This window comes from Lampetra fluviatilis, chromosome 31 (assembly GCF_964198595.1).
Source record: "Lampetra fluviatilis chromosome 31, kcLamFluv1.1, whole genome shotgun sequence".
NCBI lineage: Eukaryota > Metazoa > Chordata > Hyperoartia > Petromyzontiformes > Petromyzontidae > Lampetra > Lampetra fluviatilis.
In genome coordinates, this window is record NC_136305.1 from 6,385,866 (window position 1) to 6,457,954 (window position 72,089).

Sequence of the window (72,089 nt, forward strand, 5' to 3'; positions counted from 1 at the left end):
ATTTTGTAAACGTGAAGTTCTTATCTGGTGGTGTATGGATAATGAGAAGAATACTTAAGAATATGTTGTTTATACTCTTTGGGTCTTTCAATAAAGTCACGTAGATAGAAAAATAATCAAATCAGATAAAATCACGACGTTTCGATCGCAACACAAGCAATCGTCTTCAGGTGAAAAAATACAGCAGGTGGACTGCTGAGGCAGGAAGACATATAGCGAGAGATCTACTGCAGCCAAAGGTTTTCTAGGTTTGTTTTCCACTCTGCCAAACGTGGTGGCACACGCCAGAGGTCGCAACCGGGTACCCGATACCCGTACCCTACCCGATACCCGGCTACCCGTACCCGGCCGGGTACGGGTACCCGTTTGCGACCCTGGTGCGGCCGGGTACGGGTACGGGTAGGCCGTGAGTCACTGGTGAGTCGCCGTTTGTCACTCATTTCGGGTAGGGTACAGGTAGGGAATCAAAACCCGTTTGCGACCTCTGGCACACGCTCACCGCACCTTCTATTAGCACGGTTGGCTACATACGGTGTGAAGGAAGTCCAACATACATACGTAAAAGCTCTGCTCGTATATGCGTTTACCCACAATTCTCCAAAACGCATATTGAGCTTGTATAGTGTATGCAATATCACCTAGCAAAGGGGCGAATGGTTACATCCTTAGCCGGAAATATTTTTTTTACTTGACCAGGTGTAATATGGCATTTTTTGCGTTTCGTTGGAGTCCTCTTGTCAATACAATCTGCTAACCTTGCAGCATTTGTTCAGCAAGCCTGGCACTGCTGATAATTGCAAAATCTAAACCAGTCTAGAGGTCCATACTCTTTGGTTTTTTTGGTAAAGTCACGTAGGTAAAAAATAAAATTAAAATAAATTAAATCACGACGTTTCGGAGGCAACACAAGCTTCCGTCTTCAGGTGGCACCGTCACAGCAAAATTGCTGTATCAATTTATTTAAATTTTATTTTTTACCTACGTGACTTTACCGACAAAATCAAAGAGTATGGACCCTTACAGTCACGAAAACTTCAAATCTAGAATCAGTCTAGATGTGTTTTGCTTAAACAGATACTGCTGGATATTGGTTCATAAAGCAAATAAACTCGTGGGAAATGCATGTTTATTTTCATATGAAGACACAACGGAGGTATCCTTATATTTGCGTTTCTCTATTCACAATGTTTCGGTAGTGGCTGTGGGTTGCAACTTCTTCGTAATTGATGACACACTTTGTATTTATCTGTGGCAAGATTAAGATTTAAATATGGAGTTGAAGCCGATTGTAAGAAAACAAATTCTGATGCGGATGTGAACAAGATTTGCAAACAGATCAGCACACAGACATGGGTTTTTGTTTATTTTTTTTTCATGATTTAACGAATCGTGTGAAATACAAAGATAATTGACAGAGTAGCTTGAAGAAATGAAGCACTGCAACGGTGGGATTAATCACAGTCCATATCTAATCACGGAGCCACAACGTTTAATGAAAATAAACATCACAAAATCCATTACTCATGGACACGTGCATTGAAAGTAACATAAAAGAGCCAATTTACTATCTGTATGTGCATTGCAATATGCACCAAGTCACAGACACGGCGACATTTTCAGCACATTTAGCTCCTAATTCAGTTATAGTGCAAAGAGCCAATTTGAATTAAATTGGCACATCAGTTTCCGTCACAGTCTATCCGATACAACTCTGCAAGAGTGCTTTATTATTTTAGAAAACACGGAATTACTTGTGGTTGATAATTGGTTTTTTACCCTTTTATCTGGCAACAAAGCTGACACGTTTTTTTACGAGGAGTCATGTTTGCATAGACCACAATACCTGCAGTCATAATGCAAACAAAAAACATAACTCTGATAATGTATGCACTGTCCTTGAAGTTGATTGGTCCACACCCGAGACAGCTTTCCTTAGAGACTAGGCTTTCCTTAGAGACTAGGCTCTAAGGAAAGCTGTCTCGGGTGTGGACCAATCAACGTCAAGGACAGTGCATACATTATCAGAGTTATGTTTTTTGTTTGCATTATGACTGCAGGTATTGTGGTCTATGCAAACATGACTCCTCGTAAAAAAGGTGTCAGTTTTGTTGCTAGATAAAAGGGTAAAAAACCAATTATCATATTTTTGACTGGCAAATGAGGTACCAATGGTGTAAATTACTTGCGGTTGCGTAGCCAGCGGTGGCTAGATCACGGCTAACAATGCCGAGCCTGGTGGTCATCCCAGCGGGCCGTGCTTGTGGTGGAGTGCTCGACGCACAATCTCAAGGTTCGTCATCCTCCGCCGTCTGTCTGCGGCAGGACGAAGGCCTCCCCAAGCCGTTGCTATCCTCCACAAGATCCTGCGACGCAACAATCCATCAAACTCCCGCGCGCGTGCGCCGATTCTTTTCGCTGCACCGCCACGGTGGACACACTCCCAGGCGCGTCCCCCTCCCCTCCTTTGCCGGCCACTCTGCCATGGGCGATGGTTCCGAGTTCCAGACTTTGTCCGCGTGGTTGATTCAGCCTATCACCCCCATGAGATCAATAAGCATAGTGCTACTCTGTTGAAGGTCGACAGTGCTCATCCTATGTGGATATACTGGCCCCCCACCATTGGAATGTGCGATTTTATTGTCTCAGTGTGGTCTGGGACTGTTTTTGTTTTGTTGCCTTGCCCAAGCTGGCATTCAGTATTGGAAAATCGGCAGGAATGTACGTACTCATGCAGTGAGCACTTATATACTTTATTTATCTTAATTTATATTTCGTGACTTGCTTTCCTTTTCTCTATTTTGCACTCTCATCGTTTTTTGTATTTTTTATTGTTGTAACTTCCGACTGGACATCTGTGTAAAAGAGCTTCACAGCTCATCGGATAAAATAAATAAAAATATGTAAGATTCAGATTCCGAATGTGGGATTTCCGCGACTGGTTTAAGGCTACCCAAGGGAAATTAACGCGCCTCCATTGTTCACTTGAGCAGGGGAGACACTTTCAATATTTCTTGACCTGAACGGAGTGGTGGGTTCACAATAAAGCCAATTTACCAGTCAGTGGTAATTTTACCATGTTAACCGGTATCTCCACAGGGCTTTCTTGAAGCCTATAGAATGCTCAATTTTATAATTAGAACATGGAAAGGATAGGCCCGCTGTGTGCCAATTTTATCATCCAAATGTTAAATTTGAAAGAAAAAAAAAATCGTTTTCTTTAAATAACTGCCTTGCAAGAACAGAAGCGTGGCGAGTCTAAAATGTAATCGTTGTACTTACACATTTTGGCTTAATAGCAAAATGAAAAGATTGTACCTTACACTCCTCCACCCTGCCACCCCAATATTTTCATCATTTGATCAAATAAAGTCACGACAGATCATTGCCAACAGCTGACGACAAACGCTAACTGGTGAACACGATATAATTTAAAACCGGCCTGATGAAATGCATTATGCACATGATAAAATGAGAAAATATTGCTGCTTGGTTGAAATATTTCATCGTTACTGGCAAAAATCCACTGGCAATGTCACTCAAATTAAACTTGGATTTGGTACGTGGACATAGCTTGCTAGGAAAGGGAAAAAAACAACAAATTTCTGAATTCCCGTTCCTGGACAGTAACCTTGAAAAGCAATCTTGTGTTTACAACTTAACATCAAACAGCCACTCTTCCTATCAAATCACATTTTTATCATGACAACTATTGGGGAAACAACCACACAAACACGTAAGCACGCACGCACAAAAAAATACAAAGATCCCTCTTTTAGCGTGAAAAGACTGCTGGTGCAAACATTGCTAAGCGAGCACCTGTCAAGTCTGGCAGGACACAGGAAGGTGGCGTTACCAGCACCACCCGATGCCTTAGCTTCCACACCATCGACGTTCAGGATACCGCCACGGCCAAGGATATATTATGAGCTCAAGTCAACCTCTGGAAGCCTCAGCTCAACCAAGTTCTGATGGTGAAAAATTGCCACCGAAGGGCATTGGCAGGAATGTGAACCCAGATCTCTTGAATTTTAAAGTGGTGGTTTAGTTAACATTAATGCCACCGGAGCACAGACATACACAAAGATTTTCCTTACAAGGTCAAGTTCTGTTATCAGGCACCTACTGAGACCGGCAACTAAGGCCAGCATGGCACACAAATGCGTGGTGTGGGCAACACCACAGCCAGCATATAAACATACACAAATGAAAATACACAACGCACAAATAAAACAAAAGATGAATATCCACCGAATAGCCTACAAGTGCTGTTCGCGAACACCTATTATGGCTGGCACAGCACACGAGGGGATGGTGTGGCCAGCACCACGCCGCGCCGCCTTTGTCTCCACAGTGCTGATGTTTACACAACACACCGGTTACTCATTTAGGGCTGGGTCGACCTATTGGAGGTCCAGCACTGGTTCAGATATCACTGATGTGAGCTGTGGCCGGGAATCACACCCAGCTCACTATATTCATTTAATGCGGCGTTAACCACTTTGCCACTGCTCCACCCGTCTTGGCTCTCACAACAATGAAATCATCGCTCAGAGCCTGCGACATCTTGGTAATAAAGCTTTCGTGACTACAGGGATTCATCTTCTTGGTTCTTTCAGTAAAGTCACGTAGAAGGGAAATAATAAAATAATAAAACATAATAAAATAATTCTCACGACGTTTCGGCCACAACGCAAGCAGCCGTCTTTAGGTGAAGAACAGGTCTGTCGGAAAGACAGTGTCTTGAAGAACAGGTCTGTCGGAAAGACAGTGTCTTTCCGACAGACCTGTTCTTCACCTGAGGATGGCTGCTTGCGTTGTGGCCGAAACGTCGTGAGAATTAGTTTATTATTTTTATTATTTTATTATTTCCCATCCACGTGACTTTACCGAAAGAACCAAGAAGATCTTGCTAATAGTTGGCCATCATGTGCGGGTGTCATAATCTCATCTCCTAGGCTTAAAAACGACCCGCAAGGAGGTGACCAGGTGGCTCAGGGGTCAGAGAGCATTGAGCCAGCACTGCTGATATCAGTGAATCAACTCGGGATTTCAGCTGCCTGCTGACCGCTGTGCCACCACTCGCCACATGCATATAAAGATGCCCCATATAGCCTTTAGCAGACTGTTGGGGCAAGAGCTGCGAGCGGGCACCAATGAAGGCTGACACGGGCATACGAGGGGGTGGGTGGCCAACACAACCCTTGGCTGCCTTTGTCCCCCAAATGTTGATGTTTCACGCATCACACCAGTTACTAATTTCAGGCTGAGTTGACCTAGGGGGGGCAGGACCTGTTCAAATATTCGCCACTGTTATTGCCCTAAAGCGGGAATCGAACTCGGGATACCGGGTTCATAGTGCAGTGCACTAACCACGATACTACCACTCCCTCACACAAAGACAAAGATTCCCCAGTATAGGCCTTAATAGGCTGTTGGGACAAGTGCTTTTAGCGAGCACCTATGAAGGCCAGCAAACAAACACACAAACACACGGACAAATACAAACGCCTGCACACACTCGCCCACAATCAGCGCGGTCACATGATGGCGCAGCTCTTGGCTTTGACGCTGCGCAGGAGTTGCGGGTGAGGGCCCATGTCCGAGCCAGAGGAGCTCTGGGGCAGCTGGGACAACCTCCGCCTCAGCGCTGCGGCCACGCTGGATGCCGGTGGCACTACCGGCGGGGCTCCTCCGCCCGCGGACGTGCCTCTCCGGTGGCCGCTGCCCCGCGTGGCCTTGCCCTTCTTGCCCTTGCCTTTTCCCGAGGCACCCTGCCCCCGGCCCACAGAGGCGAGCGTCGCCATTCGGAACAGGTCGCGGACTCCGTTCTCCGACGTCTTGGCCGAGCACTCCATGTAGCCGGCGGCTCCCATCTGCTTGGACGCGTTGAAGCCCTGCGGGTCACAGGGACGGGCGAACATGCGCAAACACAGACGACAGGTGAGGGACAATCCAGGGCCTTGCCCCACTTCATCTCACCTCTCTCATCTACTTCCATGTCCCCTCTCGTCGTCTTTGTTCACAATCTTCTCTCTGTCTCTCTCTCTCTCTCCCTCCTTCTCCCTGTGCGCAATCTCGTTTTTGGTCCTTTTCCCTCCTTGCACCCCTCCACTGGAATCAACTTTACCTTACATTGAGCAGCATTGCACCATAGACTCACTGCCAGTAAACTTAACACTGCCCGTAGACTGAACACTGCCCATAGACTCAACACTGCCCATAATCTCAAAACTGTCCCATAGACTCAACACTGTCCCTGTATATTAAGCAGTCCCATCTTTAACCTCCTTCCATTTCCCTCTTAAAGCCTCACCTCTTCTCCATCGCCCATTATCTTCCCCTTCCCTCCCTTCGCCCCTCCACTCCTTCCTGTCCCTCCCCTGTAGCCCTTCTGTGATCCCTTCAGTACCCCCACCTCTATCGCCGTCGCTCATTCCTCAACACTTGCAAGCACGAAACCCCGCCATCGAAAATCATTGCATTCCGTCACCGCTTTGGTAAACCACGGCAAGCGCGAGGGACTGGCTTGGCATGCCACGCCACGACACACCGAGCCGGGCCGGGCGCTACCTGGTCGTACGACACGGGGCCGGCGAGAGGCTCGTCCGGATCCCGCAGAGCGTCGGCCTCCGCGCGCAGATCGGCCTTGCAGCCGATGAGCAGCACCTCGGTGCTGGGGCAGAATTCGTGGATCTCACGATGCCACTGTACACGGCAAAAGGGTGGCAGCAATGAGCGTAGCAAAACCGATGCCAGCGTGAAGCGATTTGATTACCCCTTTCCTATGCATTGCGCTGCTCAATCAATCTCGGCCCGCTTTTCCGAACTGAATCGGGTCGCGGGGGCAGTGACTCCACCCCAGGCCGTCTTCCACGCTGCCCTGTCCTCCACCAGCGGCATCAACCGTGGCTCTCTCTCCGCGGCACAGGCGCACCACTCCACCCCGGTCGTTCCGGCACGATCGCGGGCGGCCTCGGGGTCTTTTGCCGGGAGGACGTCCTTCGAACGTCATCGTTTCGTTGTATTTGTATCTATTTATCAAGTGATTTCTTACACCTTCCGATACTTTGCACTCCTGATCGTGTAGTCTCAAAACGGTGTTAGACCAGAGGATGCCAAAAGGAGATTAGGCTCACAAGAAAGCTGTCTCTGGTGCGGACCAATCAGTTTCAAAGACAACGTTTTTTGTTTGCATTCTGACCACAAATATTGTGGTAAATGCGGACATGATTCCTTGTAAAAGGTTTAAGTTTCGTGTTTTAACATCTTAACACCTGTTATGTTGCCAGAAAAAAGGGGAAAACCTCTTCTCATATTTTGGTACTGGCAAAGGAGGTCGCGTGATGGTTCTCATATGACTCGCCACGAACGTTACCGTGGCCCGAAATCAAACCCGTCAGGTCGCCGAGTTCAAACAGTCGGCTAAAACAATCTCCCGTTATTTCCAAGTTCCAGCATTTTTTTTCTTAAAACCCCACAGACACCTTATCGCAAGCCCTACAGCACTGGAGAGGAAAAGTGGAGCGGTGCCTCTTCAACAGAGCTGCCTTGACCCTGCAGTTGAGTTCATGGAATCCGACAGGATGCTGGGGAGGGGAGGAAGGCGAGCGAGCCAAAGCACCGCGCCCTTTCCCTCCCCGTTCCCCCCTTCCCGTCCCCAACCCAGTGTCCAAACACAACCTGGGCACGAGGGCCACTTGCCCGACATCCCCTTTGGCACCCGTCGATGTGCCTCATTCAACCCAAGCGTGGGCCCACTTGGGATTCAAGTACGTGCAATTTTTTTTTATAATATGAAAATGCCTTTTTATCAACATCGTTATTATCATTAGCCATGTTCAATCCACTGGTGGGTGAATGCCCCCCACCCCCACCACACAACTGCCGCCACCTCTCACAACCGTGCGATGTAGTAAGGGATGGCTTCGCTCCCACAGAAGGCTTGGCTTCGTCCTCGGTGGACTTCCTCTCGGACACGTGTCATTCATTTTCTGATGCGTCGTACGCGTGAAATAACGAAATAATGATGATAACAACAACAACAACGACGACAACGACGTGACCTCAAGTGTCCCCAGTGGTGGGATGTTTCCACAGGCAGGATGTGTGTGTGTGTGGGAACGGTGGTGCAGCGGTTAGTGCGACGCTGCGCTAAGAACCCGGCGACCCGGGTTCGATTCCCGCTCACGGCCAACACCAGTGACGATTATCTGAGCCGGTCCTGGGCTTCCCCTAGGTGGACTCAGCCTCAAATGAGTACCTGGTGCAGTGTGTAAACGTCGTCACTGGGGAGACAAAGGCGGCCGGGCGTGGTGTTGGTCACCCACCCCCTCGTGTGCCGTGCCGGCCTTTATAGGTGCTACTCGCTAACAGCACTTGCCCCGACAGTCTGACTCTCGAGGGATCTCTGTCTTTGTTAGACGTATAACGATCCACTCTCGTCACGATGTAATGAATTGGTTGGGATTCAGGCTCGGATTTAAGAATCTATTGGGGTTATTTTTTAGCATTAAGGTGATTGTAGTGGTGTCTTCTGACAGGAGGTCACGGAAAGCCATTACATGCAACACATACATGGATCGAAAGTCATTGATTACAATGCAATTCGTTGCATGTATGCTGAACAAAAATAACTGATAGCGATCGATGGATCGATGCATTTTGTGCCCCGAGTACAAATGTATACGTATAGTGCGTGGTGCAAGTAATGCCTTTTTTTCTGTTGCTGCCCTAATTGGTGCTCACCGATGAAAGTACTGGACCATAGCTTGCGGGGATGTGTGTGTTTTTGTGTGCTGTACGATGTGTTGTTTGGCAAAACTGGAGTACCGTGGCTTTGGGCATTTCTATAGCGTGCTTGGTATGCGAGTGCGTACGGCGGCGTGCACGGAGGCTTTTTGCTCAAAGCTTTGCCAAGTGACGAGTGGAGTTGGAACTAAGCTGTCCAAAAATACCAGCGGGCGTCATTTCCAGCGAGACACAACAATGCCGTGAGCTCCGTACATTCATCTCGAGCAACACGGCAAACGCTGCACGTGAGTAACACTTTGACATGTGCACTCATTAAACACAATCGTTGCGTGAGTGAGTGAGTGTGAGTGTGTGTGGATATATATGGGGAGCGATAGTGTAGCGGTTAGTGCACTGCACTACGAACCCGGCGATCTGAGTTCGATTCCCGGTCGCGGCCATTACGAGTGACGATTATCCGAACTGGTCCTGGGCTTCTCCTAGGTTGACTCAGCTTCAAATGAGTACCTGGTGCGGTATGTAAACATCGCCACTTGGGAGACAAAGGCGGTCGGGTGTGGTGTTGGCCACCCACCCCCTTGTGCGCTGTGCCGGCCTTCATAGGTGCTCGCTAACAGCACTTGCCCCAACAGTATGTTAAGGCTACACGGGGAGTTTTTGTCTTTATGTATAATGTAATAATCAGCTCATGTGCAGGTACTGGGTGCCATTGTGGTATTGCAGAATTGTGAGAGTTGGAGATGGATTGGGGGAGGCCTTAATCCAGTGGTGGGTTGACTATGGAGGATGATGATGATGATGATTGTGGTGTACTCTTTGGTTCTTTCGGTAAAGTCACGTAGGTATAAAAATAAAATAAAACAAAAAATAATATATCACGACGTTTCGATCGCAACACAAGCAGTCGAAACGTCGTGATATATTATTTTTTGTTTTATTTTATTTTTATACCTACGTGACTTTACCGAAAGAACCAAAAAATATGGATTCCTGCAGTCACGAAAGCTTCAAATCAACAATGATTGTGGTGGTGGAAAAAATAATTGTCATGTAGGCCTCCCCACACTCTGTAGGCTTCATGGTGGATGTCTGGCCATACTTCTTCGCTACCCTTGTCAAGCGCGGGTTGTTGAAGGAGACACCCACAATCGGCTCAGACACATCTTGCCACTGATGATAACCATAGCCAGGAATCAAACTCAGCTAGTGCGCTAACCTCTACACGACAACTCCACCCGAGTTACTCATAATATATCCAGAGTAAAATTGTCATAAAAAAAATAATTTGGTACTAATAGAGTTAAGTTTTCAACTGGAAAAATCTGCAAGCCAAAATGTTTGACTTTTAGCTTTCAAAAATCATGGCGCAGAGGTTTCACTCACAGGGCAAGTTCAGCCTAGAGCTCTACATTGCTTTAAGTCGCGCCCTGAACACTTACACCCGTGTACAATCTCCATCGTCAGTGAACCAAGTAATTCACCACCCATGGGGGATGACACTAAGTCTGATAGAAAACAGCAGAGGTGGGACAAAGTCATTGTTATGCAAGTCCAAGTCGAGTCGCAAGTCATCAAATTCATGACTCGAGTCTGACTCGAGTCCAAGTCACATGACTCGAGTCCACATCTCATAGGTGGGACAAAGTCATTGTTATGCAAGTCCAAGTCGAGTCGCAAGTCATCAAATTCATGACTCGAGTCTGACTCGAGTCCAAGTCACATGACTCGAGTCCACACCTCTGGAAAACAGGCAAAGCTAAACAATATTGAAACCATCGGGGTATAATTTTTCCCCCCCTTTGCTTAAGAACTTGGGACTGATTTCTGTGTTGGCAGAAAAAAACTGAAAAATCCAGACAGATGTGATTAGGCTGTTTTTCCAACCAAACACTAAAAGACGTTTCCTTTCCTCCGACACGTAACTTAAGCCTTTGATGTGTAGCATCAACATTATTGCCGTTTACGCTTAACTATCCTGACCTTGCCATTGCGACAGGGTTTGCCAAGGCCTAAACAGTGTTTAGTGTATCACGGTAAAATTAAGACATCGCAGTTCATTGCAAATTCCACAATGATCAGTTTAGCGATTGTAACTTCAATTATGCAAACTGCACAAAAAAAGCTGAAAGGCACACCAAGTACGGAGAGGTGTGTGCTTGGAATTCGACTCAAGAGACAGAAAGAAGAACACGTGGATCAGAGAACTACGCAGGTTAAAGGCATCATATTGACACTTAAGAAAAAGTGAGTGGAGGGACGATGGTGGGTGGTGAACACTAACAATGGAGTGGCAGCGAGAGAACATCCACCGTGGAGATTGAGCAATGAATTCAGCTCACGCGTAGGTCATGGATGGATCGTTACTTTTGCAGGACTGTGAGAGATGGTGAGGGATTGGGAGAGGCCTTCATGCAGCAGTATATCGATCATGACTGATGATTGATGATAATAATATCTCATAATAGAAATTCTTACTGGTAGGAACCACCTGGTTCCACCAGCCCACAGGGGATTATTGTGTCCGTCCGTCCGTCGTGCATCCAAAAATGGGAGGTGTGGGGCTGGGTGGAGAGGGGAGGGTGGGGAGGGGCTGGGTGGGGAGTGGCTGGGTGGGGAGGGTGGGGCTGGGTGGTGGGTGGGAGGGGTGGGGCTGAGTGGGGAGGGGAGGGGCTGGTCACCCCGTGGTGCCCTTATAAAACTCAACGTTTAACCTACTCACGCCGGCTTGTGCCCGCCCTCACAGTCGGGCATATTTGCGGAATACACCACGCCGCCGTTGACCCTGGCCATTGACCGAGCAACCCAACGTTCCTACCAGCTCCCTCCGCAGGAATGTGTTTACTACCGTCAAATAGTTTTTTTCTGGCAATACTTTTGAACAGTATTTTCGAAATTATCAAAAAATACAACTTATAATCCTTTCTAAAAAAAATTGTATTACCGGTTTGTAATACTGTACGCAGTTAATGCCATTTTCACTTTTATCGTAACAAACACCCCACCAACAAATGTTCGGCTTCAACTTGAGTTGAGATGCTCAAAGTATTCACACGTAAACAAGCCGCGAGGAAAACGACTCCCAGAGTCCGTGGCATTTGTCATTTCCCCAGTTGAAGGCACTTCCTTTCTGCAATGTCAGATTTGTCCCAATAAGTACCCACTGGCTGCGTCCGCAGTCAGCTGTCGCGAGCCAGCGTCTGACTCGAACCAAACATTTCGTGAAAATTCTTCATTGCAAAAACGTACAAAGCAGTTCGCTTCGCTTTTGAATATATCGGAATGCGGGACAATGGCTCGAAAAATCAACAACCTGGGCAAGTATGGTTGTACTGTATCTAGCAAAGTGCATTCATGGATGGAAATGTTTTACCCTTCTTAATCATCCCATTACCACACGGTGTTTTTTTAATCCAAGAGCTGAATATTAGTTCAATTCAGGGCCTGAGCAACCTCCCGGCATGTGGAGAGATGTGTCGGGCACAGTGTCGTGCAACACGCTGCACAACCCCGACACACATCGGAGAGCTTCATGGCAAATCCGGGGAAACCTATGTAGCAATTCTTGACCGCTCAAACAAGATATTGGGTGGTACCCGTTTCCACTGGCTGCTCTAAGCCGCTGCTGGACATTGTACGTTACCATGGTGGGGGCCAGACTTTCCCCAGTCGGTGAACCACTGTTGACTTGTACAAGGTGCTCATTTTAACGGCCTCGTAGGGATGATTCGGATTTGATTGTGAGTTGATTGTTCAAATGCAGCAGCACAGCCTGGCCAGCCGGAAGGGACGTGCATACAAACATTCAGCCAAGTTGAATCACCACGGTACATACAGCTTAAAATTGAGTGGACATAGCAAATGCAGGCCCTTGTCCATGACTTAACTAGCCTTGACAAGAAACCAAATGCAATACAATCTGAATTTATGAAAGCATCTGAATGTGACTGCATCTCGAGATGCTATACAGAATCAGTGGGCATGCTTAAGTTATAGACAGGAGGCAGTCAGCCATAAACAGATCAGAAGGGTGGCTTGGACGTGGACTTAAAGAGGAGTAGGCAGTCAATGGCATTGATGGCTGGGAGAGTGTAGCCAAAAGCCAAATGCGTCTTATTGTGAGTTCATATTCTTAGGTTTTTTCGGTAAAGTCACGTAGGTAAAAAACTAAAATTAATAAAAGTAAAATAAAAATAAAATATAAATCATTTTTATTTTACTATTATTCATTTAAATTTTTTTACCTACGAAGACTTTACCGAAACAACCTAAGAATATGAATCCTTGCAGTCACGAAAGCTTCCAATCTAGAATTGTGAGTTCAGTCCAAGAGTGCAATCTCCTTGACCTGGATTTGAACCTTTGCACTGTGCGTCGAGCACTCTAAGGACACTGCCCCTTGGCAGAATCTTAAGAGTCAGGAATGGCCTTAGTTAGAATGTTGTGGCCGTATTGCGCATAGCTCAACGTTATTGCAACATTATTACGCTTTATCAGTTCTAAATAATTCAAGTGAATCAATTTTATGTTTGTTCCGTTTCAGTTGCAATTTTAATTTAAGTTTTTGTTTCAACATTCTTAGGGTCGCATTTGTTTCCTAATTACTCACTTGCAAATAAAAATGAGATCTCGCCAGTGTTAGATAAAGGGGGGAAAACTGTAAATAATCTAATGTCTGCTCGGCATAGTTCTCCGAGTAGAGTCACAGATTCACATTGCAATGATTGTGAGATAATATTCCTATCAGGGTTAACTCCGCACATCATCATTACAATCATCATTATTGTCACCATTATGATCATTGTCATCATCATAATAAGCCATCATTATCGTGACTATCATCATCTGTCAGAATCACCATGATTATTGTCATCATCATTACCATAATCATCCACTTCATCACGATCATCATCACTTTTGCTAAGTGTGCACCACTCTTAGAGCAGGGAAGCCACCACCAGTTGTGTTGTGGAAAGTCTGAGCCCTGCCACAGGAACGTACAATTTCTACCAGTCTGCAGATATGCTACTGCTCATTTACACTATGAGATCTCTTTTACCAGTGGCAAAATATAGCAGTAGGTTTTTACCCTTTTAAACTGGTACAAAAGCCGTCTCGGGTGTGGACCAATCAACTTAAAGGACAGTGCATATTATCATTATCAGAGTTGCTTCTTTTTGTTTGCTTTTTTGACTACTTGTGTTGTGGTTATTGCAAACATGATGCCTTGAATAAAGGTGTCAGTTTTGTACCAGTTTAAAAGGGTAAAAACCTACTGCTATGCTACTGCTCAACACAGCATCGGAACAAGTCGACCTCTCAAACAAACGTTTACATTTTTTTTTAGGGGGGGGGGGTTACTTACCTTTTTGAGCACGCTATCGAGAGTCTCGGGCCGGCTGATGTCAAAGCAAATGAGCACAGCGTCCGAGTCGGGATAGGAGAGTGGCCGGACGTTGTCGTAATACGGGGACCCTGGGCACACGCGGCCACAACACACACCGTGTACGTCAGGCTGGTAACGAACTATTAAACTATAATACTTAATTTTTTTGTATTTTAACCCGGTAAGGCCCACTGAGCTATGTAGCTCTTTTTTCATAAGCGACCTGGCCACAAATGATTGCCCAATGAGGTGGCTTATGACGTGGAAATTTAAAGCAGCCAAATACTCTAAAAACCGGAGGACCTCGAGAAAAATCCACGCGACCATGGGAAGAACATGGAAACTCCAAATATAGAGCAGGGATCAGGGTCGGGATCGAACACCACCACCACCTCCTGCATACCAGGCGAGGTAGTTAACATCTCGCCACTGCGGCGCCAGAGGTCACCACTGAGAACCTGGGTTTGAATCCAGGTATCTCCCCGTGATTCATCCGGGGTTCTCAAGTGTGGTGAATCGATTGTTTTAGGCCAGTCACCAATGACTGCACAAAAAAAAAACACCGTCACTTAAAAAAAAATGGTTCTGCACTTCAATGACGGACAAAGGAAGGAACGTGCCCGAGAAAGATGATTGCCGTGGAAATGGATTAATCATATTCAGTGGTGGACAAAACATGGCTAATGATGGGTCTGCCAAGGGGTAGCCATTTAATTGAAACGACCCATCAAAGAAGCGTGACACATTCAACTTAAGCGATCATTTTTATGAGAACAGTACATTTATATTTTAGTGCAATGTGTAAACGCCGTGAGATTTAGTGACACGCTAATATGTGTGGTGTACAGTGAACCAGCAATAGCTGAATTATATCTGTGAGGAGGGCTTCAATGCTGAAGGCGACCAACGAGGTTGCACACACTCACACGCTCATGCATTTTAACAAAGGACCTGAAAGCAAATGTAGGACATTCAACAAACGTACGTATGTATGTTGAACTTCTTATTGGTTCTTTCGGTAAAGTCACGCGGAATGGAAATAATAAAATAATAAAATTAATTCTCACGACGTTTTGGCCACAACGCAAGCAGCCGTCCTCAGATGAAGAACAGGTCTGTCGAGAAGACAGAGTCTGACAGACCTGTTCTTCACCTAAGGACGGCTGCTTGCGTTGTGGCCGAAACGTCGTGAGAATAATTTTATTATGTTTTATTTTTATTATTTTATTATTTCCACTCTACGTTACTTTACCGAAAGAACCAAGAAAATGAATCCCTGCAGTCACGAAAGCTTTAAATCGAAATATGTTGAACTTCTTTCGCACTGTACATAGCTAACTGTGCTAATCTGAGGTGTGGGGGGAAGGACGTCAAACTATACACAAAAAGCAGTTCTAAATAAATTAGTTTTCAATTTAAATTTTAAAGTGCATAGCTCCAGTGGCTTTATAAATGGCTGGAAAAGCCCATCTGAAAGTGTGCGATGCGGCGACCGTCTTTGTTCGATGGTTAGCCAAAAGCTGCTGCTGCTGCTGCTGCTGCGAAGGTGACCGGGGTTCGCCTGATGATTTATGCTCCTTGACGAGATCAGCAAGGCATTGTGGTTCATTTGTGGCAAGCACTTTGTGTGTAATGAGTGCGACGTCATAACCATTAAGCGGATCACCTTCACGCCAGTCTGCATGGCTTGCACTCAATTCGGAGTTCAGGTCGGCCTATCAAATTTCGATTCGACATCACGAAGCATTTTCCTACCATCTATTTTTCAAGCAGACCCACAATACGTTCAGTGACATCCGCCACAAGACAAAGGCCGTTTGAGTGGCCGCGATTTAAAGGGCCACTTTATTTCCAACACAAATTACCCGGTGGCTGTAAATGGGAATGCAATTGTCAACTCCGTGGAAATTGTCTCTGCGGCGAAGAGCACCAGCTCCTCGGCTGGGGTTACGTCACGCGTAATGAATTGCTGCACTGCAACAAATGAGCTTTCCAAATTGCCACCGTTTACACCGTGTTGATGGTACTCCAGTGCAATTTGGCTACGTGCAGCGTTGAAATGCGGACACATCTCAAGATGTTGGAACAGAAACAGTGGGCACATTAATTTTACGGAGAGACAGTCATAGGCGGAGGGGATTTAAATATATACACAGTATGGATACACACGGCAAATATTTACATCCTGCAAGCAAAGGTTTCTCACCTGAAGTGTCCCACATGTTCAACTCAATCGTCTGCCGCTCAATCTCAAAAGTTGCCGTGTAGTTCTCAAACACAGTGGGTACATAATTCTGTTGAAAGAAGAAAACAAACGTCATGAATTGTTGTGCTGTGGCATTTTATTTCAGAGTTGTTCCCTCAGGTTCCTGATGATTTGCTTTGTTAAAAGACATTTTTCATTTTTGTTCAAAAAATAATGTAGTCGTTCTTTTATAACGTTTCGACCAGTTCCCGATTCCTGTAACATGTTCAGCATGTACCAATATTTGCTATTTCTATAGCGACCTATGTAATCATGATTGCAACTAAGATCTGTTTTGTATAACATGCGTACTGCCGCAAGACGGCCATGAATTTGAGCCAAGCAGCTAATTGGGCCCTTCCTGCTCAAGTAAATAAATTCTGAAATGTAACAAAAAATCTTATTTCAGGCACTGTCCAAATGTAAAAATGTAGAAACTAAATAAGATCTTGAGACATAGTGAGGGTTCATATTCTTAGGTGTTTTTGGTAAAGTCACGTAGGTAAAAATTTTAAATTAATAAAAGTAAAATAAAAATAAAATAAAAAATCACGACGTTTCGGAGGCAACATAAGCTTCCGTCTTCAGGTGGAACCGTCACAGCACGATAGCTGTATCAAGTGAAAAAAGTGGAAGAAAAAAAATCATAGTGAGGGCTTAGAACTTTACCATTACTGGGGTGGCTTAGAGGCCCAAATATCACAGCACTGAGGAACGGCATTCGAATCTGGGTTTCAGCCGCTTATAAATTAAACAGTGTGCTTAAGTGGCATGAGTTTGATGGTCTCACGATTTAGTCACAAATGACTGCACAAAAAATTAGGTTAATACATAACTTGACTGAATTCCGGTTACTGCTGCTGCTGGCATCTCCAGAAGCTGTAATTAAACTGCAATTGTGCATGGGGAAAGCTTAACAGAACAAATACTCAACACGGAGCCCAACCCTGAAATCAGCACTCGTACAATTGCATCTTGTTAAATTAAAATAGCCTAAAATATGCATACATTTAATATTTGCAATGGCAAAATAAATACTTTCCATCTATTTCCTTCATTAATCGATTAATAGACAATCATCTTCTTGGTTCTTTCGGTAAAGTCACGTAGAAGGGAAGTAATAAAATAATAAAAATAAAACATAATAAAACAATTCTCACGACGTTTCGGCCACAACGCAAGCAGCCGTCCTCAGGTGAAAACCAGGTCTGTCGAAGCGACAGCGAAGCGACAGCGTCTGAATTCAGATGCTTTAAATCGAAATAGACAATCAGTTTTCATTTGTTATCTAGCAGGGCAGGCATGAGAACTATATTTCCATAGAGTCAACGACAGTGAAAATTCGTGCCATTTAGACAGCAGGCAGTTTTTCAAATTAGATATTTGATCAAAGAGTCTGACTACACAATGTCCTACTCTTGTGAAAGCTAATGTCTCATGACTTTAAATGTACATTTTATGGAAGATGATGTAATGTATTTAATAACATCCACAGATAGAAAGTACCAGGTGCCTGGAGTGGTATTTGAATGATCAGCCAAATACAAATGGTTTGAGTGGTGAGTAGGAATATAGTAATACATCAACTCAATGATTCAAATAATTTCTAATGCTCACTATACGTACATCGAAATGCGTGGTTAAAAGTAAATTATCTACTTCTGTGTTTCAACATTACATTATTTACAATTTATGCAAACCGTCAATCTCATGCACTCTGCTAAGAGTTGGCTCATCATTTGGCAATACAACTGACTAGGGTGGAGTGGTGGTGTAGTGGATCGCACACCACGCTATGAACTCGATGTCCTGAGTTGCATTCCTGGCCACAGCTCGCATCGGTGGTGAATGAAATCTGAACCGATCCTGGGCCTCCCAAAGTCGCTTCAGCCTTAAATAAGGACCTGGTGTGCATTTAGTAAATACTGTATCAGCACTGGGGGTAGCACTGCTTGGTCACAACAACACCCCTCGTGTACACATGTGGTCTAAAAATGTGCTCTCTAAAACAGGGCTTTCCCGTACAGTCTGTATGGCTATATGGGGGTCTATGCTTTTAGATTATCCTTCAGCCCTTCGTCAATCCACTGCCGGATGAAAGCCGCCGGTCCATGCTATCGGTCAGAGGGGATTGTTTAACCGTATTTCACCACGCCGGTCAATGCGGGTTGGTGAATGATGGGGGATGATATCACTCGCAACCGATGCTACCCGCGGAGGCCAGGAATCGAACTCTTGACTGCACCACTGCCCTCACATCCATCGATGCTTTCTGTGTGCGTATTTACGTGTCTTGCTCCTTGTGTAAGCCAACAAAGGCCCTCTTTGTGTTGGTGAACTCGTGCAGATGCTCCCTAATTCAAATGTGCCCCCATCGGAAGGGGCATTACATTAACAACCACCCCACCGCCCCCCCCCCCCCAGTCTCCCGCCTTCTTAAGAAAACATAACCGCGTGTGTGGACCCCACATAGCAACCGAGCCACCCATGGGAATAGCCCAACCAAGGCACTTTAAAACAATGCTGGCATTGTCACATGCGGTCAGAATTAACGCGCGGCCAATGAGCCCGGAGAAAAAAAAATCACCGCAGCTATGTAGCGATTAAACACAACCAGACGTTAGCATTCGAGTATTATGACTGATTCATCACAATCGGTTGTCCCTTCCATCATTGCAATGGAGTAGTTCAATTGCATTTACTTCGCCCGGCTGTTTCACCCTATTGTGTCCACGCACAGTGCGCACTTTCATTTGCACCGCACAAATTGCATTTCAACCTCCCCCGTCACACCCTCTGCATTGAACAAACGTAGACATGCATTTGTAATACACAATGCGACATAGACAAATAATAAAACTCACACACATGACCCCCCCTCACCCCTCCATGGCCTAAACAGACTTGGGGCAAGTGCTGTTAGAGAGTATTTAGGAAGCCAACACGGGCACATGGCAAGGTGAGGGTGGCCTGCACCACACCCGGCCGTCTTTGTCTCCCCAGTGCTGATGTTTACCCATTACATGTACTGTACATGTGTGTATTCATACACACACACACACCATATTCCATTTGCATACATACATCGACAGACCATATATACAAACGCAATTACATACACCACATACATGTATACATCTTTTCTAGATTTGAAGCTTTCGTGACTGCAAGGATTCATATTCTTAGGTTTTGAATATGAATCCTTGCAGTCACGTAGGTAAAAAATTAAAATTAATAAAAGTTATCGTGCTGTGACGGTTGCACCTGAAGACGGAGGCTTGTGTTGCCTCTGAAACGTCGTGATTTTTATTTAATTTTTCATTTTACTTTTATTAATTTTAATTTTTTACCTACGTGACTTTACCGAAAAAACCTAAGAATACATGTATACACACATAACACCAAACACATACATTCACACAGACGCACATGCGAAAAATTACATGCCCTGCCAATACGCCACTAACCTTGGCCTCCACCACACACACATTCATTAGCATAACGCACACAATGCACCATACACAATACATCCAGATACACCAGGGACAAAGATCCCCCGTGTAGCCTTAACAGACTATTGGGGCAAGTGCTGTTAGCGAGCACCTATGAAGACCGGCACGGCACACGAGGGGGTGGGTGGCCAGCACCACGCCCGGCCGCCTTTATCTCCCCAGTGGCGATGTTTACACATCGCACCGGGTACTTGTATAAGGCTGCTGAGTCTGAAATGAGTTCCACAATACAATCTGCATTCACAACATGCGCCATGCACATTGCATTAATGTACACAATACAGTACACATATACACAATACACATGTACAATACATCAACATTCACACATCCTATACACCACACACACATCACTTACCACATAAACATTCACACCACCATACACACACCATTCAACACTACACTCCAGCATTCATGTTCATGCAACGTGGCCGCGCATACTGCGAATTAATGCACACACGCTACACACCCCATGGCACACACATCATGTGCTATAACATAACAACAACACTTACATTCACAGAAAACCACACACCAGGTTGTCATTCAAGGCCGAGTCGACCTAGGTTGCGAACGCAAAGTGCCCTAACTACTGCGACTCCGCTCCCACCACACACACACACAGCGCGCTAACCACTGCGCCACCGCTCCCCACACTCACTACACGCACACACAGCACGCTAACCACTGCGCCACCGCTCCCCACACACTCCACACACAGCGCGCTAACCACTGCGCCACCGCTCCCCACACTCACTACACACACACAGCGCGCTAACCACTGCGCCACCGCTCCCCACACTCACTACACACACACAGCACGCTAACCACTGCGCCACCGCTCCCCACACACTCACTCCACACACACAGCGCAATAATCACTGCGCCACCGATCCCCACACACTCACTGCACAAACACACAGCACGCTAACCACAGCGCCACCGCTCCCCACACACTCACTACACACACACTGCACGCTAACCACAGCGCCACCGCTCCCACACACTCACTACACACACACACAGCACGCTAACCACTGCGCCACCGCTCCCTACACTCACTACACACACACAGCACGCTACCCACTGCACCACCGCTCCCCACACACTCACTACACACACAGCACGCTAACCACCGCGCCACCGTTCCCCACACACTCACAACACACACACAGCGCGCTAACCACTGCGCCACCGCTCCCCACACTCACTACACACACAGCACGCTAACCACTGCGCCACCGCTCCCCACACACTCACTACACACACAGCACGCTAACCACTGCGCCACCGCTCCCCACACACTCACTACACACACAGCACGCTAAGCACTGCGCCACCGCTCCCCACACATTCCACACACACACAGCGCGCTAACCACTGCGCCACCGCTCCCCACACACTCCACACACACAGCGCGCTAACCACTGCTCCACCACTCCCCACACACTCCACACACACAGCACGCTAACCACTGCGCCACCGCTCCTCACACACTCCACACACACACACAGCGCGCTAACCACTGCGCCACCGCTCCCCACACACACAGTGCGCCAACCACTGCGCCACCGCTCCCCACACACTCACCAGTCACCACACACACACACGCAGCGCGCTAACCACTGCGCCACCGCTCGACCGCCCGGCGGACAATAGGTGGCGACTTGGCTGAGATTGCGCGGACGAGAAGAGAGATCGTTGCACGGACTGCGACCTCGTCTGCTCTATTGCCCTGCGCTGTCTATCGCTCGTCAAGAGTCGTGCCGAGCGAGGGCAGATCGCGAAACCGTGGGAAGGAGAAATCAGCACGGATTGGGGGAACGTGGCACGGCAAAGAGAGACAGAGGCACCCCCCTCCCCCCGGCAGCACAGACGGAGAGCGAAAGGGACAGAGAGACAGACAGGGTCGAGCTGATCATCAGGAGGAAGCGGTAGGACACGGGGACAAAGCGAAGGACAAGACAATGGGTTGGGGATGATCGAGGACAAAGATGAGTTTCTCGCCTCGGGGAATCGCTCCTTGGCGAACACCGAGATGAGCGCCGTTTTCCCGCAGCGGCTGTCTCCGACCAGCACCACCTTGCAGCGAGGAGCCGGGCTCCACGTTCTCATCACCAGCATCCTCCTCCTTGCTACTGCTGCTGCTTCTCCTGCTGCTGATTCTTCAGCTGTGGTTGCTTCTGGCAGCGACAACGCAGACCGTTCAGTCGGCCAGCAAGACGACAGAGATGGCACACGACCACGCGCTGGGTTTTATATATGACTCGAGGTGTCCTGCTGCCACAACTGCCTTGTGGCACTGTCGTGTGTCACCCCCGATTAGCGAACGAAGCAGCGACCTGCGTCTACACACGTTCGTGTTTGTGTACTGTTTGTTTGCTGTAACGTTCTTACCCCGTGCCCCCCTACTGGACACGTGTGAAAAAAAAGAGCTTGATAGCTCATCGGATTTCTCCAGTATAAATATAAATATTCCGATTCTTGAAAATGAAAAATGTTCTGTCCCGTGTCGGACTGTGCTGTATCACGACTGGCCCCGTGTCAAATTGTCCTGTGATGTGAAATCCACAGCAAGAAATTGTTCTTGCTGTGGATTTCGCACCTGATGACGGTTGCTTGTGTTGCAGTCGACACGTCGTGAGAATTTTTATTGTTTTATGTTTATATTATTTTATTATTTCCCTTCTACGTGACTTTACCGAAAGAACCAAGAATATGAAACTATATCCTGTTCTGCAAAATAATGCCCCGTTCTGTCTATTGAGAATGCAATGAGGCTATCCTGCCTTTGAAGAATATATTAGTATTAGTATTATTATCCTCTAGCATCATGGTCCTGTGTTGTATGACCTGTCAGGCTGCCCTCGATCATACCCGACCTGCCCGATTGGCGTAAAATGCTGCATAACCTCCATCAACTCGCATTGACCTGCGTGGTGAAGTATGGTCAAATACCCCCACACCCCACACCCATCTCCCAATGACACGCACGGTACGGGGAGGCCCTCACCCAGCAGTATATTGACAAAAAAAAGCCAATAGGTGTTCACACAAACACAATCTACATCAGATCCAGTTCAATTATGACGCTCAACACCCAACAAAAGCCTGACCTGTTCCATCTCTCGCCATCCCTATCGTTCATTACACAACGCGAGGCTCACCTGCGACACCTTGACATGCCATCGCAACGCACATTTGCCTGTTGCACATTTTAAACAATTGCACGACCTCTCTCGTTAAAAGCTGAGATTCGTCTGCCCCGTCCCATAAAACGACGACCGTTTCATTACCCCCCGTTGTATAATATCAACGCCGACGCGCATATCAACGCCGACCAAATTGCCCCTGCATCAACACAAACGATCCCCTATAAGGCGAGACACCTGGCCAGTGAACCTGCATTGCAGTTGCCGAATTGCAACGCAGGATTATTGCGCTCCGCTCAGCGCCGTCGCTCTGCGATTGTCCTCCACGGTACGCGCATGACGATCGTCAGGAACGAAAATCGCTCAATCGCGCTGTTTTTTTATCCGTAAAATAATAAAGTAATCTGCGCGATGCAGGCTCGACGGAAGGCGCAAGCGCATTGATTCGCACCGATGGCGTGAGACGAGCAGCGTCACCAAATCGGAGAAGACATTCGTGGTGCCGTAGACTTATACCCACGGCAGACTGACACGCAAAACGCTATCGGCACGACGGAAACACGCAGTGCTCGCGAGGCTGCACCGATGAGAGAGCCCTCCCTCTCGTCCGTGCGGATCTCACACACACACGGGCAAGGCAAGTGTTTGGGCTATTTTATTTATATTTTTATTTCTACAATATTATACGTGCCGCTGACGTCATGGTCACTTGTGAATGGAGCGGGTCGAAACCAATGAGATTCATGCTGCATCCGACGCCGCACAATGTTGTCTTTCACAGAGCACGTGTTTAATGACTTGAGCCAATCGTACTCAATGGGGGGGGGTCTATAAAATTAGTTACAGCTTTGTGGGAGGTTTAGCAGTGGTTGGGTAAATTAAGAGACTGTGAGCAACTGCCATGGGATTGTGGAATTGCCCAACACGGACTCAGGATCTGCACATTAGAACTGCGAGACACATTAACTCGACGCAATGATGTAATGTCAGCAAGTTAAATTGGCAAGCCATGTAAGAGTTGGAAGTACTGCGCACAATATATGAACACATTTTGCATGTTTTAAAAGTGTTATTTTAAAAGGCTTGATTCATTAAGGAATGACTGATTATGTCAGTGATAGGGATGATTTCAACTCTCATGAGGTGTTAATTTCCACGACTGCTATTATCAAGTGTACACCATTTTCTCCGCAGTGTATGTTAATGACCCTGTAACATGTCGTTTATTTGCAGAGCATTTTGAAACTAGGGACTCAAGTTCTATTTCCGACCACGGCTAATATCAGTGTCGAGTGATAACCTAACGTCCTGTGCCACCACCCTTCCAACGGCACTGACCAGCGACACACCGGTTCAATCAACCACTCCTTAATGGCTGACAGCACGTGGCCACCTTCATCCAGCAGTCAAGTCATGCCATCACCAAAAATATATATTTTGGAAGTGGGTAGTAATTCTTGTCTGGTGATGCCCATCCTTTGACTACGTTTGGGTTCTCGAATTATAGGTGGAAGGAAAAACACATTTCAATAAGTCAATACAGTAATAGCAACAGCATTCGATTGTGTAATGTATACAGCATGCAACTTAACTAATGTGAAACAATACACATTTTTACAATGGACAATTCGATTTTGGCCAATCCTATAATTAAACATGGATTTCAAGCATGTTGGTGATAAGATCAACAAGATTTTGTTCAACCAGAGTTTTGGTGTCGTTAGCCTCTTGGCCTTCTGGACCAGTTTTCCAATAGCAAACGAAGCAGGCAAACTCTGGAATGTTTTGACATTCTTGGGCTCGACAATTCACGTGTGAATAATAGTTTGTATATTTGTGTTAAACAGGCCCTGTAGTACGAGGTGGTTTCTTGTCTGTTTTTCTTTACGTGGTAAGAGACGTATGTCTCTTATGCTAAAGTTCAGCTGTCCAATGCGGACTTCCCTTAATTTTTCTTATCGAGTTTCCGTTCCTTTTCCAAATTCTTTACTTGTTTTGACACATCTCCGCTACAGCCTTACCGTGCAAACTATCCTCCCAGTCCATGACACAGTGACATTTCAACATGTAAAGAAAATACATTTAATAGTGAGGTTGGAAACAACTTACCACACCTTACTAAACTATAAACAATAGTTGTTAGAAGACACAAGCAACATACACGCGAGCTGAAGCAAATCATAAATGATGAAGTAAAATCGACAGAAGCCTTTATTTCTCATCACTGAGCACAATTTAAAACAGCCTATGAAAATGCCGGTCAGAAGCACTTCTCGTCGTCGAATTCAATGAACCTCTTAACCTGCACCGTCCGTGGAGAAAAGTTACCATGACGCTTTTTGTCTGTTTTGTACCATAAAAATCACAATCTTATTTTGACTTCAATTAATTTAAATATAACTTGATTTTTTTTACATCAACAGCCAATCTGAATCCGAGAATTAGGATATAGACTATGAGTAAATATGGGTCCATATTTCGTTTTTCTGGAGAATGCAAGTTTTAGTTTTAATCAACCTGAAACATGTTTGGTCTTTCTCCCCATTTTTACCATGGGTGTCACGATTCAAATCATCCATTTGGAAAGCTCAGACAGCAGTGCAGCCCTGTATATGCTTGGAAGAACAGCCAGCAGCATAAGACTTTCAAATACATTCTATTGAAATCCCTTTTTCGTCGACACGTGCGCCGTTATGACAATTACCCGACGACATCGGATGTTTATTCACATTCACAGAGCTGGAATTTAGTCAAATCAAATGAACGTTCAATTTTAATGAGATAAGATTTTTTTGAAGGGGAGGGGGGGGTCATTGCTAACTGGGATGACCCCGTCAACTCACTCGACTTGAATAACCTAGCATCCGAGTGGTTGTCAGCTCTTGTACCAAGGTGACCGATACACACAGCCACCTCTGCATTATTGCTGTAAAAACAAAATCATACATTTCTAATGATGGGAAAACGTATTCACAAGGGACTCTACTGAACCTTTGAGTCCTTACAAAATTGAGCATGTATTGCTCGGAATATAATGATCCATCAGCTTCGCGATTTCATGAATTATCACGATTCAGAGTTGATTCTATAATCATATTTGGCCATTGAATGTAGCGTTCATAGTAGCTGCAGAGTTTAAACAAACCAATTATATGTAATATATATGAATGCAAAATAAAAAATTTTTACAAGTACAATTCAATGCACGTATCATCAGTACAAGAATCAATTTTAATCAATGCATTGTCAAATTCTTTCTGGATACGCAGGCCACATAAGGTCGTAGGGATATGTAATTATAACTCCATAGACAATTCCAAAAGAGGTGAATCAGGTAAAGAGGGGTCATTTTATATTTACATCATAAAAATAAAAACACGGCCACTCTTTTTCAGACTTCTATTAAGACTAATAGCAGGTTCAGGCTGAAGTGCGAAGTATATACATGCTCTCCGTTGCATCGTTGCAAGCTGCTGAGGAATATTTCTGAAGGCTTCAAAGTCCCACACGCATCTTGGCGTTGTGTGGCATTGTTGGAGAAAAGCATCCACGTATACAAGTGCAGCACCTGCACAGGGCTTCACCGAAAGATGTACGCTGTCAGCTGCACTTGCCAACTCCTGTGCCATCAGAAAGTGGCCTGAAACGCCTTGCGCACGCAGGTGAAGAAGACATTCATGGCTTTGGTTTCCCGGAGGCGGTCGAGCAGCTCAGGCATGCAGGAGATTGGTGGCTGGCAGTCCGTGACTTCACCAACAGGGAGGGGTGTGGTCACAACGGACAGAACACAAAACAAAACATTGCTATGTTGTACAAAGGTTATGTCGGCAGGATGCCACAAGAGTGTGTTACCATTTGAACCTCATTTGCCAGTAAAAAATATGATAATTGTTTTTTTACCCTTTTATCTGGCAACAAAACTGACACCTTTTTTGCTTACCCCGAGCTCTCATACTCTGATGGTGCATTGTCTTTGAGTTGTGCGCCTTTTGGCGTCATCTGGTCCAACACCATGTGAGACTAGGCTATAAGGAAAGCTGTCTTGGGTGTGGACCAATCAACTTCAAGGACAGTGCATACATTATCAGTTTTTTTTTGCATTATGACTGCAGGTATTGTGGTCTATGCAAACATGACTCCTTGTAAAAAAGGTGTCAGTTTTGTTGCCAGATAAAAGGGTAAAAAAACAATTATCAATTATCAAGAGTGTGTTACTTAACAGAAGAAAAATCACACGGAGTTCATTCAAAGCACTGTGTTCGAAACACATATGGTCAAATATCTCACTTGTTTAGAGGAATTGGATAAAATCCCAGTCAGGGCCAACTAAGAGCATCATAAATTCACATCGCTTGACGGGCCACTCCAAGTGTCTTTGCAGCTCTGATTTAGCTCGTGGGCCACTAGTTGAAGAACACCGATTTACAGCACGGTTCCTGCCATGGCAGTGTGCAATTTACACATCTGGTTCAGGATCAGTCATGGAACAACAGAGCACACCAAATAATTAAATGAACAAAGCTTCACTTGCCATATACTCACATAAGTCCTCAATCACACCCACATATATACATATTCTCGTGGTTACATATTCGTTGGGAAGCAATGGAGCAGTGATTAGTCCACTGCGATATGGACCCAGAACCCCAAAGTTTGATTCCCAACCACAGCTAACACCAGTGGCGAGTGATATATAATCCGCTTATGGACATCCCCAGCCCCTTCACCCAATGGCACTGACCAGTGTGGTGAAGTATGTTCAAACAAATCCCAATGACCTTCATCCAGCAATGGATTGACAAAAGTATCTATGTTATCCAAATATGATACACTAGCGGTTGTTCAGGGACGTCTGTGGCGCCCCTCAGAACCATTTACGGCCTTCGGCCAGGAAAGTCACAACAACAACAAAAATTGCACACCAACGACGCATTCACGCAAGCACCCGATGCTCCATTTTGAAATGAAACATCTTTGAATTGTATTATGTTTTGAATTAGATAATTGTATTTCTTCATTAAAAGCTTATATCATTTTACATCTGGAAAACTTCATTGAAAACGACATTTCTTGTGAATTTTCTCTTGTCGTTAAGTAGATGGCCTTGCTGGGGGGTTCGGTTCGATGCGGACTTTCACCTGTTTGGGATTGCGGGATTGAGATAAGGCGAAATAGAGCTGCTGGCCGTGCGAGAAGACCGCCGTCTGCAGATCGATTCCAACGTAATCAAACGTCTGTCCCTGCGCCTCCGTCGTTCATGCAGGGGGCGCGTAGGTCTGCAGCACCCCCTGCATGATATATAAGAGTATATCTGATTCTCAGTATGCCCCGTCAAAAGTGCTTTACAAATAGCGGAAAACAACTTGGCACCTAAGAACATATTAACTCACGTTGCGTTTACTGTCAATCAGTTTAGCAGCATCCTCACCTTCAAAGCCTCCTTCTGGCAGAAGGTGTATCGTGAATGTGCAGGGCTGCGATGGGTCTGACGGATTGATGTTTCTGAAGACAAATTGAAGGTTGCCCCCTGTAGAGTGAAATGAAAATTACATTAAAACAATGAACTGGCAAGTTATCAATTGCACACTCATGGTCTGAGTGTACATACAATAATCAAGTGATGGGTCGCCCTCATCGATGTCCGCAGTCCTAAACCAGTGTAAAATAAAACTACTCCATATTCCTAGAACCAGAGTGATCCTCTGTATAGGACTATTATATGGAGACTCAATCTAATAGCATAAATGTGGACTGGAGCCTTTGCAGATCAATTAATCTTCTGTAACTGGTGCTCATGTGTGTATAATCACAGCACACCATATACAGCTTAAACTTTGTACAGGGATAACACACAATGCGCAATTTAATTAAATTAATGGCACATGCAGTTATATTCGTTTTCTTATATCTATACAGTAAAATCTTGGATTGCGAGCATAATTCGTACCGGAAACGTGTTTGTAATCCAAAGCACTCGTATATCAGTTGTGATCACGTGACGCTCGGCAGATAAAGCGTATACACGTACTACTCGTATTGCAAGACCTCGCTCGTTTATCAAATTAATATTTATTTAAAATATTTGCTCGTCTTGCAAAACACTCGCAGACCAAGTTACTCGCAATCCAAGGTTTTACTGTATATGAAAATAAAATGTTCCAGTCATGCAGAGGTTTGGTTCACCAAAGGGGTGAGTAGAGGGAGTCTAGTCTAAACTGTTCATGAAGTAAGGCTGTGTTGTCAACATCACGATAACGGTATGGCGTACCGACAGGCTTCCTGCTCTGAACAAAACAGCTCAGGTCTCATTGTTATGTGAGATTGCAAAAAAAAGGGTCTGCGATGCCAACAATTGTTTTCTATGAATGCCGATGCGACTGCACGTTGCATGTTGACTGGAGCTGTAAGTGAATACCAATTGTGAAATCGACGTGGAATTTGTCCACTCCAATTATTTTCATGGCACCAGTTTGACTAGCCACCAAATGGTGCCGTCTCACCAGCTGGTACACGTAATTTTATTGTCACTACTCAGGGTCACGATTCAAGCCGAGCATATATTGTTTTGTTTGGTTTGTGTCTTGTCCATAATGTGTGATTTATACCATCTCAGTTTTACCGTCTCACTTGTACTTGCCCATAAAATATATTCATATACCATATAATCGTTACTGCTTCACGTGTTGCCTGCACTGTCTAGTTTATACCATAACCACTGTGTTATTCTGCTTCATTTCTTCACAACTCTTGTCTGTATGGTCTCATCTAATTTCTCCACAAATTAGACCCACGGCAGCCTATGACACCTGTTATGCATGGCAGTTTCTCTCCCAAACACTGTTCAGGTTGAACCACGCTTAGCTTTCAATATTTGATAAAATTGAGCATTTCAGGTGATTTGGTCATTGGTTAAGCACAGAATATACAAAACAAAATGCATATTCAAGTAAATTACAAATTAATGTGACAGAATATGGCAATATTTGTATGAAATATACGCATCAGCCCATCACCCCTTTTTATTGTGTTTGTATTTGTTCCTGATAGACTCTCATATATGCAAAAAATAGGGACTCATAAGTGCTATTTTGAATTGATAGAATTTCCTACAAGCAAGGGTGGATTGGTGCAATGGTACCTTTAATTTTGCGTACTTCTATATCCATCGAATTTTGGAATAAGAACAAGGCCTTGGACAGATGCTGCATTTTTTGTTGGTTTGTGCTCTTCTTCAAGTCCAAAGCTGCACAAAAACACAAGCACATAATTAGATAAAGGCAACACACCAAGATCTCCCTCTGGTGTGATACATACTGTTGGAGCAAACGCAAAGAGCGAGAAAGTATTAAGCCTGGCACAAGGGGGCAAGTGTGGCCAGCATCATGTCCCAGCAGCCTTCGTCTCTCTAATGTACGTATGTATGTTGAACTTCTTTCGCACCGTACGTAGCCAACCGTGCTAATCGGAGGTGTGTATTGTGCTCCGGGATATACAGCACAATCTTGAAAAAGTTTAACACATAGGGCATTCGCGACCAATATCATCCATATTATAGGTTTTTTTTGGGTTAGATCGCATAAATATGTGTCGTTAAACCCGCCAGCACCCGACACAGCCAATTAGTAAGGTTTGTCGCCTGATGAAGCTAGTTGTAATTACTGGCAAAACGTCGTGTTCAGATTGTAATTGTTGCGGCTTTGCTCTCCCAACACACCGGTGTGCTGTACTAGCAACGAATTGGCACGTTCTGTTTACATGACAAACCTTACTAATTGGCTGTGTCAGGTGGTGACATGTTTAACGACACATTTATACTGGTAGGAACGAAGTGAACCAGCCTACAATCGATTATATCGTCTGTCCGTCCGTCCGATGTCCGATTAGGTGTAGCAACATCGCCCCCTACTGCAAACACTTGGCAGGACCCTACAAAAACCTTTAGACTCAGTGAGGCTTTCCTGCCTAAACAAGTGTAACATTCCCTTATAATTCCCTGAGATAGTTTTTTAATTCCCTGATATAGTTTTTAATTAAAACATTTAAATTAAAAATTAACTCATTCCCTGAGATAGTTTTTAATGAAAACATTTAAATTAAAAAATAACTCACAGCGGCCTAAAGCCTACAGCTAGGCCTAAAGCCTAGAACTAGGCCTCAAACTCTCCCTTCGTATCGTACCCCCGTGTGTGTCAAAGGGAGTTAATGTTTAACAATGTTACATTCCCTGATGTTTTTAAATAGAAACATTTACATTTAAAGCTTTTACATTAATAATTAAAACATTTAAATTAAAAATTAACTCACAGCGGCCTAAAGCCTACAGCTAGGCCTAAAGCCTAGAGCTAGGCCTCAAACTCTCCCTTCGTATCGTCCGATTAGGTGTAGCAACATCGCCCCCTACTGCAAACACTTGGCAGGACCCTACAAAAACCTTTACACTCAGTGAGGCTTTCCTGGCTAAACAAGTGTAATAATACATGATGTTTATATTCTTTGGTTATTCGTTCCTACCAGCCCACCCCGCAGGGACCTGTTATATTTACGCGATCTAACCCAAAACAAAAAAAAACCCTGTATTTTGAATCTTGAAAAACTACACGGTTTCTCTGGGAGCAAAACCGTCAGGCATGGGTGGCAAACACCACCCCATATACAACCCGAAAACACAAGCACCAGGTACTTGTTTAAGGCTGTGATGACCTATGGGAAGCCCAGAACTATTTCTGTTACCACTTATAACCGATGTTAGCTGTGACTGGGTATTTAAGTCACCTGGTTCATAACTCTTAACAACAACACGATCGCTCCCCACACACAGTTGTAACATAAGTGCAGTGTACTAAATCACCATGAAGTCTAATGTATAATCTTGTAAGTAATCTGCCCATAGCTGGCATGCCTAATTTGAAAAGTGTCGGCACTTTCTGCAGCCAATAACATCACAGAGGTCATAAGGTTTGACCACTTTGTTAAGAGTAATAGCCAAGCAGTGATACAATATGATACTGACTTTTCTGTGAAACGAATGGGGATTTAATACCAAAACACGTTTAAATGGTCTTTATATTGGTAAATATTTATATTGACAAATGGATTGAGTTTTTGAAAATATATTAAGTAAAGCATGCGCTTTATAACTTCATATCAAATGTGACTTTCATATTTTTATTCCATAACGCAGGACGAGGAGGCTTAAATACCCTGAAATATTTTACCTTGTTCCCCTGCTCAGTTTGATGGAGCTCAGTGATGTGAACCACTTCGTATTGAGTTTTGCACGTTGTATTTTTTTACTTTTAGAGCTGCATCCTTGTAATTTAAAACCAATCTAAGAATCTCACTGCAGCAACAAGAGCAGAGACACATGAGAATGGGACAAGGTAAATACTCTGCAAGGTCTCTCTTACAAATGAGACAGGTTTACTTCACCGGCCATCACCCACAAAGTCCAACACACTGCAGAAGTTCCCCAACAGCTACGGTAGGAATCAAACTGGCAGCCTCATGCAGCGGGCTCATTGACACAGCATGCACTGACCACTTGGGTCACACCGAGCCACCGAATGTTCAGAGGCTCATGCGACGGGCTCATTGACACAGCATGCACTGACGACTTGGGTCACACTGAGCCCAACGAATGTTTAAGAGAGGAAAACAAACTCACCCCTCTGGGACTCGGCCAGCTCCTCTCGCTTGCTGTTGAACTCCGCGTTCAGCAGGCTGATTTGGGCACGCTTTTCGTTGATGTTTTGCAAGACGACTTCTTTCTCTTGCCGACTCTCTGCGATCAGCGCCCGAATCTCTGCCTTCTCTGTGCTCGGGATGAGGACAACGTAATAAAAAAAATTAGACTTTACACTCTGAAATCGTTACTGGCATGCAATTCAATTTAATTAATTAGCTTGATTATATCATGTTGTTTGCTTTATTAGCATAAATTTTCTATTGTCATAGAATTTAATACATTTGAATCTATTTTTACACATCACTTACTCTTAAATGTCTAATCTTTAACCAAGAAACTTTTATTAAGTCATAATAAACACTATTTATTCTACAATGTAATATTAGCGGCCTGTTCTTTCTACGCGTGTCTCAATGCCCCTGTACCTGCGGCAATTTTGTTTTCCTCGTTAACCAGGTGGTTGTGGTCTTCTTCAATCATTTGTGCCGCTTCTGCGAACACAAAACAAGACACATGAGCTGCAACATTTAGAAGGGTACATTGAGCGTTTGATTGATAAAGCACCTAAATTATGTTTGCAACTCAGAGTGCTTTACAAATCAGACATCCTCGACCTAGAAATATTCTGAGGATTTTTGGTGGATCTGGGTTATTGACACGCTTAGACAATTCCTATTTTGAAATAACTTTCAATTTGGAATAAACCCCATACATAAAGGATATTAAAAACTCTTAAGACAGCTGTCAAAACATCTGGTAATATTTCTTGCTACAAATACCACAATGTCATACTAATGTTACATTGTATATAGCATCATTCACACGGAGTGCATCACAACGTTTTACAATTTGTAATTCATGGAAGCGCAAAGACCCACATACAAGCGGGAAGGCAACTCAGCTGTATGCCGACACCCAACCCCAGCCTGCAAAGGTGCCACCTCGGCCAGCTGGGCAATCTATAAAAAGTATGCGGCCCTTGCCCCACCACCTTCTCCAACCATTATATAAACGGAGTGGTAGCTCCTGCAATCTCTCATTTACTTGATACAGCTGTCGTGGCTGTGACGGTACCACCTGAAGACGGAAGCTTGTGTTGCCTCCGAAACGTCGTGATTTTTATTTTATTTTTTTAATGTTTTTACCTACGTGACTTTACCGAAAAAACCTAAGAATATGAATCTAGGCGAGGCCGGGGGCTCTACACGGGACTAGGCCTCACCACTACACTCTGTGAAGTAAATACTCTTCTAAAGTCGATACTCTTATAAAAGTCGGTATATACGACTATAAAATAGGTAAGATACTACTGTAGAATTTGTAGTTACTGACTGCTACTGTAGAGCGGGCCTTGGGGTGGGGGGCTGAATCACAGCCCAGCCCCAGCCTGCAAAGGTGCCACCTTGGCCGGCTGGGCAATCTAGGCAATGCCGGGGGCTCTCCACGGGACTAGGCCTCACAACGGCACTTTGTATACTTACTAGATACTATTATAGAGTCGATATATACCATTATAGAGTCGGTAGATACTACTGTAAAGTCGGGAGATACTAATGCAGTCAGTAGATGGTACTATAGTCAGTAGACACTGCTATAGAGTCAGCAGATACTACTATAGAGCCAGATACTACTGTAGAGTCAGATACTACTATAGTCACTAGATACTACGCACTCTATTGTATGTAGGGTGTGTAGGTATATATGCCTACGCGGGGTTAAAGATTTTTTCAGGGGGGGTCGACAATTTTCGGAAACCTTTTAGATCAACTATTTGCCCCCCACTTTCTATAACTTTTTGGACTTCTGTAAGCCCCTTATTATTTTGTTGATGGACAAATGGACAAACGGCACGCCGGGCTTTCACAATAGCTTAGTATTTGTGTAGGTTTCTGTTATGTTTTTAAGAGAGGTTTTGAAATATATTTTTCCCCTGGGCAATGCCGGATACTTCCCGCTAGTTATGTATATAGCGCATCAGATTCCTCCAGTATAAAAGATTCTGATATATAAAACAATTATACTTTTATAGAATCCACAAGAGAGTGTGTTACTTATACTGTGTATCTGTATAAATTACTCCCCCTGACGGACGTGTACTTTGTGAACAGATTTTTCATTCATTCAGTCAGTCAAACCACGGCGTACTGTTGACGATCTGAATCCATGAGTCGTGTTCCTGCCGAGGCTTGGTCAGCAACAACTGCTCAATTCCACTGGTCACGGCCTGTTGTATCGTCTCCAGGTTTCCTTTCATCTGCTCGTATATCTCGGGCAACAGTTCAAGTAAACCCGACATCTTCGGAATGTTCTGCAAAACACAAAGCCACTCTTTTAAACAAAGACGATGTATCTTTGTTTTTAAATCCCCACAATCCAACCCACCATTTTTGTTGTGGAACATGGCCAACGCCGTGTATTTCTGAAAATTACTTAAAAGCTTTAGAGGCGTCTGTAGTACACATTGAATGCAGATAAGCCCCACAGAGGCCAATGGCACTCACAACAGAATCAGAACATTAATTTCATAGTGGATGAATCCAGTATGAGCAATACAGCTCTTTTCCACAGATGTCCAGTAAGTTCACAGATGCCCAAGTTAGTGGGACCTGATTAATCTGTTTATCACTTAAGAGAGATGAGCCTCACGTAGGCCGATGGGTGATCTCAACTTTGAATGATAGTTTATACATTTCTATATCATCACGTTGGTCAGTGCGGGTTGATGACGGTGGGTCTGGAAACGGATCAAATGTCACCCGCCAGTGATGTTAGCCGTGACCGGAAATCAAACGCCAGGCATTGTATGTTTAACTTCTTTCACACCGTACGTAGGTAAAGCCGGGTTCATAGTGCATTGCGCAAGTCAACACTGAGATGGGTAAACGTTTAAGGCACGCTTTGTTACTTGTTGAACAGACAATTATTTCGAGTTTAACAAACACCACCATTGGCAATGAGTGGTGACATTCTGAATTCCCATGCCGGTGTAAGTCGACACACTGTACAGTATATAAATCACTTCCGAGTTAACAGCCCCAAATAGATGATGGGTTGTTTTTAAAAGCTGATAACTGCATTAAAGACACGGGGGTCTTCTTAACACGGTGTCAATTATCTGCCCCCACTTGTGCAACTTCACAATCTCAACTTACCCTCGCACACCAAACCGCACTGACCAGGCAAGAAACAATACAATGCAACAAAAATCCCCATGAACGCTGCGAACCCCACATAGGGCCAACCACATAACAATTAGACGTTTCGGACAACGACCCTTTCTTTATTGCATTGTGGCGTTGCTGCGAGCCATCCATCCATCGGTAGATTGACAAAGTCTTGTACATTTGCAATGTCCTTCATCATCGTCAGCCAGTGTCTATCCGTCGCAAACCTCTCACGGTCGGCTACGGCGGTCTGCGTGACCATACTTCACCACACTGGTCGTCAGTGCAGCGTTGTGGGCCGTGACAAGTTCACACCCGCAGCACACACGGCAAGCCACTTACCTCGTTGGCGGAGGCTTCTGGCGAGCGATCCTGACCCAAAAAAAACAAATCTAACTCGTTTACCGTCAACTACTATATCGCGGAATTAATATTACGCGTTTTGTTGCTGTTAACTCGCGGTTAAGTTGAATTGTTTTTGTTTTTGTGCGCGAGAAGCGACGCGGGCGAAGGCCGAGCGCCTCCCAACGTGAAACGGAAATAAAATTTGAATTCGGACCGTTACCGCCTCGACCAATCGCGGAGCCGAGAAGTTACCAGATACATGACGTCCCTAGCACTCGGAAGTTGCGCGTGACGTCATATTTATGGACCCGCCTGCCATATCGTGACGTCATGTATTCAACATATTCCACAAATTTGTTTGGGGATGCTGCTGCATTGGTAGTGGTGCGCACACACACACACAAAGAAAATCTATAAAACTGTGGCCCTAAAAGTAAAAATATATTATTGGTAACGCTTCGGGCAATCGCCCTTCTGCATAGCACATACCTAGGCCAGAGGAGGTAATGAGAGTTGGGTGAACCACACTTTACACCGTGGGCCCTGTTGAGTAAGCCAGGGCTGAACTTATTGGGTTAAGTCTTCAACATTTAAATGTTCATCATCAGCCATGATCAATCCACTGCTGGGTGAAGGCCTCCCTAAGCCGTCACCATATTTTATGTAGCAATCCATCGAGCTCCTGCACACGAGCTGATTTCAGTACTCCGTCTCCCCAATGCGCATCTGCTTGCGAAATCCACCTGCTGGTTAAATGGGCTTTGGTGGCAGTGCGTGAAGTCTCATAGCTTTTTAACAAAATGTGTATTTCTTCTTCTTGGTTCTTTTGGTAAAGTCACGTAGAATGGAAATAATAAAATAATAAAAATAAAACATAATAAAATAATTTTCACGACGTTTCGGCCACAACGCAAGCAGCCGTCCTCAGGTGGAGAACAGGTCTGTCGAGAAGACAGAGTCTGAATTTATTGTTAATACGTTTTCTCTAGTTTCATTACATATGCAATACCCGAAACGAGATCATTGAGAGCTTTCATAGGGGTTTCCCTGGGATGATTTTAATTGGCGTGATACGTAACACAATGGCACCACACACGATGCTCAACTCCGCTAGCCAAATGGCAGGCATGGAAATACGTAATAAAGTAACTTAATAAAGTAACTTAATAAAAGTATTTTGCATTCATTTGTTTTTCATGATAAACAATCAATATAGATACATTACAGAGAGCAGTATTATCTCTGACTTTTATATAACAAATTTACAAAAAAACACATGGAGCATGGCAGTGACCCCAGGACTTGAACCGCAGCTCCTGGATCTCGCACGTACACTGCAGTAAAGCTTTCTTTCACGTGGGTTGACAACAGTTCTTTTTATTGAACTAAGCAAGTGACATTTTGCACATCTTTCTTTCCGTGTTGATCCAGTGCGGTCACAACTGCTTCAAAGGCAGCCCAGGTGAAAACGTGAGCTCATTATGAATCTTGTTCTCAGCAGGTCCACTTGATATCAGCACCCGGGCCACACTTGGTGCCAGGTTGAGCCAATAAGGCTGCCATGAGAACCCAGTCCGGGCCGAGGAACTCTGTTCGTGAATCATGCCGGGTTGCTCTCCCCTATTAGTCGTGCAAACGCAGCGACAGGGATCCACCGATGAAGAATTCGAATTCGAGAAACACCGATATTAGCTCTCTCTGGCCTGTGTTCCAAGGTAAGCATCCTTCTCTTTGGATAATGAATCCTTCTCTCCAGGTAAAGGACCCTTGTCTTCAGTAGGTGGTGCAGACCTCAGTGCCGTGGCCTCGTACACCCACACCGTGTCGATGCCCTCACCCTCCACTCGGACCGGGGCCCAGCTCGGGAACGGGAAACGGCAGGCAATGACTTCGGCCTCCTGCTTCAGTTCCTTCTCCAGCTTCTCCTCCAGCTGAGACATCTGGGTACGGGGAGATTGAGGGTTATCACGTGACCATTATTCCCCTAGGCTATCTGGTCACTCCTCCAAAATTGTATTTTCATAACAGTATTTATCACGTATCGTCATCAATTCTGAAAATCAACCAATGACAAGTAGAAGGGAAATGATATAAAAATATATATTTTTAATATTTTATTATTTCCCTTCTACATGACTTTACCGAAAGAACCAATAAGATGAATCCCTGCAGTCACGAAAGCTTTAAATCGAAATTCAATGACAAGTAGTGCTGAAATAGTAACCCAAGTACTATACTAACCAAAGAGTATGGATTCCTGCAGTCACAAAAGCTTCAAATCAAGATTGAACCCAAGTACTGTTGGAACTTACCATTTGAGGCACCCCAAATATCACCACATTGTTGAACTCAGAAAAGTTCACCTGCAAGAAATAAGCAGAGGTCACAAATGAACCAGTCAATGCAAGTAATCAGTGTGACTTTCACGAACTCAAAAGGAACATGATCGAACGCTAAATAATAAGTGACTGGCTAAGTAAACTTGAAAATTTTGAAACTTGAAAATTTTGAAACTTGAATTACAAGTTTTACATGTAACATTACACTAATGTGCAAATCGTAATTTTATTGGTATAGAGTAGCAATTCTAAAACGTCACCTTGTATGTGCTATCCATATACAAGAACTTACATGGATGCTACCGAAATGCTGCATACTGACAGTTTTACCCATTAAACACACGAGTTACATAAGACAATTAAATTCAACGTAATAATAATACGCTAAGCTATTGTGCTGCACGGCTTGAGTTCACATGACAGGAAAATAATTATTCAGGAGTGGTCACATGATCCTCGGAACCCATGTAGGGAAGTTCAGTAATTGATACCAATAAACTACAGTACAGTATTTAGTTTTTGATTCATTTGGAATAAAAAGTGGACGTTTTTTGAAAGGATAAAATGTTCCTGAAATATTCCGAGAAACGTGGGTGTGTGTGTGTAACACATACTCCATAAGTTAGCATAAGAGTGTAAAATATTTGTCAAAATTACTCATGACTGCGGGATAATGTTGCTATTCACCCATGAAAATATAGTTGACTTACATTGTGTAAAACTTGCAGGGTCAATTTCTCAAAGACCCAAATCCTTATCGAATACACTGCAAATCTTGACTTAAAGCTTTCGTGACTGCAGGAATTAATATTATTTGGGTCTTACGGTAAAGTCAAGAAGATAGAAAAATAAAAAGATATTTTTTTTAAAAATTTCCATCTACATGACTTCACCGAAAGACCCAAAGAATATTTAATCACTGTAGATTGCACATTATTTTGCGTTGGGAACTCCTTTTAGGTAGGACTTGCTCTCTTCACAATTTAAACAGAGGAATTATCTAGTGACAGGAAGGAAATGTTGCAGATCATTCTCAAAGCAGTTAATACAGAAATGTTTGGCTGAGCATGCTCACATCTCTGCTTTGCCATGCGCACCTTCCATAGGTCGACCGTGCGGAAGGATGCCGAATCCTTGAGTCCCAATCGCCAAGCGCCGAGCCGCGAGTACAAAACCAGCCATGGGTTCAGCTCCACTCCCACCGCATAAAACCCATGGCGCGCTGCCGCCAACACCTACAAAACCAAATACAAAGATCCCCCTGTAATAGCCTTTTAGATGTTGTGGCAAGTTCTGTTAGCGAGCCCCTATGAAGGCCGGCAAGGCACACGAGGGGGTGGTTAGTCATCACCACTCCCAGCTGCATTCATCTTCCAAATACTGATAATTACACACTGCACCAGGTACTCATTAAGGCTGAGTCGACCTAGGGAAGGCCCAGGATTCCTTCGAATATTCGCTAGATTTTTGGTTGTGTATACAGGAATCAAACTTGAGTTGCCAGGTTTGTAGCGGAGTGTGCTAACCACTGGGTCACCGCTCCCCAAAGTACCTAGACAAGCACATGCATAAAATGTGAGTTAAAACTATTGAAACCACAGAAAGTTATTAACACGAGGCAAGTCATGAGGCATTGACTCATCATCAATGGTATGTGAATCAGAATCTTTATTTATCCTAGAGAAATCCGATGAGCTATGAAGCTCTTTTTCACATGTCAAATATATTCGAATCATATGCGTAATTCGTTCATGGTACGTCAAGACCAAAGAGAGTGAATGTGCCTTAGACCACATCCACCGTGGAGCTGGAGCGATGAAATCAGCTCATGTGCAGGTGCAAGGTGGATCATTATATTAGGGGGAAATGAGAGATAGCAACAGCTTGGGAAAGCCTTCCTCCAGGAGTGGATTGATCATAGCTGACGATGACAAAATACATCAGAATGCACACTTAATATTTACATTTCAAGCCAACTCTTAATGGCGAACGAAACAAACTAAAACAAATGACAGAGATAACAATGCGAATTGGCTTAGATGGCTTTTTTCCCCAACGTTAGCCTATGAGTATTCCGTTTTGCCCATTGTCGTCTTTGGGAATTCGTTTTTCCCAATGCTAAACTATAGAAATTCAATTTTCCCAATGTGACCCCTACTGACATTCGTTTTTCAATGACAGCCTATGGGCATTCTGTTTCCCCCCCATGTTAGCCTATCGTATGTACCGTATGTTGAACTTCTTTCGCACCGTACGTAGCCAACCATGCAAATCGAAGGTGCATTGTGGTTTGTCTGTCATTTGCTTTAAGTCATGTCCTAATGATTGAACCCGCGTCTCACTCACGATCCTTGTTTTATCTTCCATGAAACTCATGGGCCACCCTAAATCGCATCCGCACAAACCATGGCAGATGCGGATACCTGATGCACAAATGGAAAATTAAAAAACACTCTCCAGTGTGCGACTGTGGTCATCCAGAACAGATCGTACAACATCTGATGCAATGCTCAATCCACAAATATGAAGGAGACATCACAGCGTTACACTCCGCTGCTCCTAATGCCATTAACTGGCTTGACCAACTTGAATGTGGTATTGTAGTTGGTGGAGGAGCGGTAGGGCAGTGGTTAGCGCGCTGCATTACACAGCCGGCTGCCCGAATTCGATTCCCGTTGACGGTCGACAACGGTGACGGTTATCTGAATCGGTCCTGGGCCTCCGCGAGGTCAACTCAGCCTCAAATGAGTACCTGGTCCTGTGTGTAAACATTGCCACTAGGGAGACAAAGGCGGTCGGGCGTGGTGCTGGCCACCCACCCCCTCGCGTGCCGTGCCGACCTTCATAGGTGCTTGACGGGAGATCTTTGTCTTTGTTGCTCTGCATTTACTCATCAGCCGTACTCACGATCCGGCCGTCGCCGCTGCCGATGTCCACGAGTCTCCTCCGTCTGCCGGGTCCCAGCACTCTCAGGATGTTGCCGAGCTGCGCATCCGTGGCCGGCACAAAGGGCAGGCACACGCGGCGCAGCGCGGGCAGCACGAAGGGCAGGCACAGCGCGTACACGGCGAGTATCGCTCCGCCCGCCACGCCGGCAAGGGCCAAGCCCCAGCGGGGCCGCGCTGACCCAGGACGGCCGGGATCCCCCGTGCTGCCCCCCATGAGCTCGTCCATTTGCTCGGTGGCGGACATCCTAGAACATGGGAGAGGTCGGCAACTTTTCAAAAAAAGAGACGTTTTTTGTTTTTGACCAAAATAGTTCCGTGAGCCACATCACACGCTCAACTACTTGTACACAGCAGGTATACATACAGCAGATGGCAAATTCTGACTTAATTAAACAAAATAGGGGATGGAATAAACTGCGTCTATTTCGTTGTATTCCCCCTTCTTTATTCTGTAACAATGCAGTTTGACCGTACATTTTTGTCGTCACCAAGACATTCCATAGTACCCATTCCCTGCCAAATTGAATCAAGTAATCTTAACGTTAAATTTTGTTTAAGATTAAAATTTATTTTAAAAAAACTGGCTGCCCAAGCGCTCTGGAGTCACAGGTTTGCCAAGCCCTGTTCTAGAACAAGAGGGCAGTAAAACATGTGTTCAGATGTTCAAACAACAAGGAATCAAGTCTGCATTAATCACATACAGTACTTGTGGTGAACATACAAACATGCTCTGCTAACATATGCATTGTCTTTGAAACTGATTGCCCTACACCAAAGACCTTGTCACACCAAAGACCTTGTCTCACCAATGTCAGACCAGAGGACGCCAAAAGGCGAACAGGAGCAAGACAATGCACTATCAGAGCACTTATATTTCTCGGGGTGAGCAGCTACATCATGGGACCTTTTGACAGGATCAAAAAGGTTGCGTGTGTTTGACAATCCTAACACCTGTTTTATTGCCAGGATGGATAAAACCGATTCTTATACTGGTAGGAACCTCCTGGTTACACCAGCCCACAGGGGATTATTGTGTCCGTCCGTCGTGCTGGGAGGGGCTGGGTGGGGAGGGGAGGGTGAGGAGGGGCTGGGTGGGGGGTGGGAGGGGTGGGGCTGGGTGGGGAGGGGCTGGTCACCCCGTGGTGCCCTTATACAACTCAACGTTTAACCAACTCACGCCGGCTTGTGCCCGCCCTCAGTCGGGCATATTTGCGGAATACACCACGCCGCCGTTGACCCTGGCCATTGACCGAGCAACAAAACGTTCCTACCAGCTCCCTCCGCAGGAATGTGTTTTTTTTCACAAGTGTCATTTTGTTCTAATTCGTGAGAAGAAAAAACCCATAAATATTTCAGCATCCGCAATGCATGGAAAAATAAGACGGTGGGTCCCTTAATAAATAACGTTCACGAATCAGTCCTTAAAGAGTCGCAGATTGCCGACTCCCTGTTCGAGAAGATGATGGGAAGAGATGATTCCCAATGTTTTAAAAGGCACAATAAAAAAGAGAGACCGGGCATTTCGTTTTGAAGATAGGTTATGTGACAACTTTGGCTGGCTGTGTACGTCCACAGGAAAGTGTGACAGCAGTTCCAGTGAGAGATACACTTGTTGTTAGCTGCACTGCTGGCTTAACAATCTGCTGTCCTCCCCCCGCACCTCCTATTAGCACGGTTGGCTACGTACGGTGCGAAAAAAGTTAAACATACACACTGCCCATAGACTCAACACTACCCATAGACTCACCACTCCACCTATTAGCACGGTTGGCTACGTACGGTGCGAAAGAAGTTCAACGTACAGTAACAAAGTATCCGAACTGGATACTTTTATCCTACGTGACGCCAATACAAACAATTGTTCCACGTCTTTAGCATTTATCCTCGCCTCGCCGTTGACCTTCAACGCGTTTGCATTTTCCTCTCTCTCTCGGCCTACAGTGCTGGCTTCAATTACCAAAACCCACGCTGCGTAAGGAACAACAACAAGGAAGAACAACAACAACAACCACTCGTGTTGTGGGCTCCGCTTAGGACGTCGTCTTAGTAGGGGACGTGGGGCGTGCTAGGCGTTCAATGTCTACGGCTGTGAGCCTGTGACCGCCACCGCTACCCCCCCACCCCCCTAGGACGCATTTAAACATTGTGTCGAACACACGGCGGGTTGTAGAGGCGTTCCACCGAATAAAGTGATGAAACTACGTTCAGAGGCAGCAAGCGAGCACGCACGCGGTGCTCGCACGTGGACTTACCACCTGAATGGGGCAACGAAGCGCACGTGGCGGTGAGGACGGTGGCCCGCTGCTGCTGCCTGCCTCGCACGTGGTAGATGACGTAGGCGGGGAGGAAGTCAGCCCCGCTGTCAGATCAGAGGGAGTTTTGTGTGTGTCTGTGTGTGTTTGTGTGTATGTCTGTGTGTGTTTGTGTGTGTGTGAGTGTCTGTGTGTGTGTGAGTGTCTGTGTGTGTGTGAGTGAAATGCTGAGGGAGGGTGGCGTTTGTGCACAGACTGCCCTATATGACATCATAACAACAGTCTGGACCACTGGACGGGTTCCGCAGGACTGGAAGGATGCCCTGGTGGTCCCCCTCTTTAAGAAGGGGGACCGTACCGACTGTAACAACTACAGGGGCATCTCACTCCTCAGTGTGCCGGGTAAGGTCCTGGCAAGGATTATTCAACATCGCCTTGCTAGGCATGCTGAGGAGAGGCTTGCGGAGCCCCAATGTGGTTTCAGGAAAGGGCGGTCCTGCACAGATGCCATATTTTCTGTCCGTCTGCTACAGCAGAGGTGTAGGGAATTCCAAAAAGACCTACATCTCTGCTTTATTGACCTGGTCAAGGCCTATGATACCATCAGTAGGACTGGGCTCTGGGTTGTTCTTCGTGCTTTCGGAGTCCCTGACCCTCTGCTCACGATCATTAAGGACCTTCATGATGGTGAGCGGGCCCGGGTAAAACTACGTGGCCGGGAGTCGGAGCCTTTCCCTGTACACCTTGGGGTGCGACAGGGATGTCCTCTGGCTCCCACATTATTTAACATCTATTTCGACTGCGTAGTTCGTGAAGCCTTCAATAGCTGTACCGGGGGAATTACCATTTGGTACAGATACAATGGGAGGCTGATCGACGCCCGGGTGCGATCAAGGGATGGCTCCCTATTGGTCAACCACGTTATGTATGCCGATGATTTGGTAATAGCTGCTCATTCAGAAGAGGAGTTGGAGACGCTGCTGCTGAGACTGGAGCGTGCCACTAAGAGGTGGGGCCTTACCATCAGCCCCACCAAAACTAAGCACCTGCCTGGGTATTTTGTACCATCGGGCACTCCACCCCCACAACTCCCAATCGGTGATGGGGCAGTTGTGGAGAGAGTAGAGAGTTTCCCATACCTGGGCAGTGTGCTCATGACCGGCTCCAGTTTATCAGCAGAGGTCTCACTCCGAATCAGTCGAGCGGCAATATCTTTTCATCGGTTGCGTAACGCTGTGTGGAAGCTACCTGGTCTGTCGCTCCGCACGAAGCTTCAGGTCTTCTCGGCCACGGTCATTCCCTCCCTTCTCTATGCTTGCGAAACGTGGACCCCCCTAGTGGAGCATCTTCGCCGGTTGGAAACATTTAGGCTGGCCTGCCTACGATCCATCCTGGGTTTAACCAGGCTGGATTGTGTGAGGAGCTCACAAGTCCTTGAAAGATCTGGGCAAAGTCCCATCAGTGAGCTCCTCCGGCAGGCAAGGCTGCGTTGGCTGGGTCATGTAGCCCGCATGCCCAGCCACCGCATGCCTAAACAGCTTTTGTTCGGCCGGATCGAGGGGGCTAAACGGGCGCGGCACGGGCTAGAGAAGAGATGGAGTGATGTGGTACAGGAGGACGTGGAGCTGAGTGGACTTGCCGATGACTGGTACCAGCGGTGTCAAGATCGGCCTCAGTGGAGGAGGCTCGTGAAGGACGCTACTGGGCAGTTGGAGGCAGTCGCCCTCCAACAACAACGGAGGGCGGAGGAGCGACGCTCACAACAACGAGCGGAGCGCCGGGTGGCTAAAGCACAGCAAGTTGGCACAGTAGGGGGCACAGGTGGTGCATCAGCCAGTCATCTCGGTCATCTCGGTCAGTCGACCCGTGGCACCTGCTGGGTCTGCCCCGTGACCTCCTGCCAGCGGGCGTTCGACACTTCACGTGGCCTCAAGGTGCACATGGCCTGGCACAAGCGTCGTGGTGACGTCACCGCCACTTAGTGGCGAATGGCGGTTGTTGTTGTCTGTGTGTGAGTGTGTGTGTCAGTGTGTCTATGTGTGTGTCTGTGTGTGTGTGTGTCTATGTGTGTGTGTGTGAGTGGATGTGTGAGTGTCTGTGTCTGTGTGAGTGTCTGTGTGAGTGTCTGTGTGTGTGTGAGTGTCTGTGTGTGTCTATGTGTGTGTGAGTGTCTGTGTGAGTGTCTATGTGTGTGTGTGAGTGTCTATGTGTGTGTGAGTGGATGTGTGAGTGTCTATGTTTGTGTGTTAGTGTCTGTGTGAGTGTCTATGTGTGTGTGAGTGGATGTGTGAGTGTCTGTGTCTGTGTGAGTGTCTGTGTCTATGTGAGTGTCTGTGTGTGTGTCTATGTGTGTGTGAGTGTCGGGGGAGCGGTAGTGTAGTGGTTAACAACAAAATAAAATAAAAATTAAGATATTTCAACTGATCTGTTTTATAAATGTAATTTCTGTATGATTCCAATCATTACAGAGAGATAGTAACAGGCACGCGCTTATTGCCCGCGCACCTCTCGTCTCCGCAAATTTGGCGATTTTTACTATAAAAATGATTGGAATCATACAGAAATGACGTAACACAGATCAGTGAAACAATCTTAAATATTATTTTTAAAAAAATTATTCGCTGTTCCTACCCTGACCGTAAGTCCCTGATTACTATTCTACATTTCTCTCATCTCACTCTACTCCCAATTTTCTCTCTCCCCTCTCATCTCACTCTACTCCCACTCTTACCTCTCCCCTCTCATCTCACTCTACTCCCACACACTCTTCTACCTCTCCCCTCTTATCTCACTCTACTCTCACACATGTTTACCTCTCCCCTCTCATCTCACTATACTCCCACTCTTACCTCTCCCCTCTCATCTCACTCTACTCCCACACACTCTTACCTCTCCCCTCTCATCTCACTCTACTCTCACACATGTTTTCCTCTCCCCTCTCATCTCACTATACTCCCACTCTTACCTCTCCCCTCTCATCTCACTCTACTCCCACTCTTACTTCTCCCCTCTCATCTCACTCTACTCCCACACACTCTTACCTCTCCCCTCTCATCTCACTCTACTCCCACACACTCTTACCTCTCCCCTCTCATCTCACTCTACTCCCACACACTCTTACCTCTCCCCTGTCATCTCACTCTACTCTCACACACTCCCATATCTCTCCTGTCATCTCACTCTACTCCCCTCCGCACACCTCCCTACATCTCCCCTCTCATCTCACTATACTCCCACTCTTACCTCTCATCTCACTCTACTCCACTCCGCACACCTCCCTACATCTCCCCTCTCATCTCACTCTACTCCCACTCTTACCTCTCTCCTCTCATCTCACGCTACTCCCCTCCGCACACCTCCCTACTTCTCCCCTCTCATCTCACTCTACTCAAATTTCTCTCCGCCACACACACATCCCACAAGTCAGTTGACGCAACTGACAAAGTGAATTGGAAACGCGGTAATTGCACAGCCTATGCACTGCACTGGTTTCTACTGCGAATATCTGGGAAGGGCACAGGTGTGGTGCTAGTTACCCAGATCCCACATCTGAAAAACACAGAAACCAAAGAACAGAGTAACACTTTTGTATTCGTCAACTGTTTTATTCCAAAATCAGGACAGAAATAACTTATATTTGGAAAACAAAACTCGAACACCTTCAGAATCCGTGTTTTTTAGGCTTGTCAAAATGACTGTCAACCCCTCGATCATTACACGTGGGTTTGAAGCGTGGAGAGACGACGTCCTGTAATAGCAAAACAAGAATCTTGGGTGCAGCAAGTTGGAATGTCTCAACCTGGTCAACAATGACCGTACAAAGAAATAACCATCATGAAGAAAAGTTTATCTCGCATTTTATTTATGTCCCAAGGCCCTGATGACTAAATATGATGATAAATACTGTGCATGTAATGAAACATCGATTCACTGATCAAACACATTTCTTACACTCACCATACCTGCAACGGATTGTAAGCATCAAAATCATGCTATATGAAGAGTATACGCATATGATATGCTGTTGTATGTATGCTCATTTGGTATATATAACTGCAAACGAGGCATACAAACGAGAGAAAATGGCAACACAAATTCGTCAACAAAACGATCGACTTTTTAAAATGAATCGTGGCCCCAAGTCATTACAATTAATTGAACCACTGTGAGAGTGATCCACTTTGCATGGCTCAAATATCGGTGTTAACTTCACATGCGATGGACGGGTGGAGGCTTTGTGGTTGTTGATGAGAGAAGTCCACTTATCGTAAAGAAAGAAAGGATTGTGATACGAGGGGATAATTTTACACCGATGCCTGCAGCAATTTGTGCGATGAAAAGGAATCACGCTTCTCTTTGCGGATTCATGCCGACAGCACATTCGGGAAATCGTTGGTGTTAAACATAGACCACTGTATATGATTTACAGCCCTTTGTCAATCCGCTGCTGGATAAAGGTCTCTCCGCATTGTGTAGGTCATAGGGATCGGTTGACCATACTTCACCACGACGGCCTATGTGGTTTGGAGTAAGAGCGTGGCACAAGACCAGTCAAAGAATCACTGCACCAATGTTAGCCGTGACCGGGAATCACACTCGTGGGATTCATAGCGCAATACACGAACCACTGCACAACCGAATCGAGCATGGATGAATCTATTATGTTTTTTTGCAAATGATACTTGTTACAAGTGGGCTACTGGAGCAAAATGTATAAACCAAACGATACGCAAGTACAGTAAACCAAGACCGATTCTTCAATCAAATAGTGAAAACCGAATTGTGACAGTTCATCAAATCATTACATGCCGATTCAAAACAGATGACATTTTAAATGCTGAACTTGTGTCTTCTCATCACAGGTTTTGGAAATGCCGGTTGAGATGCTCCAAAGGATACGGTGGTCCAGACCGTGTTTACAGATCACGGTGGGATTTTTTACCAACTTTCTCATAGTCCTTCCCTCGCTGCTTCCTCATGTAGTTCACAAAGTCGGATTCCTGGAAACCAAACAGAAGCAAGGCTTAAATAGACACACTGAATAGCCAGTGTGTGACTGTGGCTACGTGTCTCGTGTGCAAAGGGTGCTACAATTAATAAATAATACCATAATACCGTATTTTCCAGATTATGATGCACATCCTCCCCCTCTGTATTTTAAAGCGAAGGTTGAGGGTGTGTCTTATAGTATGGTAAGGTGTGTGCGTCTCAAAATGTCTAACTTTATTGTCGCCCGTCACAAGTTTTCGGTGCATCTGGCTTTCCCGGAGCATTAAATAATCTGGAGAATACAAGGGTAAAAACACTACATCAGAAATCCAATAATCTGCATTGATATGGGGGGATCATATCGCGGATTCTGTAAGTTGTGGTGCAGATTATTTTGAGTTCTGCTGTAATGACGAGAATGATGATCATGACGGACACTGAAAATTATATGTAACTTATATATTTTTGTATGATAAAGCATCCGATGAGCTCCTGCACGAGCCAATTTCATTACACCATCGACTGTTTGGAGATCCTCTTGGGTATATTTCCTACTTTGTCTTCTTTAAAATTTTAATTATGTTAGCAGTTGAATGATTTAGTGGTTAGCAAGCTCACCAGTGACCCATATTTTATACTGCACAGCCCTTTTGCCAACCCACTGCTGGATGAACGCTTTCCCGTGTCGTGTCAGTGACAGACGTTTTTTGACCGTACCTAACCGTGCTGGAAAGTTTCAGGTTGGTGAAGCGAGTACCTAGGACCTATACACACATCACTCGCAAATGATGTTGGCCGGGAATCAAAACCAGGATGCCGGGCTCATGGAAAAGAGCGCTAACCAATGTGCCAGTACTCTCCAACAGATATATAGGGGAAAATTATAATTTACGTCAATTTCTATTTTATTGAGTCAATTTTCACAGTTGTGCAGTGCAGCTCTCTGATGCGTTTACATATTGTAACATCGTTTTGTTCATCATGATGTCTGACGTTTTGGGAGCTTCTTCAGAAAAGGAAAGACGCTGTCAGCACCTGGAGTTTAACGTTGGACATCGTGCTTGACACGCAGTACGAGCCAAACATATATCGGAGAGCAATGTTTGTTCCGTATGAATTCTATTGGCCATTTTATAGATTTCGATTTAAAGCTTTCGTGACTGCAGGGATTCATCTTCTTGGTTCTTTCGGTAAAGTCACGTAGAAGGGAAGTAATAAAATAATTAAAAAAAATAAAAATAAAACATAATAATAATTTTATTATGTTTTATTTTAATAATTTTATTAGTAATTATTTTATTATGTTTTATTTTTATTATTTTATTATTTCCCTTCTACGTGACTTTACCGAAAGAACCAAGAACATTTTATAATATTGCGATATCGTTATAACTCGGTTCACTCACCCCACGTGGGCCGGTGTAGCGTTCCAGTGCCCGGCCATAGGAGTAATAGCGGAATGTGGGGTACTCTTGCACGTCTTCCTGCCCACAGATCTCAGAATTCCCTGCCTTGCTGCAGTCAATGGCACCTAAACCCATCTGAAACATTCACCATAGAAACACACCATCCAGCATGGTTATAACAGGAGGGAACAGGTAAAAGGAATACGGCTAAAATTACCACCATCAGAATTTTTGGAGGTTCAACCAGGACACGTGATCAGCTGGTCGCCCTTCCCTCCGTCTGTCGACTCTGCCCACTTTTAAATAGCCATGCCCACTCGATCACTAGCCCCCACCCACATAGTGAGTGGTCCCCTTGCTCATAGGCTCTGCCTAGGCCATTCAAAGTGGGGTATTTTATTTAGGATGTAAACCCAAAATAAAATCCTCATAACATAACAGAGCTCACCTTTCTGTCCTCTTTGAATTGTTCAGCAGCTCCTGTAAAGTGCAACATGGCTTGCTGAGAGTGTGGACACCCTAAATCGTTACATGCACACACGCACAAACAGAATAGGCATCCAAACACAGACATATGTGAGACATCAGGGCATAGCTATGGAGTGTACAGGCAATGCAACTGCAGCAGGGCCCACGGGGCAGAAAGGCTCAGGCACCGGGCTATAAAGAGGTGGGGACATTGGACTGGGGGCCCTATTTCATTCCTTGCAGCAGGGACCATGTCAACCACGCTTCTTTTGTATGGTGGGGAGCTGACCAGCAACGTCTATCCGTGCATGTCAAGGTTGGTGAGCGAGCCCATAGACGGCTTCAGGGGTAGCCTGGTGGATATCTGAAACGTTGACAGTGAATGATTACAGCGGGGGCAGTGGTGTTACTATGTAGTCCATGATTTTAGATTCAGTTGTTTCAAGTTCATACTCTTTGGTTCTTTCGGTAAAGTCACGTAGTTAGAAATAAATAAAAATATAACAAATCACGACGTTTTAATTGCAACACAAGCAATCATCATCAGGTGGTAAAAACCACAGCAAGAATAGTTTTTTTGCTGAAGTGGGAGGGAAAGCAGCCGTGGCAAGTGGTTATATAGTTAAGAAGAGGGAGGGAGGGGCAAGGGGGGATAGAGAGAGAGGGGGGTAAAAATGTTTTTATTACTGTGGTTTTTCCTACCTGATGATGATTGCTTGTGTTGCAATCGAAACGTCGTGATTTGTTTTATTTATTTCTAACTACGTGACTTTACCGAAAGAACCAAAGAGTATGGATTCCTGCAGTCACGAAAGCTTCAAATCAAGCTTGTTTCAAGTTAATTTTGTTTAACCAGGAGAGAACTCGAGACTAGGGTGAGTCACATTTGCAAGAGTGACATGGGTCACCAAAATTATAAAAAGCACAAGTAAAAATAAAGTACAGCCACGAAGCAAATAGAAAACAGGACAAAAAGAACTATGCCACAAGAGAGAATGGAAACAATGCACAAACACAGATCAATGCCAAATTTAAAAAAACTCACTGCAGCACAAGTCATCTCAGGAAGATTATCCTGAGATTGATCATAGTTCCACTTTGCTGTATTATTCAAGTGTCCCTTGGTGTAGGAGACAGCCACATCTGCCGTGTGGCCAAGCATTGCCATTTTGTGTGTGTTTAGTTTGTTGTCCTTACCCAGCACCTCCGATTAGTACGGTTGGCTACATATGGTGCGAAAAAAGTTCAACATACATACATACACACACCCCTAGGCGCATTTCCAGGCCTGCGTGTGATTTTCTGGTAATGCAGGACCATTATTCCGCTTCTCAATTGCTACCTTTCTTTATGCTTGTGGTACATAGACCTCTTTAAAAAAGAAATCCTACACTGGCTAGAAATATTGACAATGGCCTGTTTATAGGGTATGGAACTTACAGAGTTTACAAATCACTCAGCAAAGTTACATGTGTGAGCACTGTGCACTTTGCAATCATTTGCAATTGGCATATTATTATTGGGGAGACAGCACTGGCCCTGACAGACAGTCTATATAGGCTACACGGGGGATCTTGGTAACTCACATGGCACGTAGAACATGACAAGTGCATGCTTAGTCTTCTTGAGGAAGTCTCGGAGGTCTCGGCTGGTTAGGTGATGCACACTGCTAGGCCGCTGTTCCCAAGGCAACTCGGAGTTCTGTGGGTCTTGAGGGCTGCCCAGAGGCACATACACATACAACAACAGCCATTTGCCACCAAGTGGTGGTGACCTCACCCCGGCATTTGTGCCAGGCTAGGTGCACACTAACATAAACACATGCGCACGCACACATAACAGGTAAATTACAGATATGATCCCCCAAGGTCCACCCAACTGGTTAGTTAAGAGGAGTTCTATGGCACAACAATTATACTAAATATAGACAACTACTGTAATGGCCACTCACCCAATATTGAGCCTGCTGTGTGTGCGCTACTGTATATATATAAAGGGCACGTCATCACTATATTCAGAAGGTATTTCACTTTGTCAAAGAAATAAATATGCAACCTCAAGACCATGACTTTTGTCCGAAGTTGTTGTGGGCGACTTAGCCGTAACTATAAATTGCAAGGGGTGTCCGAACACCAACGACACCAACAGTGTCTGCGCATTCTGCGCCTAGATCTCCCCCACGTAAAATCAGATGGAAGGAGTTTGTTAAACAGTGCAGTGTGTGACGCTCACTTGCGCAGGAAGGTGAGCAGGGTGTTACGGTCATGGGACATGGGCAGGTTGTAGAGAGGACGGCCCTCGTGGAAGTAGTAGAGGCTGGGCAGGGTCGTGACCCCATAGGCCTCAACTAGGCCCGTTTCCGTCGCTCCATCCACAGCTGCCAACACCCCAGGGCTCTGCAGTCACACAGGGGGTGAAACGTACAGAGAACCCGTCACCGATTTACAGTTACTGGGTATTCGTCGTGATGTAACGGATAAACGCACTAGCCTTCCAGTCCAGAGCGCGTCGGTTCGATTCTACCTCCAGATGCAGCAGTTCAAGTGACAGGATCTCTCCATTTACTCACGTCAGGCCTTGGATTCAAGATGGCAGCGGCCGCCTCATACTCGGGACGAACCTTTTTGCTCACGGGACACCCTGTGAGAGAGAGGTGGGGTGATTAGGCCCGGAGAACACAGGTCGCGGACGGGCCTCCGATGCTGTTTTCACCACTCGACACCCACAGTGGCTGCGTCTCATACGCCTCTGGCAGAGTGGTGGGGTGATGAGGTCTGAAGCAGCGCATGATGGTCGGGGAATATGCTGATGGAGAGGAGTGGTGACATGGGCGTGCAGTAGCATCAACGCACGGTTGCCCGTAGAGGTTAGCAGTCCGAGTATTTGTCCCATGACGTTATTTAAACAAAAGAGCAGCTCATGTGTGCTGGCGAAACAGTCCAAATTTGCCGTATTTGAAAAACACTCATAAATGACCTTATTCGGTAAAGCCACATGGCAATATTACCCCCTAGAGTTGACAGACGGAAAGGTGGATGGACAGAATCCCTGCATGAATACTTTAAACCTCAGTTGAAAAAATACAAAAAAGTCAACGACGAACTGTGTGATTGTTCAAACGAACTAAGGGCCATTGGTAACCGTGAGTCACTGATGGAAATCCCACTCTCACACAGCGAGGGAGAGTTTACCTACACAATCACAACTTGATTTTCCCACAAAGTGGTCCTCACCTTTATCCATCACAGACGCTCGATGGGCCACCACCACGTCAACCACCATGTGGATTGAGCCCTGGCATTACGGACATTGGGCTGAGCGCTACGGGGGTGGCAGGGGGTGGTAATGGGAGTAGTGGGCCGAGGGCGCTGAGATGGGAGTGCGCTCGACTCACAGGGCGCGTAGAAGAGAACCAGCGTAGAGGGATGCGTGCCCAGGAAAGGGCCAAAGGTGCTCGCGGTCAGGTGGTGCACAAGAGTGTCCGGGTCCTGCGACCAGGGCACCATGTCCGCAGGGGGACGTGGGGGACGTGGGCTGCAAGGGGGACAAAAAAAACCCCAATATCATCGTCATCATCATCATTATATTAATGACCATCGTCATTGTTATAATCTTTGTACTTGTAATTATCATCGCTATCATGTTTGTGGTGGTTCTCATCATTATCAACATATTTACTCTCGTTACCTCCATCAGCGTGATCATTGTGATCATCATTGTGATGCTAACGCTGCAAATAACTGGGCAAAGATGCACTACCAATTACTTATACAATATATACATTTCACTGTTTACAAAACCCTTAGTCCTGAACTAAACGAAATTAATTGAAAACCAAAACTTAGACGCACGCGATTACATGAGAGAAGTGTAAATAGAAGAATCCTGAAAGGGCAAAAGATGTGGACTTGGGCACCTTCTCAGAGGAGAAAGCTTAACGAAGGAAGATTTTGAAGGATGTCTGGAAAAGAATCCAAGATAATTAAAAACAAAGCTACTGCTTGATGACGTGAAGGAAATGGGGGTATACATTAACATGAAGAAGAGAGCTCACGATTGGTAAGAATGGAGGGAGTTTGAGCAAAGAACTGGCAAAAGACTAGAGAGAAAATAATTTATGGAAGCCTCGGATCGTGTGTAATAATAATGTAATTTATAAAGCGACTTCCGTAAAGAATCTGTACGTGCTGTACAAAACACAGCAGCAGCAAACGCTTAGCATAAAAATAACCCGTGAAACGAAAAACCCCTAAAAATGTCCAAATAATAAAATTTAAGCAAATATACATTTTTTTAATTAACTAGGAGTTAAATAAACAGAAGAGTATACATCGGGTTTAAAAAATGTTCACAGACTCAGAGATCCTGACTGGGAGAGAGTTCCAGGGTCTGGAGGCTAGACGCAAAAAAAGCTCGGTCGCCCATCGGCAGGAGCCTCTGTGACCTGAGAACGCAGAGAAGATCTGCATCCCTGGATCTTAATGAGACCTTGATGGGACTTTTTGGGTTTCAATGTGTCGCTGATGTAGTTGCGTAGGGTGGGTTGAGCTTACTTTAGGAGCCACGACACTATGTCCTGCTTGGTCGCTTGATAGTTCTCGAAGTTGAAGAGATGTCTGCCCTTCCTAGTGGTCGCAAGTTGCCAAGGATATCACATCCAGTCGGGACAGAGGGCGGGTCGGAAACAAAGTCATGTGATTACTTTACTGGACAAAAGTAAACTACGGTCTAATAAATGTGTGCGCTAGTGTGGGGTGTTGTGTTGGTTAGCGCACATCACTGGGCAGTACTGTGCAGGCGATCCTGATACAGGGCCCAAAATACAGTTTCCAATGTAGCCATGTTGGTATCGCAGGTATCACCCCTATACCAATTACTGTTTTAGCAGCAGTACTTCGGTATAGTATTGGGAATGATGATAATTCGTTGTAGCCATTTGAAAATCCGCTTCTGGATGATGAACTCCACAGATCATGGAAGTTTCTGCCCACAATTCATCATGTGTCTGATGACATGTGGCTGATGGGATGTGTTAGTGAAATATGACAAAGAGGTGGGGTTGTTTGATGATACTTCACCATGCTGCTCATTGTAGGTTGGCGAAAGACTTGCTAAGGACTGGTACAGATATTACTCGGCAATGGTGTTAGACGTGGGCCAAGTAATCAAACTCAAATCACCGGGTCTATCGTGAAAGTTACATTACTGTATTCATTTCTTGTGAAATATGAAAACGCCTCTCATCTGCAATAAATTTAGTCGCAAAATCCTCACTCGATATAGGCGAAAGTTGGGTATCCTGTGATGCGGAATTCTTGCTTGATGCCGTCAAACTCTGGGGCGTGCAGATTCATGCCAGCCAGCACCTGCACAACCACACATGGATGACGTTAAGCCTTCCATCAAAATATCTAGCAAGGAAAAAAAATCATCTCTACGCGTGGATTCTGTCTCGGCCTGTGGACCCTGGTGCAGTTGCACCGCCTGCACACTCGATAGCTACACCAATGGTGTGTGCATATATGCCTATGTACAATCATAGGTGTTTGTGTGTCAAAGACAAAGGGCAGTGGTGTTGTAGTTAGCGCGCTACGCTACGAGACCAGCGACCCGAGTTCGATTTCCACTCACGGCCAACACCAGTGACGATTATTTGATCTGGGCCTGGCTCTCCCCGAGGTCAACTCAGCATCAAATGAGTACCTGGTGCTCTGTCTAAACATCCTCACTAGGGAGACAAGACGGCCAGGCGTGGTGCTGGCCAGCAAACGCCCTCGTGTGTCGTGCCGGCCTTCATAGGTGCTCGCAAGCAGCGTGTGCTATACAGGGGATCTTTTGTCTTGTGTGTGTTTGAGTTGCTTACGTGCGTTTCTTTAAGCTCCGTGGCTGCTTCCTGAAAAGCCGGCATCAAAGTCTTGCAAACACCACACCCTGCCAAGGGAAAAATGAGGCTGATGTGGTGCATCAGGCAAGGTGTGGGGCTAGGCATAAGAATATCTTTTCTCTCACCTCACTATATCTCTACTTTGAATATAGTATACATTTATATCTCACTATTGCGCATAACATCTGAGTATATATCTTGTCATATATATTAACCGCAATAATGCTCGTGATTATTATTTATCAGACTTAAAACTTTCGTGACTGCAGGAAATCATATTCTTGGTTCTTTCGGTAAAGTCACGTAGATAGAATTTTTTTCAATATATTTTTTTGTTTTTTATCTACGTGACTTTACCGAAAGAACCAAGAATATTATTTATCACACGTAATTTTGAGCCAAACTCAGACCCATTCCTAACAGATATATATCTGGCACTTCACCATCATTGATTTAAGCTAACATTGAATGTTGATGAGACACTGGATGTCAAAACTGCTCCAGAGTTCGCTTGTGTTGAAACAATGCTGCAGAAATTACGCACTCCCAGAAGGCAGTGTGGCTGACGGGATAGGTTAAGAAATTATGTAAGTTTTATCTTTCTCATGAGGAGGGACAGATGTGGGAGAGAGGGAATGTCTGCTTAATTATTTTGTGTCAGTTAAGAAGTTGAAGACAATACTATAACATAACGTGACAATTTCCTGGGAGGGAAACACAACATAGTTTGAATACATGTAAAAGGAGACACTCACATGGAGCGTAAAACATGATGAAAATGGGCCTCGCTTCATTCTTGACCAGCGTGCGAAACTCCTGCAGAAGCAAGACAAAAATGAGGTGCCAGATTTTAATTGAAATCAGTGTCAATGTATTTTGTATGCACAACCTTCCCGTAACAACCCCCCAAAGGTGATCCATAAACACAAGTTGTGTGGGATGTATGTCTTTGAAGTGTTGCGATGCTCTCGTGTGTGACCTTCGTCAATATTTTGTTAAAATCAGGTGCAAACCCCAAGGGGGGAAGGAGGCTTGCACATGGTTACGCACAATCCACACGTGGTTACACAGAGTCCACACCTGGTCACTTGTGAGGTGTTTGACGTCTCGGGCACTAGGGCTGTCTTCCCAGAGCGGAGCTCCAAGCGGGTCACGTAAAAAAGCAGTCATGGACTAGAAGAACACACGGACGCGTACACAGACATCTCCCATTAAGGTAAGTGAACAATATCTCCATCATATATCTGTCTCTCCACGCAAGTATTTCTTACGCAACCCATCTGCCTGGTGTCCGGGAGTGAATCATTTCAGCAGAATTGATTCAGCGCAAACAAACTCTGGACCGCTTTTTTGACATTCAATGTCTCATGAGCAGAGTCAGGCGAGCTGGAATCCACGCTGGTCACCTGCATGTGCAAGATGTTAAAGGCAAGGGGGGACCTCTCTAAGATATGAGTCCTAGCTCCACCGCAAAATTCGATAATGCACAATTCAAAAAAATAATAATTTGCGTCCATCGTCGTGGACAATATAAATAACGATGCGCTGCAAACTCTGTCGGGATAAGTGATGAGAGTGAGCACCTATTAAGGTTGGCATGGTAACAGTAGCGCAGGTGGTGTGGGCAAAAAAACACGCATGCAAAACTGCCCTCTTCTCTCCAGGACTGATGTTCACACACCCTGCACTGGGTCCCCTTATGCACGTGTAGTGACATAGAATTAGCGATGTAGCAGCATAGCGCTGGCTGCTGGCGGGGAAGGGGATCTCCGGCTTACAGCAGCCCTGACAGCAGCAGGCCACGTGATACACCAGAGGGGGATCTAGGGGAAAGTGCACGGGAGGGACACACCAGGAACCCGCTGGTAGGTTCCTGAAAGGGGGTGGGGCCGGGGGCGGAGCCAGGCCACGCTGACAGTAAAAGAGGGGCCCCTGGGGAGACCTCGGGGCTGTCGTGCTGCTGCTGGAGTCTTCACCGCCGTCTTCGTCTTCACCATCTTGGCGTCGCCAGTCAAAGGCAGTCTACCAACTGCCCTGACTGGGAACCGTAGTGGACTATAGATGGGTTATTTGGAAGTGTTAACCCGTTGGTGCGTGTTAATAAACAGAGTGCCTCCAACTCTTAGTGTCTCCGATTCAGTCACTACATTTGTAATGCCCTTTTTTTTCAAAAGGGCCTCCCCACACCATGTGGGTTGTGGGGCTTATTTCACCATACTTGTGAAGGCACACAGCATAGACACGTATAGAAGAAAAGCACAACTATTTATTCTGCTGCATTGCCCCCTGATGTCCATCACATAGCCCCTCGGTCTTAGAATAACCTGTTTGTGCATGGTGGTCAAGCAACCAAGCATTATCCAAGCTCAACACTGTATAGCTTAAGGGACCTGGTACATTCCATGTGATTTGGTCACAGACTGTTACTCGGTACTCATTCTAGGTTAATCAATCAAACGAAGGTTCTGCCCAGGTGCAGATATCAAGTTCAAATCGTGGTATGTGTAGCCAGAAACAAAAACTAGATTTCCAAAGCTGTAGTGCATTGCATTTAAAGTACTGTATACTACCATTCCATACGAATAAATACATCCCTTTTAACAGAAATGCGAAGCGCCTATTTAGACCAGCGCAGCACACGAGGGGGTTGGTATGGCCAGCACAACGCCCGGCCGCCTCTGTCTCTCCAGTGTTGATGCTTACACACCGCACCAGCTGCTCAATCGAGGATGAGTCAACTTAGAGGAGGCCCAGGTGGAAGGTTTTACTGGTCGGTGCTTCACCTTAAACGTCTCCGGTCGTGTATATTCAATGTGGAACGCGCCATCCCTGTGAGCAAGATGCAAGAGAGACATTAGCTTTTCATATTATTGGGTCTTTCGGTAAAGTCACGTAGATAGGTTCAAAGAAAATAATCAAAAAGCAGAACACTACGACGTTTCGATCGCAACGCAAGTGGTCGTCGATTTAGACATTAGCTTTGTGAATGACGACTGCCTTATATTGAACCAAGTGAAGAAGCCAGTCTGATTCACGATCTAATTTGCAAGGCACACCAGGTAAGGATTGATAGGCGCTTGCCTGGGATCAAATCGCTCTCGTTGTGCCCAATTTTGTCAGATCTTGGAAGCTAAGAAGGAAAACATTAGCTTAGTACAGTCCGTGGATGGGAAACATCCTGTGACTACCAAGGGGGCTGTAGGCTTGGCATACATGCCTAGAAGGTGGCTACAGAAAGAGATTCAGCAATTCCCTTGTAACTGTAAAAAATCCAATCTGTTAAATGAAATGAGTGGGATTGGATAGGAAACACCATGGATAGAAGAGATGATGGTATATGTTAACTTTCTGACCCACCCTCTGGACATCTGTGAAAAAGAAATGTATAGCTCATCGGATTCCTCCAGTTTACATGAATCTGCTTATGAAGAATAATAGCGGAGTGGCAGCCAATTAATGGAACACTTACTACAGCGACTTTGGCTGTAACGGTTCCACCTGAAGACAGAACCTTGTGTTGCCTCCGAAACGTCGTGATTTAATTTATGATCCCTTGCAGTCACGAAAGATTCAAATCTAGCATTTAATTTATTTGTTTTCATTTATTATATTTTTATTTTATCTTTTACCTACGTGACTTTAACGAAAAAGCCGAAGAGAATGGAACATGTGTGAGAGTACGCCCTTTGCGGAGATGGAGCAAGTGAAATGAGCTCGCGTGTCGGTGCTAGGTGAATTATTATATCTCAGGATCGTGACAGGTGGCTTCAGTTTGATGAGGCCTTCATCCAGCAGTGGAGTGACCACGGCTGTCACTGAAAATGAACGACCACAATGGCAATTCTTTACGGCCCGCGGACAGAGTGGATTTTTTTGGCAAAAAAAATCTTCGGCGATGGCACTTTTGTAGAGAAATAAAACTTTAAATCTGTATTGACAATAAGTGTAAATTGCAATGCTTGTAACGTGGTAATCCTGGTCCCCTAAATACCTGTAGTGAAGTAGTTCTACTCCATCCGCGTCAGGCACCACCTTCATACGAGCGCAGGCCTCGGCACCACCCTCCTCCCTGCGTTATACATGCGCGTTGAGACGATCTTTTTACTTCCGTTTTTTTATACAAAAAATACCTTTCCGGCACCGTACTTACCGAATGTTCTCACTTTTCACGAAGCACCGTCCGCTGACGAGTAACGTTAATACTCATAACATTGCGGTTGTAGTCCCAAGTGAACACAAGGCGAGCGAGGCAGAACTAATCATAAATATGATCAAAATTGTGACTTTTTGAGTTGGTGTATTCACAACAACGCTCCATGCACAACACAGGCGGTTTGACCACGATGAGGATGATGATGATGACGGAGTCCCGTGTGACATGTGAGCCATTATGGCCAGATAGCATTGCCACCTGTCCCGCTTCCCCCCCCCACCCCCCAGGATCATCAATCTTGTAGTTTTTCCTCTTCTTCTGGGAACGTTGAGATCATTCTCTTTGGTGGTGGTGGTGGGGTGGTAGGGGGAAGACCAAACTCGTGCAGGAATCACCTTTTTTAAATCCTTTATATTAAGTTCACTTGCTTGCTTGCTTGCGTGCTTGCGTGCTTGCTTGCTTGCTTACGACCGTGCAAATCTTTCGGTCGTTTTTAACCCACTTCCCGTGATCCAATCGAGCTGACATTTTGCACACAGACTCGTTGGGTGTGACAATTAATTTTCGTGAAAATTTTTTTCCAAAATTTTACACTCTTTAGGGAATTTTTTTTAAATATTTAATTACCAATTGCTTAATGGTGGCAGACACTCATCTGACCCATAGGTGGCAGCCATCTCAAGCCAGAGGACGAGAGGACTCTAGCCGCCACGCATATAAAGGATTTATAGTGAAAAACTTTGTTTTTACGGGTTAATTTTTAATTCCCACCGTAGGCACGAGCGGCCCCTTTAGTCTACAAGCCCCACGCGCGCCGTGCCTCGTTCACATCGCGCTGAGTATTCTCGTTGTTTTACACAGAGGGAGGTGAAATCAACGGTGACGTTCATATTCACAACTCTCATACCCTGGCAACCCATACGGTTTAACGCCGTATTGTTGTACAGGCAGTTTGAGTTTTCAGGTCCATACGGCGCACGGCCGTTTCAATACGGGCAACATTTTTTTTGTCTGTTTGCGTTTCTCCCTTGTGGTGGGACTTTGTCGGATGAGCGTTGAGATTTTTAATGGGCACGGGGGTGACCCATAAGGTCTGAACTCGTCTGTAATAAGGTAGGGCACTGATCAGGAGTTGACAGGTATGTACGCATTTCACAAGTAGTGACTAATCCCATATCTGCATTTCCCATAAATATGCTAAATTCCTATTGATATGCAAATTATTTTGCCAAGGCGCTCTTCCCCCTCCAACCCAGCTTAAATATACGCTCCAAGCCTGGGGTGTATCATTCAGACGCTGTCTTCTCGACAGACCTGTTCTTCACCTGAGGACGGTTGCTTGCGTTGTGGCCGAAACGTCGTGAGAATAATTTTATTATGTTTTATTTTTATTATTTTATTATTTCCCTTCTACGTGACTTGACCGAAAGAACCAAGAAGAGGTATGTAGTGGTGAGTGTCCCGGTGAGTGTACTAGTGGTGAGTGTAGCAGTGGTGATTGTCTATCTGTGTTTCTCCCTCGTGATGGGACTTTGTAGGACGAACGTCGAGATTAATAATAGGCACCGGGGGGGTGGGGGGCGACCAACACCGTCTGAATTGGCCTGCAGTAAGGTAGAGGGCACCGACAAGGGTGGCTGACAGGCCATGTCAGTCACCGTGTTCAGTCCGCAACGAACGCTCGCTCGGCGTCCTCACCCGCAGTTGATCCAGGCGACGGTGGCAGCTCCAGCAACGGCGTCCGCCACGCGCTCCAGGAGGAAGAGCGTCTCCTGCGCCGCCAGTGCTGCCGTGTGAGCCCGACGGGAAAGAGAAAGGTTTTCGGGAATAACGTAAAAACAGCCGCACCGAACCTCACAATTATAATATTCATGGTCTACCTTGGCTCCTCCCACCCTCAACCAGTATATATAAGGACTGTTTTCTTGGAATTTCTCTTACTTGATACAGCTATCGTGCTGTGACGGTTCCACCTGAAGACGGAGGCTTGTGTTGCCTCCGAAACGTCGTAATTTTTATTTTATTTTGATTTTACTTTTATTAATTTTAATTAAAATTTTTTACCTACGTGACTTTACCGAAAAAACCTAAGAATAGAATAACGTAAAAACACACACAGAGACGCGTAACTGCGTCGCCCATGCGGTTTAGCCCGTATTCTTGTGCAGGATAAAATTTTTTTTTTTCAGATCCACACGGCGTGCAGCCGTTTCAATACGGCAGCAACAACAATTTCTTGGTCTATTTGTTTGTGTTTCTCCCCTCGTGATGGGACTTTGCAGAATGAATTATTTCCATTTTGAAAAAAAAACATGCTTCAAATCGCTTTAAACTATTGTCATTGTAGTGCGTATTTAACGTGGCGCTGCACTCTGATGTAGGAGGAAACATTTATTAAAAAGTCTATTTAATTAAGTAGAACGTGTTGTCTATAGTTATTTAAAGTTGCGCATTTTGATGTGACGTCACATTTCTCACCCCCCCCCCTCGTCACAAATGTCTGACCCCCCCCCCCCCTAGCCCCCTAGGTGCGTGACGTCATTTATGGATGGCCCCACAAACAAATAGACAAAAAAAACTTTTTTTTTGCCCGTATTGAAACGGATGTACGCGACATGGACTTGAAAACTCAATTTCCCTGCACAAGAACACGAGGCAAACCCTATGGGGTTGAACTCTATGCCGTTGTGTGTTGGGGAGCAAACCCGCAACTTTAAACGATTCGAATACCATGAGCGTGTTCGCTGATGATTACAACAACAACAACCAACTTCATCAATACGATTAGCCAGAATTGTCGTGAAACTGACAAGGTATTACTCTTTGGTTCTTTCGGTAAAGTCACGTATAAAGATAAAATAATAAATTAAATAATAGCATACTACGACGTTTCGATTGCAACACAAGCAATCATCATCAGGTATAAAAGAAAGAAATAGCAACAAAAAAACTAACCAGAAAACTATAGACAGACATATAAGCAGACAGATATCACAAAGATATTATTTTATCTTTATACGTGACTTTACCGAAATAACCAAAGAGTAATTCCTGCAATCACGAAAGCTCCAAATTAAAACTGACAAGGGTTTTTGTTGCGTGAGATCGCGACGTCGGCTGCTTAAACGCTGAAGTTTTGGTGGTGGTCAGGAGATGGCAGTCAACGCATCGAGTTTCTTGAATATATTTGTCTGGAGCTGTGAGCGATGCTCACGTCATTATTATCCAATCACAGGGGCGTCGATGTATCATATGCCAAAAGTGTCTAATTGACAGTAGCAGTAGTACTATCGTCGCAATAAGTATCATTGCCGTCGTAAAATTGTCTCTTCGCATGCGCTCTTCTGAGGGTATCTGCTGCCAATGTTTTGTCCCCACGCATACATGATGAAGCGCTGTTAGACCCTGCGAGGCCTGAGTTTTGGGTTGGCAGAATTCATACCTGTCAACCCCTTATCAGTGCCCTAACTTATTACAGACCAATTCAGTCCTTATTGGTCACCCCGTGCCCTTATAAATCTCAAAGTTCATCCTACAAAGACCCATCACAAGGGATAAACACAAACAAATAGACAAAACTTTTTTTTTGCCCGTATTGAAATGGATGTACATCGCATAGGTCTGAAAACTCAATTTCTCCGCATAAGAATACGGGGAAACCGTATGGGTTGACAGCTATGTAAATGTATTGATGAAGCGCTGTTAGACCCTCGGAGGCCTGAGTTTTGGGTTGGCAGAATGATATATTTTCATCTTAATTTTGGCAGAAAATAGCATTTGCCTACGTTTCTATCAAACAGCAACAAACCCGCATCTTTCTCCCAACACATAAATCGGAACCCTTGCTGTGATCATACCCGCACAGCTGTTTTATGATTCGTGGGGGACTTCTTTTCCCCACGGTGGGGGCAGAAGGGAAGGGCATGAACGGGTCAAGGCCGAGGCGACATCTCGGATGTTAAGTATGAAAAACTCAGCACATTCTGTGCGGAGGTGCTTTAGCCGAGGGGACAGGGTATTAAAGCAGCGGCACCATCAACGGTTGTGACAAACGACTATGAAAATTTCGGTAACAATGTCCACGATGATGATGATGATGATGAGTTTACCCGAGGTTGCGTAGAGCACAAGGAGGTTGTTGCGAGAGCGGATGAGCTGACGCAAGCTCTGAATGTCCGTCACTTTCTCCACGGCGGAGGCGTTGGCCGGCTCGACGCTGTGAGAGAGAACCTGCGTGTTTGGGGAGGGTTTGTTTTCGGGTGAGAAGAACAGAGCTCGGTGAGTGTGTGGGGGGTAAATAGGAAAAAAAAACTTTTCAGTAAGTGCCGCAGATGCGCTTGCAGCGGCATTTTCTGTCTTCTGCTTTACGCTGCCACTTTTGTATAAATATTTACCTCGTAACATGCGGCTATAATTTTTGTTTCTCTTTAAAACTGTATTCGTGCAAACATCTGTAACTGAGCTGTGTACATTGCACAGCACGTGAGGTCTCTTAAGACTGGTAACTTGTAGCAGGTTTAATCCGCTTCTGATTCATGCTCAAAGAATCGATATTAGAGTACTGTAATTAATGATTTGATGAATTCCTACACCTCTACGTTCTACTGACCCTGGAGAGACAATCACAATGCCAATGATGGTCATGGGGCTGAGTAGTGTGGCCTCAGATTTTGAACTCAGAACCATCATGATTGCTCTCGTGCCTTAACAACTGAACTTTGTTCAAGTCATATATACTAGACCATAATTGATAGAAAATTATCATTTAAAGGCTGTTTAATATTGCATAACTGCAGATATGACCTAGAGCTTGTTTGAATCGCGAATAGATCAAATCGTACATACTGTATTCATCCCTAAAATGATTTTTTTTTGGGGTTAGATCGCGTAAATATATAAATGTGTCGTTAAACCCGCCACCACCCGACACAGCCAACTAGTAAGGATTGTCATGTAAACAGAACGTGCCAATTCGTCACTAGTACAGCACACCGCTTGTGTGTTGGAGAGCCAAGCCACAACATTTACAAGCTGAATACTGTATTCAGCTTTGCAAATTCTAATTTGTATGGATATCCGCAGACCTGCATCTGGATTTCAGTGGTCCATTGGGGGTCAGATTTGAGCTGTAGCTCTGTCCGTACCTGTCCACCCCATTTACCTCCTCGCCTCGATGGTTATGTGCCTGCTTCAGCCCACGAGACGACGGGGACATTTTAGACTGACGAAGAATGCGATCTGCTTGCCGTGGTCGAAAGATCTCACCTCCTTCTAGATTTGAAGCTTTCGTGACTGCAAGGATTCATACTCTTAGGTTTTTTCGGTAAAGTCACGTAGGTAAAAATAAATAATAAAAATAATAGAAATCATAATATTAATAAAATAATAAATCACCTCCTGAACATCTATCCGTGAAAGAGAGCCGCATGGCTCATCGCATTCTTCCAGGCTTAAATAAAAATTTCTGATTCGGGTGTTAAATTAGAATACTGGCGTGCCACAACCTGTTGCCACGTCTACTAGTTATTCCCAGCCACCTTACATGTATTCATCAGATTTCACGACGGTAGGATTCGTCCTGTTCTTAAATGGAAAGCCACTGACAAGGGTATCTTGTTCTATAGGTATTGGCATAAGCACCAAATGGGATCTCCCTCTGCAAGAGGCTCAGTAAGATCATTCCTCCCTGAGATTAGGTACAAGACACCCTCTCTTCAGGGCTCAATGGGATACTATTTGTCCACCTGGGCTTGATAGGAGACCCCTCCCCTTAGTTCAAGCAGAATGCTACAGGTCTGTAATTGAGGGCTAATGTTATTATAAAATAATGAAAGATAACTGGACGAAATTTAGCGGCTCCTTTGGCACTTCAGGCATTGAATATCTGAAGAAGCTCTCGGGCACGCGGAGTGAAACGTTGGACATCGTGCCGGACATCACGCTGTCCCAGCAAGAAGGCACATTTGGCGAGCTACCACGGCACAACGGCGAATCCCCACGCAGCGGAACCATCCCTCTGTGCGTCTACTCACCGGGAGGAAGCAGCACAGCAGCAGCAGCCGTCGTTCCCTCCAGCTGCTTCTGGGTCTGCGAGACGTGGCCATGTCCTTCGTTTGCTCGTCCGATCGTCCTCCGGTGACAGGTGCCCAGGCAGGCCCCTGTGCGGCTGTGGGCGGATGTGGGAGGGTCGATTGCACGTACGCACGTTGAATTTCTTTCGCACCGTACGCAGCCAGCCGCGTTAATCGGAGGTGCGGGGGAAAGGACGATAAACTAAACACAACAAGCAGTTTTGCACAAATGAGTTGTCAATCGAGGTTTAAAAGTGCATAGCTCCTGTGGTTTCCTAATATGGGAAGGAAGAGCGGTTCCAAACGGCCGCAGAAGCGCATCCGAAAGCGCACGATGCAGTGACCGACTTTGTTCGATGGCTGGCCAAACCCGCTTGCGCAGATGACCGAAGTTCGCGTGATTGTGGGGCCTCTTGGGCCAGTGGGCGCGTGGAGTTTGGTGGTCCTTAATTTTTTTTGGACAGTCGTCATGTGTCTCCTTGGAGATAGAGAGAGCGAGTCACTATCGACCATGTCCGGACTTCGCCGACCCGGCCATCCACACCACCCCCACCAGCATCCACCCTGGCCCAGGTAGAGTGGTACATTCCACCATTGCAGTGGAGTTGGGGAATGGAACTTTGCAAGTGAACACTATGGGGGGGGGGGGGGGGTGGCTTTAAGGATGCGTTATTGACCTGGGACTGGTGGAGACACTTGAAGGCCGGTTAAGCTGCACGTGTCATGAAGCACTCTTGAGCATCGCCATGAGAGAGCAACAGAATCCCGGATAAAGACAAATACGGTACAGGCAAAAACAGACGGACAGACAAATGAACAGAGAAACATAGAGACCCACAGGCAGATAGACTGATTGAAAGAGAGCAATTCTACTAATAATACTGTCGAATTAAAAAAGAGATCAAAATTGAGATGGCTTCATGGCGAGGTGGCCAGCACGCTCACCACTGAACCACGCTGCACAGAATAACAACTTTAATTTCATCAACCACCCAGTTTATATTTCAGTGAATTAACAATGTTCAATCTCCTTTCAAGCAGACATCAAACAGTCCGTGATTTGAGGTGCCAAGATTGCTCAGGGGTCAGATCACTGAGCTGTCAACGCTGAGACGCTGGGTTTGTAACTGGAACATCCGTCCGTGATTAAACCGGGTTCACAAGCGTTGCATTTATATGGTCTCAGCCTCGTCACCAATGACTTTACACACACACTTGAAAACAACGCTTTATATCAAATTAGGGTTTGTTTCCACTTAATTAAGCTAAATGATAGTTCTGAGAATGAAAATAAAATGGAATTTTCCAATGCGACAAACATTTCTCTGTAACAGGGTGTGTTAGAAAATGCCACTGCAATGGACCTCAGAAGTAGTTCTATGAATCCTTGTTTCAGGGACAGTTCTCGAATGCACGATGTATATATGCACTGCTTCGCAAGCGTTCCGAATTTATTCTTCATCCTAAAACCTGATGCCGATCACGCAATTGGAACAAAACTGAGAAAACGACAAATAATTCTTAAAATACATGTTGTTTAATCATCAGTGTGTATAGGATGTTGTATGATAATGTCAGAGTACATATCTCGAAATAGGATATTGACCACATCTCAAGTTGAATCCACAAATTAAATTACTCTAAGTGTGTGTGTTTGTTTTACTATTTACAAACCTATGGATATTATTGACCTCAGAGATATTATTGACATTCACAGCACTTTGTAAATCCACTGCTGGATAAAGACCTCCCACACTCTTGTCGGTTATGGGTTTTATTTTCGTATCTTACTTCCCCAAAGCTGGTCAGTGCAGGATTTGTTTTTTTATAATGCCTCTTTGTAGGAAGCACTGGCGGGCACGTCGTTGCGTCGCCGATGACGACGACGGCGACATCGTGATATTGCCTATCGGCACGTAGCCGAGATTACCTTTTATGAGGTTCTCCAAGCCTCCCTCGTAAAATATAGCGAATGTTTACTGTGATCGGCGTTCGCTTGGTTAAATACAGCGATCACGGACACTGAACTCGAGCTGAAATGCAGGGGAGGGGTGGAGTTATAGGAGCAGCGGAGGGGGGAGCAAAAACGGAAAGAAAAAAAGCGGAGAAAGTGTCAAAGTTGTTAGAGCAGCAGCAGCACAGAGAGAGAGAGCATTGTCACGGCGTGTCGGCGTGGAGTTTTAAGGAAGGGCTTTGAGAGAGAGAGAGGGGGACGAGACAGCTTGGGAGAGAAGCGCTCGGACGGACACGTGTAAGGTGGGTAGTGGCTGCGCGCTCTAACTCCTGGAGGGCCTTGGTGGGCCTCTTGAACGTGCCAGCTGTCGGGAGAGGACCTCGTTCTGAGGGTCGCCGGTAAGGGTTAGTGGATTGGGGGGGGTATCTCAATCGATATGACAGTTTGTCGCGGTGGCAGGCATCGTGATGACTCAATGCAGAGGTCAAATTCTCCATGGGCAATACGGTATCGTGTGTTGAGCAGATTCATCATTTTGCTGTTTAATTTTTTTGAACGATGTAAAGTTCGTGGGCCACGGTGTCACGGCGTTTGACGCACCGCACTGTGGACCCAGTGAGCAGGGTTTGATTCCTGGTCACGACTAACGCAAGTGGTGACAAGCTGTATATCTAAAGTGTTCCTGGGACCTCCCTACTCAAACCCACACTGACCAGCATGCTGAAGTATGGTCAAACAACCCATATGACCACCACGTTGTGGGGAGGCCTTCATCTAACGGTGGATTGATAAAAGTCTCCAATTATTATTATGAATGCAGAGTTATACTTCCTATTGTTTGAGTTGTCAACGCTTAATCATTGTTGGATGATTGCGTAAAGTACACACTCATTTGTGATGGCATTTATATTTCTTTTTCCACATTGAAAAATGCTTCTTCACTGATAGAACACAATTTGTTTGTGTTCATTTGCTCCGTTTTGCTCGACAAAACGGGTCGCAGCCACAGACCTTCGGCCTCTTGTACTGTATATGTTTCTGCAGTTGTTAGGCATTGGTAATGATGTTTGTAAGAATATTCAAATTTTGTACTCGCAAAGCCGCTTAGGAAGACAAATGGACACACGGTAACATATTACATCGTAAACCCTGCCGCAAAGTTTAACATTGTCTATAAAGATGTCTCTTCTTGTAGGAGACATTTACTCATTGCTCGTTTGGACTACTCCTTCCAATGTGTTACTGTATTACTATATATACAAGTCTTACATTGCCTTCTTGAAAGAAAACTAAAAAACTCTTGGAGCAATTTTTTTGTAAAGGACGAGAAAACCCAGCAGACAGAAAAGTGTGTGCAGATGTGGAAACAAATTGTGTTCTTGAATGTTATTCACCGGAGTTGAAATCCCCGAGTGCGGAGTTGTGTATTATCGTGGGCCAAAATATTGAAGGCAAGTAATTGGCGTATATATTACAAAACTGGTGATGGAGGTTATCAGATTCTGTTTTGTACTCGTGATTGAGTCCACGTATTTTTAATCACGTTGTGCACGTTACTAGTTGCGCTGTGAGTTATGTGTGCCTATGTAGCTGTGTACGTACGGTGCAAAAGAAGTTCAACATACATACATTCTATGAACCCGGCCTGCACTTGCGTTCGATTACCGGTCATGGCTAAGATCAATGGTCATCACAGGACCGGTTCTGTGCCTCCTCTGGGTCAGCTCAGCCTTTAATGAGTACCTGGTGTGTTGTGTAACAATCTCCAATGAGGACACGAAGGCGATAGGACGTGATGTTGACCGCACCAACATCGCTGTGCCAGCCTTAACATCTGCTCGCCTACAGCCCTTGCCCCAATGGACTGCATAACTATGTGGGGGATCTTTATCTTTGTGGGCGATAGGACGTAGAAAACTGTTGGCATTAGTAAAGAGTAAATGATTGGCCAGGTTTATGGCCCCTGTACTGTTATGATGTATTGTGTTTGTGTTTATCTATGTGTGCGAGAGAGGGGAATGCCATAGGTGCGTGTGTTTTCAGTGTCATTTCTGGCCTGTGTTTGAGTCTGTGTGCGAATTTGCAGGAGCGTCCTTTATTTCAATTGTGCCTTCGTGTGACTGAGTCAATCGGTCTGTGCCTCTGTTGGCTTGTCGGGCCTACTGTCAGATGGTCTGTCGGTCATTCTAAATAGGGGAGAGATACAATCAGGAGATGGAGCGATGCAATCAGCTCGTGTGCAGCTACTCGGTGGATTGTTGCAGCACAGAATCGTGAGATCTGGCGGTGGTTTGGGGTTGCCTTCGTTCAGCAGAGGATTGATCATGGCTGAATTATGATTATGTAATCATAACATAAAGCCTCCGTGTCAATCCACTGGTGGATGAAGGTCCTCCCCATGCTGTGTCAGTCATGTGGATCGTTGAACCATGATTCGTCCGTGTGTTAGTGACGGTGTCACTCAGGGCCAGTTCAGACATCACTCGCCGCTGATGGTTTATGTTGGCCATGGCCGGGTGCGCAGTGTCATTCAATGACCATTGTGCCACCGCTTCACCAGTGGTCATCGGCAATACTGTCAGTCATTTTGCGTGGAAACACACAGCTTAAGTTGGTACCTCTTCCTCCCTGGAACAATGACAGAAAATCATGCAAAGCCGTGGTTCTTCTTTCGTACAGCTGATGTAGATGCAGAGCAACGGCGACAATGTGACATTCAGGGTGGTCAAGCCGGATAACCGCGTTAGGAGTAGCGGAGTGCATCGCCGTGATGATGTCTCTCTCCTTCGTATTTGTGGATCGGGGCGTTGCGTCGTTGTACGTTGCTATGGTCTGTTCTGGACGACCCACAGTCGCACACTGCCCGGAGAGTTGTTCATTTTCCATTTTTGCATCGGGTATCCGCATCTGCAGCCATCGTGTGTCGATCGAGGAGGATGCCACGCAAAAGCGGACAGCTCTTGTGGCTACTTATTTCGGCAACGTTTCCCGTGCCATTCCACGCGAGATTGAGTTGTCATTATCAAAGAAAACGAAACACTTCGGCATTGAGAGTCAAAGAGAACGGTTGTCGCTGTGACATTATGGGAGCGCAATGGTGGCGGTGTGCTGTATTGTCATGTTAAAGTATTTTTGTGTCTCGGTAATGAACTATGTAACCCGTATGGGGGACAGCCTGGGACAGGCAGCATACGGTACCATCTATGAGATAAGATAAACACTATTTGGTTTGCAAATATCAGAGAAAGAAATCATGAAAAAAGTACATCAGGTCCTCAAGGAAATAATTTACAGGTAGAGTAATCAATAGGGGCAGGAGCAGTGGCACAGTGGTTAGCGCATCGTGCTGTGAACCCAGTGGCCTGATTCCCGGCCACGGCTAACATAA

The 72,089-nt window shown here is 45.4% G+C and overlaps 3 protein-coding genes and 1 pseudogene across 6 annotated transcripts; all 4 read right to left on the minus strand.

The window, feature by feature from the left end:
- Positions 1-2,060: 2,060 nt before the first annotated feature.
- Positions 2,061-23,685, minus strand: RND3 (Rho family GTPase 3). 4 transcript variants are annotated; one of them, XM_078870981.1, is made up of 6 exons: positions 23,495-23,685; positions 21,899-22,071; positions 16,341-16,428; positions 14,114-14,223; positions 6,571-6,705; positions 2,061-5,894 (listed from the first exon to the last, which is right to left on the minus strand). In XM_078870981.1, exons 2-6 carry the CDS (start codon positions 22,013-22,015, stop codon positions 5,538-5,540), a joined length of 807 nt encoding a protein of 268 aa, XP_078727107.1. In that variant the 5' UTR covers positions 22,016-22,071; positions 23,495-23,685; the 3' UTR covers positions 2,061-5,537. The 4 variants fall into 4 exon arrangements, with proteins under 4 accessions (XP_078727107.1, XP_078727106.1, XP_078727109.1 ...); XM_078870980.1 differs by having other exon boundaries at positions 21,899-22,074; XM_078870983.1 differs by having other exon boundaries at positions 23,627-23,643.
- Positions 23,686-26,164: 2,479 nt separating this feature from the next.
- SPC25 (SPC25 component of NDC80 kinetochore complex) lies at positions 26,165-36,404 on the minus strand. The gene is made up of 7 exons (XM_078871190.1): positions 36,235-36,404; positions 34,874-35,036; positions 33,154-33,219; positions 32,708-32,854; positions 30,182-30,286; positions 28,472-28,570; positions 26,165-26,790 (listed from the first exon to the last, which is right to left on the minus strand). Exons 2-7 carry the CDS (start codon positions 35,022-35,024, stop codon positions 26,672-26,674), a joined length of 687 nt encoding a protein of 228 aa, XP_078727316.1. The 5' UTR covers positions 35,025-35,036; positions 36,235-36,404; the 3' UTR covers positions 26,165-26,671.
- Positions 36,405-37,371: 967 nt separating this feature from the next.
- On the minus strand, positions 37,372-43,844 carry ATPSCKMT (ATP synthase c subunit lysine N-methyltransferase). Its single transcript, XM_078871191.1, has 5 exons — positions 43,777-43,844; positions 41,484-41,769; positions 39,674-39,811; positions 38,550-38,600; positions 37,372-38,177 (listed from the first exon to the last, which is right to left on the minus strand). The coding sequence occupies exons 2-5, from the start codon at positions 41,766-41,768 to the stop codon at positions 37,926-37,928; spliced, it is 726 nt and encodes a 241-aa protein (XP_078727317.1). The 5' UTR covers position 41,769; positions 43,777-43,844; the 3' UTR covers positions 37,372-37,925.
- A 4,848-nt stretch (positions 43,845-48,692) lies between these two features.
- Positions 48,693-68,642, minus strand: LOC144943385 (protein disulfide-isomerase A5-like; annotated as a pseudogene).
- Positions 68,643-72,089: the final 3,447 nt, after the last annotated feature.

Excerpts from the sequence above, each read along its gene's own strand:
- RND3 (XM_078870981.1), bottom strand. The coding sequence starts at position 22,015 with ATGCTGGTGATGAGAACGTGGAGCCCGGCTCCTCGCTGCAAGGTGGTG. Across the intron at positions 6,706-14,113 it reads TCGATAGCGTGCTCAAAAAG|TGGCATCGTGAGATCCACGA; the intron begins GTAAGTAACCCC and ends TGCCGTGTACAG. Across the intron at positions 5,895-6,570 it reads GCCCCGTGTCGTACGACCAG|GGCTTCAACGCGTCCAAGCA; the intron begins GTAGCGCCCGGC and ends TGTGACCCGCAG.
- SPC25 (XM_078871190.1), bottom strand. The coding sequence starts at position 35,024 with ATGTCGGGTTTACTTGAACTGTTGCCCGAGATATACGAGCAGATGAAA. Across the intron at positions 32,855-33,153 it reads GGAAAACAAAATTGCCGCAG|AGAAGGCAGAGATTCGGGCG; the intron begins GTACAGGGGCAT and ends TCCCGAGCACAG. Across the intron at positions 30,287-32,707 it reads GCTGGCCGAGTCCCAGAGGG|CTTTGGACTTGAAGAAGAGC; the intron begins GTGAGTTTGTTT and ends GTTTTTGTGCAG.
- ATPSCKMT (XM_078871191.1), bottom strand. The coding sequence starts at position 41,768 with ATGTCCGCCACCGAGCAAATGGACGAGCTCATGGGGGGCAGCACGGGG. Across the intron at positions 39,812-41,483 it reads GCAGCGGCGACGGCCGGATC|GTGTTGGCGGCAGCGCGCCA; the intron begins GTGAGTACGGCT and ends TTGGTTTTGTAG. Across the intron at positions 38,178-38,549 it reads TATTTGGGGTGCCTCAAATG|ATGTCTCAGCTGGAGGAGAA; the intron begins GTAAGTTCCAAC and ends CCCCGTACCCAG.